Below are 72,089 nucleotides of genomic sequence, written 5' to 3'. Positions count from 1 at the left end.
TTGAACTAGAAATGGCTCTTTGCTGTTCATCTTTTTTTACCAAATGAAAGGCTAAATTGAGTGTTGGTGTAGGCTGCATAGCAAGAATTTGAGCACGTATGGTTCCATACTCATTATTTAGCCCAAGAAGAAATTCATATAGCCTCTCTTTGTACTTGAAGTCACTAAGTTTCTTTCCAAGCCCGCATGTACATCCATTACAGATGCATAAAGGAACCGGAAGTACGGACTCAATTTCGTCCCAAATGGAACGTAGCCTCGTGAAGTAGGCGGAGACGGATGACCACTCCTGCTTGATCATGGTCAAGGAATGTTTCAGCTCGTATGCCCTTGGTGCGTTATCCTTCCCGAAACGTTCCTTCAAATCTGCCCAAATCTCTTGTGCGGTGGAAGCATATTTTACGCTGGTCCATATTTCTTTCTCCACTGCCGTTTTTAACCATCCCTTAAGCATGGCATCACACTGCAACCAGGCCATGTAGGTTGGTGAATAAGGTTCTGGTTTCTTGATTGACCCATCGATGAAGCCTATCTTGTTCTTAGCAAACAAGAAATTCAACATCTCTTGGGACCAATCTGTGTAATTTCCATCAGTAAGCACGTCATTAACGTGTAACTGTCTCGGATAATCAGAGGCATGTATGTAATACGGAGAGGTATGATTAACAGCCCCTCCATCGGTTTGTTTTATTTGGTCGCTGGTTATGGCTGAGTCTAGTTTTTCTTTATCACCAGTCATGGCGGCCAGGGTTTTGCTCGTGACCCTTGATTGGAGGTGGATTGCCCGTGATCTATAGATGGGGGTAATTTGACTTCATAATCTTCAAACTGCTTGGGGCGTGACCTGCTTCTCTTGTCCTTTATTGGTTCGATGGTAACAACTTGTGGACTAGGGGATTGAGAAATCATTTCTGGGCTGAGCATCTCTTCTTGAATAGTTGGGCTTGGATTAGGCTCAATGTTAACAACTTGTTGGTTGTTTATTGCATTGTGATGTGTGGGGGAAATACCTTACGCCTTCTTTTTCTCGAGCAAGTTATTTTCTAACCATTGTAGACGATTTTAGTAGGGTTGTTTGGGTTTTTCTCCTAAAGCACAAACATGAGGCTAGTACTTGTCTCGTTGATTTTCATAAAATGATAAAAGTTCAGTTTGAGAAAAACATTAAGAAAATCCGATGTGATAGGGGGGGGGGGGGGGGGGAGTTCACATCAAATTGCATGCTTGTGTTTTATGCCAAAGAAGGGATTGTTTTAGAAACCACGTGTCCACATACACCACAACAAAATGGTGTGGTGGAACGTAAACATCGGCACCTTTTAGAAATTGCTCGGGCTCTTAGATTCGAGTCCAACTTACCTACAAGGTTTTGGGGGGAATGCATATTAACCGCCACATACATAATTAATCGTTTATCTTCAGAAATTATTGAAAATAAAACCCCCTATGAAATTGTATATAACCAAAAACCCGATTATGATCATATGCGGGTTTCAGTTGTCTTGCATATTTTAAAAGTACGGAAACAAGGGGCGATAAATTTGAAGAAAGAGGCAAACCGGGAATTTTTTTGGGGTATCCACGTGGCATAAAAGGGTATAAAATATATGACGTCAAACATAATAAAATTATCGTATCAAGGGATGTCAAATTTGTAGAGAGTTTTTTTCCTTATAAAAATGAAACGGTTGAGGAGGAAGAGATTTTTGTTCCTCCAAAATGGTGGGATATTGAAACTCAAGCACAAGAAAGTGGACCCGAAAAAGGAAACCATCAGCCACAAACCGAACCAAATATGCCTTTAGATCCTAGCCAAGAATATGAATTAAACAACCAAAGTTTAGATTGTCTAAATGGACATGATGTCGAAATGCAACAGCCTAACCATGAGACTGTCCATCAAAATGATCAACCTAATGTTACAAAACAACCTACCACACCAAACAACCCAATAGACAACCAACAAGTTGTTAACATTGAGCCTAATCCAAGCCCAACTATTCAAGAAGAGATGCTCAGCCCAGAAATGATTTCTCAATCCCCTAGTCCACAAGTTGTTACCATCGAACCAATAAAGGACAAGAGAAGCAGGTCACGCCCCAAGCACTTTGAAGATTATGAAGTCAAATTACCCCCATCTATAGATCACGAGCAATCCACCTCCAATCAAGGGTCCTCAGTGGTATATCCTTTAGTGAATTTTATTTCTTATGAAAAGTTTACTAACAAACATAAAGCCTTCTTGTCTGCCATAACTTCCAATTATGAGCCAAAATATTTTAACCAGGCCATTCAAGATCCAAAGTGGAGAGACGCTATGAAAAAGGAAATTCGTGCTCTTGAAGAAAATGAAACTTGGACCCTTGAAGCTTTACCACAAGGGAAGCGTGCTATAGATTCAAAGTGGGTGTATAAAATAAAGTATAAACCAAATGGCGATATTGAAAGATACAAAGCACGTCTTGTGGTGAAGGGCTTCACACAAACGGAAGGGATAGATTTTCATGAAACCTTCGCGCCTGTGGCCAAGTTAGTCACTATGCGAAGCTTACTAGCGGTTGCTGTGAAGAAAGGGTGGCATATTCATCAACTTGACGTGAATAATGCTTTCCTAGACGGAGATTTAGACGAAGAAGTTTACATGAAACTTCCTCATGGATTTGGAAGACGAGGTGACAACAGAGTTTGTAAACTAAAAAAATCATTATATGGGCTTAAACAAGCATCGAGAAATTAGTATAAAAAATTCACCAATTCCTTACTAGAAATCGGTTTTAAACAAACTAGAACGGATCCCTCGTTATTCCTTTTCAAGACGACGGATGTGTTCATTGCTACACTTATCTACGTCGATGATGTCATCATGGTTGGCAACAATTTAAATAAAATTCAGAAATTCAAAATCTTTCTCGACAACAAGTTTAGCATCAAGGACCTTGGTCCCTTAAAATTTTTTTTTGGGAATTGAGGTGGCTCGAACCAATGAAGGCCTTGTTCTGAGCCAACGAAAATACATCCTGGACATCCTTCAAGACACTGGGATGACAGTATGTCATCCGAGCGAATGTCCTATGGAACAAAACTTGAAGTTGGACAAATGTACCGAAGAGCCACAGGTTGATGCTAACCAATATAGGCGGTTAATTGGGAGACTCCTTTACCTTCAAGCAACATGACCTGATGTCGCTTATGCCATAAATGTTTTAAGTCAATTTGTTGGTGATCCTCGTGCAAGTCATTTAGAGGCTGCTAATCGTGTTCTTAGTGTAACACCCGTTAATTTCCGGTTTAAAGATTTAAAGCATGTAAAGTATGTATAATTCTCGGGATTTAACCGACACTTCTCGGAAGCCTTCTCGTCATCCCGGTACGTTAAGTCATCTAATATTTCCTCTCAAGTTGCCATATCCCTTAAATTAAAAGGGCTAGTGTGTAACATGTTTATTTATACCATAAAAAAATAAAAACCTAACCTTAGCCTCCCATTCAGCACTGATCGGACCAAGAGACCCCCCCCCCTTGCGAATTTCTTCTGTGCAGCCAAGGTTAAGCCATAAAACTTCAATTCAAGGTTAGTTTTATGATTCCCCAAGTCTTTTACACCTTAATTGATCTTTATGTTACGCATATTGATCGATAAACGACTTGTTTTAGGTTAATCGGGTGGCTGTCCAATTGAGCGGTTTCGGGACTGTTTTGGTTGAGGTTTCTGCACCAAAATCTTCCTAGGTATGTCTAGTATAACATACTTAAAAATCATGTTCATTGGTGTTCGTTAGGTTGGTCAACTAGTTGTAGTTTGATTGTTATGTTCGGTTGACTAGAATTGTAGTTTGGTGAGTTTAACGCGAGGGTTAAAGTGATTAACGACCAATTCAGCTCGGGGACACTCGGTTTGATGTACGGGCTGTTGAAAAATCATTTTTATAAGTTATGGGGCTGAATTGGTTGTCGGTTACTCCAACAGGTCGGTACAACGCGCAATTGTGTTTATTGAATAGTTGGTGCGTTGTACTTGCGAGTTACCGACCCATTTGACTCGTGTAGCGTCGTGTGGACTTGTTGGCTGTGATAAAATGGGTCCACACGGGGCTGAGTTGGATGTTAACGGCCTAAACGACTCTTAAACGCGCGTGTTAGTGTCACCTAGTGCTTCCGGGGGCAAATTGGGAATTCTTTATTCCCGGGAGTACCTAAGGGTCGTTTTGGTGAATGTGAGGCCTCGGGGGCTGTTGTGATTTAGTTTGATGAGGTCGAGGGTTTAGGTAACTCGAACCATGTAAGAACGTCTCGTAGGATAAACGAGTCCTTTCGATGTCGATTGTAATGTTGTATGTAAACCGACAGGTGTTTGAGTTTTGGGATTACTTAGGGATCATCTGGCTCGTGGTGAATACGTGTCTTGTGTCAGGTGAGTTCATGATGTCCCTTTTGACTCTTTTTAAGTTTTGGGCTAGCATGCACACCTAAGCGATTTTACTTGATGAAACGTTTAAACTATTTTATATAGGTTTGCTTATATATGGTGATGCTAGACTGTCGCTATCTAGTGAAAAACAATTAAATTAAGGTCCTAATCACCTAGGCAAGCTAGGGTAAGTAGGGTGTCGAACCACGAGGAGTATGTGGTCAGTGTAAAGTGTAAACAATTCCTAACATTATGAAGTAATTCAATTAAAGTGCTGATCACACTAGCAAACAGTTTGGTTTTATAATAGCTAAACAAATAATCAAAAATTCAATCAATCAACAAAGCAAATCACACCCGGGAACCCAAGTACGTAACCTAATAGCAAACTCATGCAACTTAACAGATAAACTATCTTGTGTCAACTACAGACTGACTAACCGGTTAAACCTTAGGCATCCACGCTCGCTAACACACGGCACTGGTTATCAAACGGTCCCTACCAGTGTGACTCAACTAAGGGCAAACGTATGCTTTCTTGCAATTAACAAGTCAAAACAATCCTACAAGCAATTATCATAGTAACTGGCACACTAATTGTTCCGATCGAAATAAACCTAAACTGACGTTGTGCACAATAATACTAGACATCAATACTCATAGATTAACATCAAAGATAGTTACAATCAATTCGTTCTTAATACATGAGAAAAACTGAAAGATATAATACTCTACATCCCGGGTATGACTCGAAGGAACTAGCCGCGCATCGGCATCTCTCGGGCTTCGGTTATGATCTGGTAGGCCATGTATGATGCTTCGAGATGATTGGAAGTGATGGGGGCTCTCTCTTCTGCTCTGAAAATTGCCTGGAAGGTCTTCAATCGCGTCTAGGGTCGTCAAGATGTAATATATGAAAAAACCCTAACTTTCACGATTCTGGAGACCATCGCGTAGCGTGATGGTCTCCTCTCCTAGTCCATCGCGCTACGCGATGGACCAAAGTCAATGTAGTCATTTACAGGGCATCGCGTAGCGTGATGCCCCACCTTCAACACCCATCGCGCTACGCGATGGGTCTCTTTTCTCAGCAATTCCATATTGATGTCTCGATTCTCGTGCTAGACATCCCGGGTCTTCATTCCATGCTCGTACAGGTCCAAATTAAGCGCGTTAAGTACCTATGACCTGAAACACAATAAACATGTATGAAGTACCATAGTTCCTAAACTAAACGAGTAAAACGAGTAAGTTAACACACATAAATATGTACAAATAAACCCAACATCACATCCCCACACTTATCTTTTGCTTGCCCCAAGCAAAACTCTAAAGTAAACATCAACCTCCATCATAGGTATATCAATTATCACCATTAATACTAGCAAGGTTTAAAGTCATACCCAGTTTTCCAGACTGACACTTTCTAGATTGACAACCCACAAATAAAGTTAATGCTACCATAAAACTATAGAATCGCCCAGACAAGTGTACTTTGTTTCCGGTTAGAGCATACATGTTCACACCCCTCACACTATCAACACTCCTCTCGGTTTAATATCTGGACTGATAAAAGATGTGCCAGTATATGTCTCTGCCCTCAATATACCTTATATGAGTTACAACTTAATATGCTTGCAGGTCAGTCTTATCTCCACCCATTAACCACCGGTTGCATAAAGACTCGGACTAAGGTTTTGCTGAGGCTTAGGTTTGGGTGCGGATTAGGCATATTTAGTGATTCAGGTGGATGAAACCCAGTTAAACAACCCAATATACAGACTCAAAAATACAAACGAACTAGATACAAAATCAACAGCTAATAACAACTGCAAACCCAATATACTGAAATGATAACTTCTTTTTGTCTTTTTGCTGATTTTTTTTTTGCATCAATAACTGATATTTACAACTCTGAACTTTACAACTCATCTGACTAAGTACAACTCGAAATATATACAACTCGATAACAAACTGGATTTCATCACACGGGTAAAAATAAAATAAAGGCCAAGGCTGAAATGGTGTGTAATGTTCAGTTTAACAAACGAAAAAGGAATATGGTCCAAACGGGCTCCTAGGGGATAATGTCGGGTAAGGAATTTATTTAGTGAGGAAAATATGTAAGGAATGGGTTTTCTAAAGTCTTAATCTCCATACAGGTGGTGGTATTAAGATCTCGAAAAGCATGGGACAAGCAAGTTCTAAATTCTGTAAAACATACCAGTTTCCCTCAATAAATGACAAGACATGTTTTATATCTATTATATAATATGTGTATTAAGTATAGGGGCTAAACTTACAATATGTCTGGAAATATGGGATGCTGATATGAAACATGAATACCCGTCCCCTTGACTCGTTATCCCGGCCTAAACGATTCCATTTTCAACTTCTCATTTTAAAAATATTTGTCGAGAAAACTATCGTGAAGCTGAAAAACCAACCATGACCAAAAACCTCTAACATGGCATTAATAGCAATAAGTGACAATTAACAACTTAAGTTTCTGAATACTGTTCAAGGTACTATCAGGCTAAAAATTCTCAATTTTCCCCCATCCCCACACTTGAGGTTGACATTGTCCTCAATGTTAAAATAATAAAACAATTAATAATCATTTGAGGGACTGGGTTGAACTGATAGTTTGACCACTTAAAAACTCGGGGAACAAATGTGATGAACTAAAGCAAAATATACAATTACATTTCTACCAACTAAACTAAAAAAATAAAAAATACAACTACAAAATAGTTTATGAAACCAAAATCACCTGATAATAATGACAATGCAATGCTAACTCGGCCCACAACTCTCAACACACTCGTGACACACGTCTCCACCACTGACCAATTCTGTGTAACCAAATCTGCACAAATCTCGAGACATGTATAAGTATCCACTCACAAGTATAAGACTTAGGTCTTTCGAGAGTTAATATTATTATTATATTATTAAAATCATTACCGAGCCGAGTTAGTCAATTTCATAAAAAATTTTGTTAATTAATTAAAAACAATAAAAGACCTAACTCACTTTCGTAGGAATCACGGTTGCATTTAGCGTATGCAACAAGCCCTTTAAACCCCCCGATAGCCCAGGTGGACCAGTGAGGTCTCGTGAGGGTTTATAGTGAACATACCCATAAAGTTCCAAAGTAACACAAACAAAAATACAAATATATACAAATATACATATCAAGTACAGCAGACAAAGTGGGAGGGCTGTTATATATAATTATTATTATATTATTATTACTTATTTATTTTAAATATTTTTTTTCGTTTTTTTTAGAGATCCGAGGACCCATCGCGTAGCGCGATGGGTCAGGTAAGCACACGTCGCGCTATGCGACCCAATTAATTCAAATTAGGGTTTGGACCCCATCTCGTAGCGCAATGGGGTTGGTCATGGCGTCATCGCGCTACGCGATGACGTCAGATGTCTGGGAAGTCCCAGCCACCATCGCGTAGCGCGATGGTAAGCTGTCCAGGGCCATCGCGTAGCGCCATGGTCCCCAGTGAACAGAAAGTTTTTGCCGAATTGGGGTCGGGCATTTTCCGACCCAGTCACTTTTTGACATCCCGACAACACCCTGAACATGCTTCCGAAGTCAGAATTTGCAATACTTACCTGGAAAGCCGTGAAATTAACTAATTACTTACTGAACCTCCAAGACGCACACTGCATCAAAAGCCTCCCCACACTTGAGATATGCTGCACAGAACTCGAGACCAAAGTCAAACAATGACACAACGAAAAGAAAATAAAATGGAACACACTTACAAACCCCGGGTTGCCTCCCGGTCAGCGCTGAATTGCGTGTCTACAGCTCGACAATGTCTCGAATGCTTCAAGTAGCTTCATAAATCGGTGAGGTCACCATAGAACACAGCGATTTCTTTCCTCTCCTTCCTTTCCTCTCACTGCTACCCTTCGGGTCGTTCCTGTCAGTTACAAAACATCCCTCTCTTGTATGATTTGTGCACGATGGTACGCACTTGTCAACAAGAGGGTTAGTAGCATTTTCAAACAATAACCGCTTAACACGGTTCCCACACTTAATGCCCAAAAATCCCTCAGCACAATCAATTACCGCATGTGCTGTTGCAAGGAATGGCCTACCCAGTATGACTTCAGATTGTTTAATATTACCCTTAGCATAATCAAGTACAAGGAAGTCAACTGGGTAGCTAAAATCGTCCACTTGAACCATTACATTAGTGACCATGCCCCGGGGGTGTGTATGAGTTTGATTCGCCAACACCACGTTGGTGTTTACACTCTCTAACGGGCCAAACTCATACTGATCATATAAATTGCCGGGCATGACACTAACACATGCTCCAAGATCTAGATGTGCCTGATTAGTTTTGAAATCTCCAATTTGAATTGATAAAAGTGGCACTCCCGGGTCTTGGAGTTTACTTGAGGTGGTATTATCCTCCACTTCCTCATCATCCGTGTTGGTCAATTTGGCATTTAAACATTTTTCACAAATGCAATTTTCACAAAAAGTTGATTCATTAGAGTTCGATTTCAATTCATTTTGAGAAATTGTTTCCTTTTGACCAACACATTCATTCTCATCATTAACATCATTCACCACCGCCTCAACAAACTGCGGTGGTGACTCAACTTCAACACAAGTAATTTCAAAATGAGGTACAAGACTTACCGCGTTGATGTGCACACTGTTACTCTTCTTCAAGCTTGAGCTGGCATGTTGCGGGTTTACTGTGGTATCGCTTGGTAGCTGACTCGCGTTCTTCTGAAATCTCGCCACGTCTGCTGCGAGCTAACCAATCTGCTTTGACATCACTTCTGCTGACTTGTCTCTCAACTCGAACTGTCTTTACGTTTCCTTCTGATTATCAGTCACAAGCTTCAACAACGCATCGAGTTTCGAATGAATTGACTTGTCTGAATTTCCTGAACTACCCTTCTACTGGTCCTGATTCTGATTACCCGACGAACTGTTACCCCGGTAACCATCTCTGTTATACCCCCAACTGTTATATTGACTGTTCGAACCACCCTGACGGTAGCTGCTCTTCTGTCGGTTCTGACTGGACCCCTGAAAGTTCGGGTTCGACGCGTTCCCGTATTTGAAATTCGGGTGATTCCTTAGGCCCGGGTGATAAGTGTTCGAATTGAACCCTTGGCCCTTGGACTCCCCGTACGCGTAACTGACTTCCTCCTCATCGGTGTACTCGTCATCATCGAACCCGGGGCAATCTTCAACCTTATGCCCCAATCCACCACAATCGAAACAAACCGGGAATTTCACCCCGACTTTACCAACCTCCTTCCTTTTCTCTTTCCGATAACCCGTGAGTTCCCGTTCCAACTCTGCAATTCTGTCTGACTCGATCGAGGCTGATTTAACTGTTCGGGTGACCCCGAATTTTCGTCTTCGTTTAGTTGCTGCTTCTGACTTGGAATCCTCACACATAAACTCAAGAAAATCCTAATCATCCTCTTTTGGTTGGTTCAATAACATTCCATTGCATGACGATTTCAAATACTTTCGGTCCTCGTAAGTCAACCCGTCAACGAAACATTTCACTAACTCCCACAACTCAATCTGGTGGTGTGGACATTTCCTGATCAGCTCCTTATAATGAATAAATGCCTCATGAAATAACTCACCCGGTGACTGTGCAAAATATCGAATCTCCATCCGGGCTTCATTAGTCTTCGACTGCGAATAATACTCGTTAAGGAAAACCTGCTGCATTTCGGCCCAGCTCTCAATACTGTGCATCGGTAGCGAGTTGAACCAGTGTTTTGCTTTGTCTTTTAATGAAAACTGGAACAACCGCAACCGAACCTCATCCTGATCATAAGTACCATCACCAATAGACCCGCAAATAGCTGAAAAATCTGACAAGTGTGAATACGGGTCTTCTGATCCCAGTCTGTAAAAATGGGGAACTATGTTGATGTAGGACGGACGAGATTTAAATGTCGGCTGTCCCTGAACACGCACTTGTGGGACAATCGGTGATACACCATCTGAAATAGCCGGTCTGAACCGACTGTTAACACCCTGAACCGGAGGCCTGTAATTCCTTTGTCTAGCCCTCGGTTCCTCAAAACCTCCCCGATTAACCTGAATTGGCTATCTCTGCTCCTCCCAATACCTGCCTATACCACCTCGATCAAGATTTCTGTTCCTCCACCTGTTACATCTCACCCTAACCGGTTCCTCAACCTCATCAACCTCTTCAACACGCAAACCCGCATTTTCATTTCTCGGGCCAAATTCCTCCTCATCTCCCTCTTCTTCATCTTCAGTGTGAATACTGACATGGTCAAATTCTTGAATAATCGGCTGTCGGTGATGAGGGGTATTGTTCGGGGCTGATGGCCCGGGTCTTTCATGCTTTCGGTTTCGGTTTCTGGAGTGTCGGGCTGAATTTTGGGGTTGTTGATTGGTGTTTATTGGTGGTGGTAGGTCTTAAATTTGGTGGGTTTTGATTATTCGGTGGGTTTGGTTCGGGTTGGAAAACATTAATTTCGGGTGGTGGTTCTTGGTTTTGGTTTTGGTTCTGGTTCTGACCTTCCATATCTAGCTGTTTGATCTGAGCTCGGTTCTGCCGAGCTAACTGTTCAATTTCTGGCTCGTAAATCAATAGAGAATTTCTTCCTGAATAGCGGGTGTGTATAAACCTGTTACCTGCACAAATAACACACCCGCGTAAAATGGGAAAATAAAACTAAACTAAAAATAAAAACAAAACCAAAATTAAACTAAACTAAACAAAGAAATCAATTAATCACAAAAACACTAAGCGCACTAACTCCCCGGCAACGGCGCCATTTTGATGCTAGACTATCGCTATCTAGTCAAAAACAATTAAATCAAGGTCCTAATCACCTAAGCAAGCTAGGGTAAGTAGGGTGTCGAACCACGAGGAGTATGTGGTCAGTGTAAAGTGTAAACGATTCCTAACATTATGAAGTAATTCAATTAAAGTGCTGATCACACTAGCAAACAGTTTGGTTTTATAATAGCTAAACAAATAATCAAAAATTCAATCAATCAACAAAGCAAATTACACCCGGGAACCCAAGTACGTAACCTAATAGCAAACTCATGCAACTTAACAGATAAACTATCTTGTGTCAACTACAGACTGACTAACCGGTTAAACCTTAGGCATCCACGCTCGCTAACACACGGCACTGGTTATCAAACGGTCCCTACCAGTGTGACTCAACTAAGGGCAAACGTATGTTTTCTTGCAATTAACAAGTCAAAACAATCCTATAAGCAATTATCATAGCAACTGGCACACTAATCGTTCCGATCGAAATAAACCTAAACTGATGTTGTGCACAATAATACTAGACATCAATACTCATAGATTAACATCAAAGATAGTTACAATCAATTCGTTCTTAATACATGGAAAAACTGAAAGATACAATACTCTACATCCCGGGTATGACTCGAAGGAACTAGCCGCGCATCGGCATCTCTCGGGCTTCGGTTATGATCTGGTAGGCCATGTATGAGGCTTCGAGATGATTGGAAGTGATGGGGGCTCTCTCTTCTGCTCTGAAAATTGCCTGGAAGTCCTTCAATCGCGTCTAGGGTCGTCAAGATGTAATATATGAAAAAACCCTAACTTTCACGATTCTGGGGACCATCGCGTAGCGCGATGGTCTCCTCTCCTGGTCCATCGCGCTACACGATGGACCAAAGTCAACGCAGTCATTTACAGGGCATCGCGTAGCGTGATGCCCCACCTTCAACACCCATCGCGCTACGCAATGGGTCTCTTTTCTCAGCAATTCCATATTGATGTCTCGATTCTCGTGCTGGACATCCCGGGTCTTCATTCCATGCTCGTACAGGTCCAAATTAAGTGCGTTAAGTACCTGTGACCTGAAACACAATAAACATGTATGAAGTACCATAGTTCCTAAACTAAACGAGTAAAACGAGTAAGTTAACACACATAAATATGTACAAATAAACCGAACATCATATGGTAGGCCTTGGGATGTATAGTATGTATGTATGTATTATTGTATGGCCAATATTTGGCGATGTTAGTAGTCGTTATCGACTACGAATGTTACGTATGCCTACTTTGTGTTTGCATACGTTGATGAGATGTTACGTGTCTGGGTTGTACGTTTGCTCGACCCTGACGTTATTACTTGGATGTTATATATATATATATATAGGGATGCACTTATAAAGATGTTTATATATATGTATGTATGTGTGTGTATATATATATATATAGATATAAGGATGATTATTTATTGAAGATGATGGCATAACTGATGTATCTCTTTTATAGTTTAAAACCTTTGGAATGACTATTATGATTATTATTATTGATGTTATTTATTAAAACTTGAACTCACCCATCTCAAGCTGACTTTGTGTGCATGTTAGTGTGAGTTTCAGGTTAGGAGGAGGATGCCTTATCGCTTGGACGTGCATGAAGCTACTTGGGCGGTGAAGGGCATACGTGGATGGAAGATTTCATTATTAAACATTTCTTTTGAAAAGTTTTATCAAACATATTTAAATTGGTTTTGGGAACTTATTTTATTAATTATGGTTTTCCGCTGAATTATACTCTGAATTGGTTGTTTTAATGAAATGAATTGTTTTTGAGTTTAAGTATTTTGTATGAATACCAACTGTAGGATTCCCGGGATTCAGGGTCTTACACTTAGATACCTCAAAGCTACTCCAGGTCAAGGGATACTACTACCGAAGGAAGGAGGAACGAGCCTCACCACCTATTGCGACTCAGATTGGCTTGGTTGTCCTTTTACCAGGAGGTCACGAACCGGTTACATACTTCTCTTAGGAGGCGCTCCCATATCTTGGAAATCCGAGAAACAGCCGGTTGTTTCTCGATCATCAGCTGAAGCCGAATATCGAGCCATGGCGGTCGTGGTAAATGAAATATTATGGATGAGATGGCTTTTAAAGGAACTTGATGTACCTCAAGATGACCCGACACCGTTATTTTGTGACAATCAAGCAGCCCGGCATATAGCAAACAACCCCGTCTTCCATGAACGAACCAAACATGTTGAGATGGATTGCTATTTCGTTAGGGAACGTGTGGAGTACAAAGGAAATACAAACCATGAAAATTAGCACAACCATGCAAATTGCAGATTTATTAACTAAACCATTAGGCACAAATCGCTTCCGCGCCTTACTCGACAAGTTGAGCATTACAGACCTTGTAACATCCCGAAAATTCTAAAGTAATATTTAATGTATTATTTTGTCGGATGAAATAAACGAGTTAGTGGAACGATAATAATAATAGCAAAATATGAAGACTTGGTAGGATAATTAGATGGGATTAGATAGGGACCAAAAGGAAATATGGGCCTTCGGCCCATGGGCTTAAGAGAGTATAAATACCCCTTAAACCCCAATCCTTTCCATTCCATCCATTTATCCATCCTAATCTCTACACACCCAAAACACACACAACCCGAACCAAGATCCAAAGGCGAGGACCCGAGCTCGTTGGTGCTAGATCGTCGTGACGAACCAAAGCAACAAGACCAGCTCGTGTTCGTAGTTCGACTCATTTACGGTACGTTTATATCGAGAACTTGTTCGTTTAGGTTTGGATTAGTATAGAAATGATAGATCTGTGTTTGTATGGTAAAAACGAATCCAACAAAGCTAAACTTACTGAAAATGGTTATGATTTGATGGGTTAATCGATTGATAAAAGAACCCGTAACCTATATGCCTAAATCGCACCCTTTAAACATCGATGTTAGGTCGATTTGATGGTTGGGGTTTGTAGGCGCTGGTCAGACGATTTCGTGGATACCTAAATCGAGTTATTTGGTTAAGAAACGAAGGATTTAAGAACGAACAGTAGCTGCAGCCGACAACTTCGCCTGCAAAGCTAAGTTCGCCTGATGACAACTTCGCCTAAAGCCAAGTTCGCCTGATGACAACTTCGCCTAAAGCCAAGTTCGCCTGATGACAACTTCGCCTAAAGCTAAGTTCGCCTGATGACAACTTCGCCTAAAGCCAAGTTCGCCTAAGGTTTAACTTCGCCTAAAGTCAAGTTCGATTAGAAAATATATTAAAAACGATAAGTAAAAGTAAGCTAATACTAGGCCACCAGATTAGATCAGGCGAGTATTGATACGTATAACTTATACAGTCAGCCGAGCTCAGTTAAAGAAGGGATTTACAACTATCGGAGGAAGAAGCAGAGTTCAGGTGAGTTTCTAGCCCCATTCCTTGTTATGTTTTCGGGGCTGTGTGCATACTCGATGTGTTTGTTAATACATTTATCCTAAGTGATAAGTGTATGCCATATGTGATATATGTGATGGATATGAATGATTGCTTGTCGGTACGCGAACGATCTTCGGATATTGCGCGTACTGTCAGGTTAAAAATAAAGGTACGAATATTATATATCGAAGATGTATGAATATTACAAATGAATACTTGTCGGGGCGTGAACGATCTTCGGATATTGCACGTAACGACAAGGGGTATGGTTGTTAAATGAAGGATGTAAAGAACGCCTAGAGTGTTCTTATGCTATAATGTAATTATTGTATATGTGAAGTATGTGTATACAGGTACACGAATGGTATGTGAGTTCTACGTTCGACATAGTAAGTTAGGATGGCAAATCCCTCTAGCTTCTGTCGGACATAGACTCGGCCGGTGATGGCGTAGTTAAGGACTGCGGGCCTTATACGTAATGTAGATGATAGATGTAAACGTAGATAGGGACGGTGGGCCTTATACGTGTTACAGATAATAGACGACAACGTAGTTAAGGACTGCGGACCTTATACGTATTATAGATAGGCATCAGCATAGGAAAGGACTGTGGACCTTATACGTGCTGTGGTAGCATAGGAAAGGACTGTGGACCTTATACGTGCTGTGGTAGCATAGGAAAGGACTGTGGACCTTATACGTGCTGTGGTAGCATAGGGGAGGACTGCGGACCTCGTACGTGCTATGAATTAGGTTGCAACATAGGGAAGGACTGTGGACCTTGTACATGTTGTGGATGTAGGATGGTATAGGGAAGGACCGCGGACCTTGCACGTACCATGAATGGTGAACATAGGTAAGGACTGCGGACCTTTTACGTGTTCACGACCTTGAGTACATGTATAGACGGCGGACTATGAACGTACTCTCGGTAGACTGAGGTTAGTGATTGTAGATATGTATGTATGTATGGTAGTAAGTATGTATGTAGAACAGAAGGGTAACTAGTTAAGTATGGATATGTATCTTCGGATATGTATGTATGTGTATGTATTGTATGGCGTCCGATTAACTAGAACTCACTCAGCGTAGCTGACTTTTAGTATGCACGCAGGTGATCAGACCAAAGAACTAGCATGAGGATGGCACATGGCATGGATTGAACTGCTGGCATCTTAAGATGGAAGAAAAGATGTTTTAAATATAATGATTTGTTTTATAATATCAAAGAAGAGATTGAATGTTTTGTAACGAATGCTTCAAGTAAACGTTTCCGCGAAAGTTTTAATGAACTCTGATTTGTAAGAACTGTGTTTATGAGTAAATCCGACGCTAGAGTAACGCTACCGGGTTCGGGGCCTTACAGACCTCCATGCTGTTACCATGCATATTTTATGCATGTTATCTTGCCTAATTATTTGCTTCCTCTCTTGTCTTCCATTTTATATCATTTCCTTATTGGCTTGCTTAGTTCATGCCTTAATCACAGGCCTTTTTTTAGCATATCGTATTATATATTTAGATGGCTTTTGTATTGTATTATTAAGAATTAATATCATAACAATTCTGTTAGGTTGTACAATGTTGGAGAGCAAAGGATGAAAAGGCTGCTAGGCAGTAGCCTTAGGCTGCTGTGCACGCAAATCAATGCGAGTGATGGACACAAAAGAGTTTGTTTACTCGTTTATACTTTTACTTGTTGAGCTTTAGTAATTACTTTTAGTGAAGAATTTTGTAGTGACAATATTATTTTCTTTGTTATTATAATTGGATAAACTTATTGTAATCACCAAGGGTGTAGGGTTTGTATGAGTAACTTTTCAATTTTTATTGTTTTTGGATTTAGATTGAATTTTATATGAATAACTATTCAAAAAAAATTTTGTCTACTTCTATAATGCTTTTTCTCTCCTTCAACCTCTCTTCTTTTTTTCCTTATCTTCATCTTCTTCATCATCTCATTCGAATCGGAATACCTCCGGCCAAGAGTAGGCGCATTAGGAGCATTACCCACCTCCATCGATTGACAGCCGGCTCAACCATATTTTGCAACAATACATCCAATGATAACTCGCCATGCTTTCACCCAAAATTTGCTCCGGTTAGAAGAAGAAGAAGAAGAAGAAGAAGAAGAAGAAGAAGATGATGATGATGATGATGATGATGATGAAAAAAAGAAGAGAGAGGTTGAAGGAGAGAGAAAAAGTTTTAAAGAAGATAGACAATTTTTTTTCTCAAAATTTGAACTAGAAAGAAGAAATTCACTTAAAATTTGGATAGGAAAGACTAGATTCACTTTAAATTTGGACGAAGCAGACGAGAATCAAATGTTTTTGAATTCTGTCACTCCATTCTAAATTTGTTGGTCCATTTTAAGAATATTGAAGATTAGTATTATATAAATTTCATGTTGCAACTCATGAGCGCGTTTGTGCATGCATTTATCTTTCTGGATAATAAGCAAGAAAGTATTGAAGTTTTGTTGACATTAGCGTAAAATAGTGTTCATTTTAATTTACTTCTATTAAGTATTTAAGTTAAATGTATAAAACGACAACCAATAATAAATAGTATGTTAAATTTGTTAAAAGGTTTGAAATTGTTAGAATCATAGGATTGTTGAAAATGTAATTATTAAGAGCACCACCAAATAAAAAAAGCGTTTACCTCTAAAAAAAAATGGGTGATGTAGCTTTGCCCCACACATTCTTTATCCTCCCTCCCTCCAGGACCATCTTCGAAAATTCAAATGTCTCGGCCGAGCTGAAATGAAAAGACCCTTAGGCTAGAGGGACACAAAAAACCCAAACCCGGAACCGGGTTTTTTATACCTGAGTTTTTAATACCCGAACCTATACCCGACCCTACCCGTAAGATACAGATAGGGTATGTATTTCAGTACCAAAACCTATACCCGAACCGGACCCGATTTGTACCCAACAATACCTGAAAACCGGAACCGGGTTTTTCCAATACCTGAAATTGGGTTTCTCAAATACTCGTAATTACCGAAAAATACCCTTAAAAAGTGCTGCCCCTTAAAAAATCTAATTTATACCCTAAAAATAGCCCCCAAAAGCCCCAGAAAAACCCGAAAAAAGGGTATTTAAATACCCGGTTCTATACCGACCCCAACCCGATGCATAGGGTATGGTTTTTAAAGACAATACCCATACCCGAACTCGATCCGGGTATTGCCAAAACCCGATTTCTAATACCCGGTCATACCCATACCCGGAACCAGTATTTAAAAAACCCGATTTATGCACCATTACGTTAGGCCCTAACGAGTAATGAAATAAAAAGAGTTGTAGGCCCAACATCTCAAATGAGTTATGGATAAAAAAAGATTGGACCTAATCACTAGTAGAAAAATAAACTTTTGACGCGGTTGGGTTTCTTCTTTTGACACGGTTCTATTCAAAAACCGCGTCTAAAAATACCTTTCTCATTAAGCTTATAAATCAGGTGCTAACAAACTGCTTCTAAAGGGTCTATAACCGCATCTAAAAATATTGAGATTACAACATCAGTTTTCTTTTATCATCTTCCCACTAAGCACGTCTGTAACCTTAACCCTCTCCAAAAACCAACCGTATCACCTCCATTCTCTAATTAGGAGCGATTTTGAAGAACTTCCGGTTGTTTCCCTCTTCAAAAAGGTAAACTTCATTGGTTTTGTGCGTTTTCCCCTTATTGCTTTGTTTCGATTTGCCCAAATCGGTTTTAGGGTTTTTGGTTTTGCCCAAAATTATTTTATGTAATCGGTACTGAATCTGAATCTAGTTCTTGATTTTGTAACGAAGCTTGGCTGTCGAGATTCAAGATGCTTTTGTTGTGATGATTGTGTTTGGTCTAAATATTACAACTTTGGGAATAAGCTTGTTATGATTCGTTTCAGATATGGACTTGTTTGGTGAGTAAGCTTGTTATCAACATCTTATTATTTGGTTAAGGCTTGTAAAGTGTTGATTTTTGATTCCAGATGTTTCAATCTCTTTCCAATTTCATTTTTTTTTAAATTGTTGATGGGTTTTGTGTGTCAGTTTCTGTATAAACCAACTATTAGATTAAGTTCTACTAGTGATTAAGAAAGCGGCAGTTATGATTACGTAAGAACCAGGGCAACGCCTGTGTCACTTGCAAAAAGAAACCGAGAGATGATCAAATGTACACTGAATGAGATGAAGTTAGCTACCGATTGATCTAAACAGAAGTCTATAATCTATTAGTTTCATTGCTTGGAATCTCACTTAGAAGATGGTTGACATATTGGATTAAAAACAGTAAAGATTGGAAAGGAAAGATGAAAGACTTATGGCTGCAAATTAAGGTATTGTCTTTTCTGTTATATAAATTTTTAGAAATATTATGTATGCTCATTTTTATATATGTTTTAACAACTATTGTTTTGTATATAATTAGGAGACTTGACACATTACAAATGATGATGCAGTTTAAAATTTTACAAGAGCTAAAAGATCGCTGTGATTTTTTAGTAAGCTTAGTTCACTAACGAACAAACACCTGGACCGGACAACACACTTCAGATGCAGGGGCTTGAATTAACAATTTGACAAATAATAGGCTCCTCTTGCGAAAAGATATTGGCAACTTACTCAAGAACATGATACCGCCGCTTGTTACAAACTTAGGTTTTCATTGAATGGAGTATTTGTTGGTTCGATTTATATATCAATTAAAAGATTTAGTTATAGTATGTAATAGGTTCTAGCTAGTAGAAAACTGTATTTTGATTTGCAAAATTCTGTATTTAATGCATTGTGGTTTGTTTTGTATTTTTGGCTGATTTAGATTGTTAAAATTCTTGTGATGAAATAGATTTAGGAGGTTAAATTCTGGATTTGGCGCAACATTGCTATTTTTTTGGAATGTTAAATATCCTTTTGACGCGGTTGTGAAACCGCATATAAAGTTGATTAAACCGCGTCTAAAGTTGATTAATGGAAGATATTACGCCTTTTTTTGACACGGTTTAGTGAGCATTTGACGCGGTTTTGCATCAACATCTTTTGACGCGGTCAAAAACCGTATCTAAAAACCAAATTCACCGCATCTAAAAATCATTTTTCTACTAGCGAATATCTAATAAAAGGATTAAGATTTGTACCTGTTTTATAAAGAAAATTTTTAAAAATGTATAAAAATATACATATATAAAAATATTTTGTGCCCCAAAATATTAAGTGCCTCGGCCGGTCGTCCGGGTTGCCCAACCCAAGAGCCAGCATGCTCCCCTCACATACTTCGGTTTTGGCCATATTCTCGTGTATAAACTAGGACTGTTTAAAAGGTAAGACCCTACCCTTTTACCTAATACCCTACTCGGACCCTTTATCCTTTTAGGAAGAAATGTGGACCCGAGACCCTACCCTCTAAACAATAAAAGGGTCGGGTATAAATAAGGGTTTCAAGGGTCCAATCCTTTACCCTTTAAAGCAGTAATCGCAGCTCCTTTTCTGCATTTACTAGTTGCATATCTCATATATGACTTTAATATATGAATCATAGAACAATTATACTTTTATTTAATAACACAGTAAACTCTAACTTCAAAAGTTTATCAATCATTTGAACCGATGCAAATAATATATATATATATGTTTCCAATTAGTAGTATGGCCTTTTATTTTTATTTTTCTTAGTAGTTGGGAAATTTATGATGAATCATATATAAAATACAAACCTCTCATACATTTCAGATTAATCACGAATCTGATGTATATCTATCTAGAAACTAGTAAACGGGTCAAAGGTGTGAAAAATGGTCAGACCCTTGAAACCCTTTTACCATTTAAGGTGAAATTTAAATACCATTTACCCGAACCATATTAAATATTCGGGTCTAATTAAGGGTTTTACGAGTTGGGTAAAAGGGTTTCAAGTGTCTGACCTTTATCTTGCTCACCCCTAGTATAAACTCCACCCCTCCAAAGCATCCACACCCCATGGTGAAGAACATCAAATTCTACAACAGCGTCTCAAAAACACCAAAAACCATGCTTATTGTTGATGCTCTAATATTTCCAACTCAATACAAGAAGTGAGCTTAATATCATATGTTGGGGAAATTGCAAAGAAAAAAAACAGGTTAACCTAGAAAAATCTGAGAGTCGTGATTACACTTTCAGATGAAAACTATTTGTGTTTCCCAAATGATTTGAGTAGCATGGAATTTGAGAGAGTTTTTGTTGAACCTAAAGAAGTGTCGTATGATCAAGATACGATTTTAGGGTTGGGGCCAGTAACTGTATTTTACAGTTATCATGTAATTGAATTTCAAATACATAAACATATGCTCCTGACTTTGACACCCTGCTATAGGGACGTCGCCCCCGGACCCCCGCCAAGGGGGTGATGGAACCCATTACTTAGTGGCTTCGCCTCTAAGCACCAATAGGGTTATTAAATCATATTAAGATAAAATAAATGTACACCCCACATCCGACTTATTTAGATTCATATTACATTTGACTTGATCAGCAAGTTAATCACCAATTACACTAAAATAGCCAACTTCATATTCGTATAAATGACATAAGATCGAATAATGTTTTTTTATCGTAATAAGATAATAAATGCATATACCTGTTACCTGTGTTGCAAACTCAATGAGTTATAAGAGTATCTAATAGCATGCGACGTTGTTTTATGATAAAATATGAGACTTAAGTACTATTTGTTTTTCTAAAAATGTTCTGAGCAAGCTCTTTTGTCTATGCCGCGCGGACATTGCTATCAATAAACTGACTGTTTGTCTTTTCGAAGACGTTTCATTAAGAAACGTCTGCGCCAACTCTTCTTAGACTTGTTTGGTAGCCTCTTAATAGTCATTAAGAGGCTACTTCTTAATGGCTCATAACCTCTTGATGGTTAAGAGGTAGTCTTAAGTCTGAATGGTTAAGAGGCTAATGGTTGCCTCTTAACCATCTCTTAACCATTCAGACTTAAGGCTACCTCTTAACCATCAAGATGTTATGAGCCATTAAGAGGTAGCCTTTTAATGACTGTTAAGAGGCTGCCAAACAGCCCCACTTTTAAGATATTCTAAGCCACTTAACCATTCAGACTTAAGACTACCACTTAACCATCAAGAGGTTATGAGCCATTAAGATGTAGCCTCTTAATGACTGTTAAGAGGCTACCAAACAGCCCCACTTTTAAGATATTCTAAGTTCTGCAGAGTGTTAAACACCACCACCTACCAACATCTACTATCCACTACAACCACCACCCCACCGTCCGCCACCACCACTATCCACCACCCACCACCACCGTTTACCACCACCGGCCACCACCCACCCACCCACCATCTGCCACCTCCATGTCCACCACTGTCTACTACCATCATCCACCACCCCCACCCACCACCACCATTGTCCACCACCCCCGCCAACATCTTCCACCACCACCCACTACCACAGTTCGTGCACCACCAACAGTTTATTTTAGTAGTTCACAGACGTTAAAAACAAACCGTCTTCTTTTTGTAGACTGTAGAGGTTTGGTCCACCTCTTATTCTACGAATGTTTGTAGATGTAGTCCGTAGACTGCAGACATTTTACATCTGAAAAAATAAACAACACTTTAGATTGCAAAACTCTTTCTGTTAAGAAAGAAGCACCTGTGAATTTCCTGACTGACCCGTCGGAGGTAAGATCATCTCTTCGACCGGCTGACATTTTGGTGTTTGGATGGATAGGAGGGAAACACGTGTGTGTGGATTTAATAGGGGTTCTCCTTTGGTGGGCTTAGGGAGTAGTGGTTTCGCAGTCGGTCAAGCTGCATTAAAAGCTACTTCAGGTAAGGTGGCAAAACATGAAAAGGCATGTCTTGACAACCAACATGTATTTATTCCTTTTGCTTTTGACACTTTTGGTTTCCTCGTGCCTGAAGCTGTGGAGCTACTTACCAGTGTTCAGCGAATGTTATGACTCCAAGATCAGCAAATATAGTTTTTAAAAGATTGGGTTTTGCGATTCAAAAAAGGGTAGCGGCGCAGCTTGTTACCCGCTTGCCTTCTGTTTCGATGTAATCCAATAAACAATTTATAATATTAATATATTTAAAATACAGTTCTATGTTTCTTTTTTAACTTAAAAAAAAACTCTTCTCATTCCTGCGTATGTTGATCACCATGCGACTAAATTACTAGTCTATAGGAAATTATGGCACGTATGTTGAAGGTTTTACCCGAAAACTTTTAGTGGTTAAAAAACATATATAGCCAAGAAAAAACAAGTTTCATATATATATATATATATATATTCAATATATATGAAAAAGGAAATGACAAAATTTTGAAAGATTTTTTCTATTAAAAACTCTTGAAATAAACAAAAATAAACGCATCGACAAAAATAAAGTAATGTATTTTGGATCATTCCTAAGACCACTGTTCCAAAGTTCATGAGCCATCCAGCCTGGCATCCGTTTACCTTCATTTTCATGTTCTCCAGCTGTAAACATTTAATTTCATATTATTGATTCCGAATTTAGACTTTTAAGCCCATGGTTGATTAGTCGTGTTTTGATTTGCCTTTTCAAATGTTCTTTTTGTTAATTTATTTGTAACATCTAGAGATGATTGCAAGAAGGTTGATTATGCGAATATGCTAATTCGCTTAGACCATGAGTGCGCTATCAGGGTTCTTTAATTCAGGTTGAATAATATGCAGTTACTAAACTGGCACCCGGATTATCATCTTTGAGAAGCACGCGTTTCTATTAGTAAGATCATTGGTTGGATGTTTGTCTTACGGAATTGAAACGCATGCGGCTCAAAAGTGATAATCAGGTGCTCACAGTGGGTTTGTTGGAAGCAGGCTACGTTTTGGCAAAGTTGCATTGTCTTGATATCGAGATTAAAGGTATAAACTTTTTATATTATTCTTCTTGGATCTTGGAATATATTGTTGATCCCATGAATCTGTGTTTGGTAAATGTTACAAAAGTCCAGAATATGGCATCTTAAATTGCTTAAGTTGTACTTGTAGCACAATATTAACTTTAGATATAAGAAGAGAAATTAGTATTGCATATTTAGGAATGAAGTAGCAAGATCTAACATGATTTGACAATTGTGGCATCTTAATAAATTCAAAGCTCCCAGTTCTAAAGGAAATCTAAACGTTGTTGAATCGATTATAACCGTTGCTAATGTTTGAGCAAGATGCAATATCAATTATTGAGCAATCATTTGTTAATAAACTTGGGTTTCAATTTTTTGTTTGCAGATCGATTATTTCATTTGTGACATGATTCGGTCAAAATGTTTATACAGTATTAACACGAGTGTTGATTACCAAGATGTGTTTAAATTAAAAAACTGAACAGCTTAAACAATGGTTTATTTGGACAACAACTCGCAACTTCTTTATTTAAATTTGTTTATCTACTTTGATGCATTAATTTGGATACCTTGATTTTTAGCTCAGCTTCTTTTATGCATTTTGGATAACTTTTTTATTTATATTTTTGGTGCAGTTTTGAGATAATGAATCTCTGATAGACCTGTAGAGTGAGTTAGACTCCAAGAACAAAAGAGAAAAGAAAAACCGAACTTGAGACAATTTTCTGAATTAATTTTCTTATTATTTTTCTCAAACAAAGATTACAATTTATAGGAAAACCAAGACATAAAAATAAGAAAAGATAAACAACAAAGAAACTTAATTAGATTATAATAAAGAACTAAATAATAGATAAACTTAATTCATACCTATTAACTTAATTATTATTATTATTATTATTATTATTATTATTATTATTATTATTATTATTATTATCGTATCATGAAAGCAGGAAGAGGCGGCGAAGGATGGGGTGACTGATAAGTGACTGTTGATGGAACCATAAAATCCATAGCTACCGAGTGAAGGAGCATTCAATCTTTAAGAGAAAATTTTGTTTCATTAATAAAAGGTTGCATAAGATTTTTTGCATCGATTACATCTATGCTTAAATATTAATTTGTAATTCTCTACTTCCTTGTTAAAGACCCTTATGAGCAAACTACTTGCATGCATGTACTGTGTACCGATCTAATTTATCCATATTAATGTGAGCTAATCAGCATATTCTATGCCATGCACATTGCAATGTAACTAAAGCTCCCAACCGCAATCAGGAAAATAATACCCTAACATACATTTTCTAAAGATAAAAAAGCTGGTATGTTACCTATAAAACTTGGTGCAATACTGCCTTGAAGGGCCTGAGTGACTAATATGAAAAAGATAAGGATGCGGAAAATCTTAATCGGTGATTATGGTGGAGATCTAAAGTTCAAGGGTTAATCAAGTTTTCTTGGAGTCCAAGTTTAATTTATATTTATCTTAATGTTTAAGACAAATATTGTTTAGTATTTTATTAATTTAGTACGAGTACGAGTAGGATATTGGGTGTTTTATAAGCCCATCAATAGTTTTCGTTTTACTAGTATTCCGTTCTCGTTTATTATTATTAAAAAAATCGCATAAAGTTTATCCAAATCAAGCTCGTATTATTGATTCACTTGATCTAATAAGTTCAAAACTACATACCAAATTAAATATATTAGCAAGTCCTAAAATCCTGGATTACTTCCAACTCAGTCATAGCTTTAAAAAAAATGCATAAATTGTTTCTAAAACCTGAAATCTTGCTCTTCTACCATCCATGCATGCTTAACCACAGGATTTCTTTTCTTTAATTATTCCCAACACCAAAAGACCAAATTTCGTTTGTGAGGCGCTGCATTCATTAGTGTTGTGGCCATGTATAATGGGCATACGTAATGCTACTAATTAATATAAAACTTGGAGCAACACCAATGTTGAAAGACCCGAATGGTTAATACAGAAAGTACAAGGGTGGTACGGAAGATCTTAAGGGCGGTTCGGTGGAGATCTAAAGTTCATGGACCAAGTTGAATAATTTGGTGCCAAAGTTATCTTTTATTTATTATTAAATAAAGTAGAAGTGTAATTTGATTATGTTTCCTAGTTTAAGTAGAAGTAGAATTGCGGGTGTTATATAAACTCATCAAAAGTTTTATTTGTAGTTAGTGGTATGATTTTGTTCTTGTTTATTATTAATAAAAAGAGTCACGTAAACGTTTTATGCAATATTGTGTTTTGTGTTCTTGATCCACTTTTCTAAGGTTTAACATGTGGCATCAGAGTCTAATAATCCAAGATCGTGTTCTCGATCGGCGGCAAGTCTTGATTGAAGTAATAGTTTCCAATCAAAGGCTGTCCAAGAAACCGATTGTTGGAAGGATACGGTTCAACATCGATACGAGAAGAAGACCGGATGCTACTTAAAGATTGATTGAGAGACATCCGTATACGTATCCAAAAGTGAGGAAAGAAAACGAGATCGTAAGTGCTTGGCTTGTGCGTGATTCGTAATATTATATATTGTTTGCAAAATATATAATCGTGAATCGTAACAGCAGCAAGCAACATCAAAGTCTTTGCATGGTATCTAAGCCAAAAAGTATTAATTATTTTGGTGCTGCACTCGTAAACAAGAAAAAAGCTGCAAGAATTTATTCTTTTGGGTTTTTATCTTCTTGTGAGGTACTACACCAAGTGATTATTTTGATTAGGATCAAAAGTTAAGACCCATCATATACAACTGATTATATCTGTTAATTGTAAAACCAATAAGCGCCAACTTCTATTTGGTTTAGCATACCATAAGTCGATTAATCAGAATTTGAGGCGCCAGTTTTAATCAGTCAAGAAATCGTAATAATGGCAGAATTTCAAGTCGTGTGAGAAATCAAGAAACTGAATCAAAGCAACTATAAGCAATGGTCGACATGCATCAAATCATATCTTCAAGGTCAAGTTCTTTAGCAGGTAACAAACAGTACCGAGACGAGACAACCCGCAAACGATATTAACGGTAGTATCAGGAAGTGGCATGTGAAAGCGCACCGAGTAATGCTTATCATCAAGACAACCGTCGATGATGATGTTCTTGATAACATTCAAGAGCTCGAATACCCGAAGCAAGCGTGGGATACGATAGAGACCTTATTCACGAAGAAGAACAACGCTCGATTGCAACTATTTGAATGTGAGTTGATGACGATTTCCCAAGGTGATCTTCCAATTTCACAATATTTTCATAAAGTCCATTCTATGTGATCTTCAACCTTCACTTCAAACCAAAGAATAATCTGCAATATGCGTACAAAATAGAATATATTTGTCAACATGAGATCGAGTAAGTAATCACCAGATTTTGGCACTAATAATATAATATGTAAGAAATAAGCAAGCCATTATTGTGAGCATCAATAATTAAATGAAAGAGCAAATAATTGGTGTTGTTTGACCATTGCCTTGCGAATCGGGCTTTGGCTACTAATACAGCGTATGACATACCTCAAATGAAAGACTTTAATAACAGGCATCTCCAAGTGCGATAAAATAAACAAATAAGCATGTAGCATATAAGTATCAATTGTTCAACACGCAATAATCATGATTTGCTAGTTATGGATAATATGTAGTATTAAATATGAATAAGCGTGCATAAAGTCCCTAAAATTGTTTAAAAATAGTAAAATAGGGGAGTGATTACTCACCTTATTAATTAGGTGAGATAGAGATAATAATAAAGAATTAAACGAAGCCCGAGTCTTTAACGTGCTGACTGATCCGACACGAATAAAGCTGAAACTTTGATACAGTAAAGTAGAATTAAAACGAGAACATAGCCGTTGGAATTAAGTCAAACGGATGTATAAAACGCAAAATATGAGATTTTTAGCGTTTAAGCAAGCTGGTACTGTTCAGAAGAACTTCGAATCGGGAGTCAGATCTGACCAGTACACTCAAAATATCAAAACAAACATAGAAATCTTCTGGCCCAAAAGCTAATATGACCGAAGGTGTAGTAATGGAAAAAGTACCAAAATTGACTTTTATAACCCTAAACAGGTCAGAGAGCAATTGACCGACAAAACCCCATCAGCATATAAAATTGATTGAGGTCTTTTGCTAGTTGTATGAAACAAACGTTTTATCATAATACAACTTACCCGGAAAGATCAAGGAACAATGAGAAAATACAAGTCAAAAAGTCTTGAAGCTTGAAAGTCAGACCGTATAATAAAGATTCTAGAAGAAAAGCACCATGAACATCATATGAATGAAAATTAGAGGTGGAGGCTGAGTTACAGAAGTATTTAGGGTTTTGGAGGCTAGGGATGGTTATAAGGAAAATAGTTTAAATTCGTTTATTAATAGTATAATAAGTAACCGGGCTCGTTTAGGAAACAAAATAATCAATTAATGACAAAATCGGGCCTTTTAACAATCAAAATTCGTTTTTATTCTTTGGGGAAAACTTGGACATTTAACAAGACCAAATAACTTTTCTCAGGGCTTAATACTCGTTATTTGGGTCAAAAATAGGAAGATTTGGTGATTAAAATGAAGACGAAAATATTTTGTTGATCTGCCTGTTGGTCGCACTATGCGACCAACATATGACCAATCCCGTCGTGTAGCGCTACGGGTGTATTTTAACATGATTTCCAAAAATTGTCATTTTTAGTCCCTGTATTTCTATAAATGCGTTTGTAGCCATTTTAAACAATTTTAAGGGTTTCTAAGAGTAATTTGACGAGTTTGAATGCTATGAGAATACAAAATAAGTTCAACTAAGTTAAATATTAATAAGTGAAAATTTTAAATAATCCGAAATGTCCATACATTCCCGAGTCGGGTAAACGAATATGAATACAAATACGAAAAATTTGAAATGTTACATACTAACTAGCGGTGTGTCCGCAGTGTAAGCACTCTGGGTACCTAAATGAAACGAATTGTTGAGACTTCTCCAATAAGAACCAGGGGTAAACCAAGCGTTCAAGCACAAACCAGGCAAATATAATCACCAAATATTTAGCACGTCACACTAAGGTGTGCACTAATAGATCCCACTAAATATATCCAATATTACACACAAAGATCTAGACAAATGTTGTGTCCGTCCTCCCTTTTAGGACCTGAGCTGCATGTAAATCTTTCCCCAGGCTTTGCTTAGCTAACACCCAAGTTGAATGTGTTCTTTTCATGTGGGATGTTGTGTTTTTGACCTTATATAATCAAAGGCTATATTTAGGCCACTTGATAAGTGTTCGGGAAAGCCTTATGACTGTCTTCGGCAGAGGGGCTGAATATACTAGAAAACGTGGTTAGTAAGGTGTTACATCAGTTTCCACAAACCTTTCAAAATCCCTCATTTTCTCTCCGTCCCTGCAAACCTTTTTCATGTAACCACCACGTTTTAATTTAGTTATAGCTTTCAAAAATTTTGTTCGTTTAGTTAAATGAACGAACATGAATAAAGGTTGCATTCGTTCATTTATGTTCGTGAACATTCGGTAATGTGTTCATTTATGATCTTTATGTTCGTTTGTTTATGTTCGTTAGTTAAAGGTTTGTTTTATGTTTTTTTTAATATTTTATTTGTAATAAAGTACCAACCTATGATTTAAATTTTATAATTTTATGGTATATGTTTAGTTCGCTTCGTTAATAATTTGTTATATAAAGTCTTGATTTAAACAACAAAAAATTTAACTCATGCTTCGCTGACATTATCAAAATAAAATCGTCGGTTGGGGGTTGATTATGTTTATTGTTATTATTATTATCGTAAGTGCTTAATTTTATATTTAATTAAGGTGATTATATCTAATGTTTGGATTCAAAATGTTGCTTTTTTTTCTTTAAAAATGAACACGGACAAGATTTCGCTCGTTTAACGTTTGTGAACCGTTCGTAAACAAGCTTAATTTTAAACAATCGAACATGAACAATGCCTCGTTTGGTTCAGTCCGATTCATTTATAGCACTTCTAAGACCAACTCATACACCCTCTGGATAAATATATAAAATTAAATATTAATATACTACCAGCATACTAATGCATCGTCACGTCGTGATCTCAAACCACCGTCATGTGAGATCTTACACCTTTGATGCCACAAAGGACATACCATTTTGATCTTGACCATGCATGATAAGGTATATGTTGTCATGAAAAATGTCTAGTGTATATGTTGTCATGAAAAATGTCTAGTGTGTTGGCACAATTGTTGTTTTGCCCAAGCGTAAAGCCCAGCCCAAGAATTATTAGGGTTTATTATATTTGGTAATGTCTTGGCTAACAAGTTTGGTTAGTCTATATAAGCCGAGTTATGGTTAGACATTAGAATAAGTGAAGTTGGTGCAACCGAGTTAGGGTTCATCAAGAGTCAAACCGAGTAAGGGTTTGAGATATTGTAATCAGTTTTTTGAGTTATATTTTTTGATTAATATAAACGAGAGTTAGTCGTTTACATCGTGTTTGATTATCGATCTGGGACTTGAATTGGTATCAGAGCTTGAAGTAACACTTGCTTCGTTTGATCATTAGACGCCTTCCCTTGGGCTTGAATCACTTTCTTAACAACGTGTTTAGTTTCTTGAACACTCTTCTTTGGACTTTGAATTTTGGAACTTGAATCTTTGATTGGAATTTAACTTGTACTCGGCTTGTCTTCTTTCAGTCCAACACTTTGAAGATCCCAACCTGCAAAATTCTTCACTCCAATGCTATCTCGTTTACCGAGACTTGCTATCTTGAGGCTAATCTTGTATAATCGGTCCTTGGTCTTTGTCACCTTCATCAAAAGCTTACCTGTATCATCTTTAATGGTTAACAAATCATGTTTCATGTGAATCTCGCATCCACCTTCCGTTGCTTGACCAAGACTTATGATATTGAACTGTAGGCTCGGGATGTAGTAAACATCGGTCAATAGGCGCTGCTCCCCCCGTTTTCCCTTCAATTAAGACCGACCCCTTTCCCCGAATATCAATGCAAGATTCATCTCCGAACTTCACCGTTCCCGTTTCTTATTCATTCAATTCATAAAAGTAAGATTTATTACCAGTCATGTGATTCGATGCTCCGTTGTCAAGATACCAAACATCTTTTTTTGAGTTGAACAAGACGGTTTGATTTAATTTTGGAGCAAGTTGGTTCGGTTCTGAAAAGTTGTTCGGAATTGTTTGGATTGCATTTGTTTCAAAGAAGTGGAGCAAAAGGGGCTTGACGATGTCAATGTCAGGTGAGGAAGAAAGACCGGTAATCCAACCCAAAGCGAGTGGGGGGATATCGCTACAGGTTACAAAGTTGAATGGAACTAATTACATCACATGGGCGATTGTAGTGGAAACGATATTGGATGATCAAGACCTATGGGATGTTGTTCAACCGAAAGAGGGTGCAGTATTGATGAGAAGAAGAATAAAACGGCAAGATCATTTTTGTTTCAAGTGATGGATGGTGATATTCTTCTTCAGATTTCTCAATACAAGAATGCCTGAGATACATGGACGGCTTTGAAGGCACGGTATGTTGGGGCTGAGCGAGTTCAAAAGGCTCGACTGCTAACGTTGAAAAGTGAATTTGAGAAACTCAAGATGGCGGAAAACGAGATTGTTGATGAGTTTGCATGAAAAATAACAAGTATGGTTTCAAAGGCAACGAGTCTAGGTCACGTGCTCAAGCAAGATGTCTTGGTGAAAAAGTTGCTGGATGCGGTTCCAGATAAGTACTTTCAACTCGTAGCCTCAATCGAGCAAAGTGTTGATCTCGATAGTTTGATGTTTGAAGATGCTATTGGAAGACTTAAGGCGCTTGAGGAACGTCTACGAGGGAGAGAGCATGCTTCAAGTTCACAAGGTCAGTTACTTTTCAATGATCGTAAAGTAGTTACAAAGGCAAGTCGTGTGATCAGTTCGGTAGCCGATGTAAGGGTTGGTCGAGTTCACAGGGGCGTGGAAGATGCCGTGAAATCGGAGGTCAAGACCGAGACGATGAGGATCAAGATGGTTGCGAAAATCGAGGTGGTCAAGATCGTGTGTCAAGTCATAAGGGACAAAGAAAAACCAATGATCTTCAAAGGGGAAGAAAGGATAGATCACAAATTCAATGTTACCGTTGTGATGAGTTTGGTCACTTTGCGACTATGTGCCCGGAACGTATGAAGAAAAAGGAAGAATCTAACTTGAATAAAGTTGATAATTTTGATCTATCTTTATTTATGATTAAAGGTAATCAAAAGACGGTTTTACTGAATGAAGACAGAGTGATTCCAAAGCGTTTCGAAACCGAGCCGATGGAGAAAGATGTTTGGTATCTCGACAACGGAGCATCGAATTACATGATTGGTAATAAATCTTACTTTTATGAATTGAATGAACAAGAAACGGGAACGGTGAAGTTCGGAGATGAATCTTGCATTGATATTTGGGGAAAGGGGTCGGTCTTAATTGAAGGGAAAACGGGGGAGCAGCACCTGTTGACCGATGTTTACTACATCCCGAGCCTACAGCTCAATATCATAAGTCTTGGTCAAGCAACGGAAGGTGGATGCGAGATTCACATGAAACATGATTTGTTAACCATTAAAGATGATACAGGTAAGCTTTTGATGAAGGTGACAAAGACCAAGGACCGATTATACAAGATTAGCCTCAAGATAGCAAGTCCCGGTAAATGAGATAGCATTGGAGTGAAGAATTTTGCAGGTCGGGATCTTCAAAGTGTTGGACTGAAAGAAGACAAGCCGAGTACAAGTCAAATTCTAATCAAAGATTCAAGTTCCAAAATTCAAAGTCCAAAGAAGAGTGTTCAAGAAACTAAACACATTGTTAAGAAAGTGATTCAAGCCCAAGGGAAGGTGTCTAATGATCAAACGAAGCAAGTGTTACTTCAAGCTAAGTGGAGCCCAAAGAACATTGCAAGAGATCAAGAAAAGCCTAGGGAGAATCAAGAGAATGATGGCAAGCGTGAAGTTGAAGATCCGCCAATTTCGAGTAGGAAATTAGAGGGTGAGTTGGGTGAGTCGGATACAACAATTGGGGGGGGGGGGGGTGATTGTTGGCACAATTGTTGTTTGGCCCAAGTGTAAAGCACAACCCAAAAATTTTTAGGGTTTATTATATTTGATAATGTCTTGGCTAGCAAGTTTGGTTACTCTATATAAGCCGAGTTATGGTTAGACATTAGAATAAGTGAAGTTGGTGCAACCGAGTTAGGGTTCATCAAGAGTCAAATCGAGTAAGGGTTTGAGATATTGTAATCAGTTTTTTGAGTTATATTTTCTTATTAATATAAACGAGAGTTAGTCTTTTACATCGTGTTTGATTATCGATCTGGGACTTGATAGTGATTGGACGGTCGACCAAGGTCGACTCCCATTGTGACCATAAGACGGCACGAGTCAATCAATGTATCATCAGTCAAGCATTTTTGTCGTCTTTTGTGCATTATAAAATTTAGTTATTACTCAAAACCATAGCAGACATATATCCTTAACTACTACAAGCATTTGATTATCATGTTAATGAATCATAATAAATAATGTAAGTCTAAACAAGCACACATAGCCACATAGGTAATAAAGCATAGATAACTAGTCGAACAAAGTCACGATCAACACACAACACAGGAATAACTGTAATCGCTCCAGATTGCTCATTTGGTTATACATAAAAGGCGTACACAACATCCAAGAACAAACAATCAGACCAACAATTACATAAAACTCCGGAGATGATGCCAAAAGAGACAAATCCTTTTTCCTGGACAGAAAAACCCAAGCTCGGGCAAAAGCCCGAAGCTTGGTCACACTGCCCGTGAAAAAAAGAACCTGCCCAACATAAAAGTAAAAGAAAAAGGAAAGAAAAAAAAAACAACTCCCGTCTTCTCATCTTACCACAGCCCACAAACAACTCCACATACATCAAGACCTTACAAACAACTTGGTACACATATTCAACCATATTAAATAGCATATATGATTTCACCGCTGCTATCAATATCAAGTTCATCCGGGTCCGAATCAAAATCATCCAGATCATCATCGATCATATCAAGATCATAAAGACCCGCAGGTGGAATAGTGGCTTCAGATATTATCTGCATAATCACATCCACACTCTGCATCGGTTGATCGGGCTCTTCAAACTGGTTGCTCATCGTCTTATCTTCATCCATGAGATTAGCAGGGTGGTTCTTTAGAAACCACTTGTGTTTCTCTATTTCCTCCATCGTGATCCTCTGATCAAATGCACAACATTATTAACATATGGTACAACCACTTGATAAAAGGTGAAATCTTTGTGTGATTTAACCTGTGCAGGGTCTGCAACAAAGATTCTCGAGATGAGGTGCCGACATTCCGGAGATATCTGAATATTTTCTGGGATTGAATACTGAACATGAACAATTCTCTGTAGATAATGAAAGGGTACGTTAGGGCTGACAAAACCGCTACGAACCAGAAAATTTTACACAAATCAAACACTACGCGAACCCGAAAATGGTCACACACATAAACCTGAACACAACATGTGTATTTGCGGATTGACACGAACACGTCCCCGTTTGAAAAAGTAATTTATTCTACTTTTTTTCCATATTAATACTTTATTGTTTCAGATTTATATATTACTTCTTTTTTTTCCAAAGCAACTATGTTTTAAGATATGCCAATTTATTTTGAAACTCCTAAATTTTGGCATAAAAATTCCCAATTTGCTTTAAGTTATTACATAAAAATATTTTAACAAATAAATGGGTTAAACGGGTCAACCCACGATCCTATTGGGTTGAAACGAACACGACTCATTTAGTTAATGCACGGGTTTGACCCGAACCTGTTCAGACCAAACCAAACCCACGAACTTCGTGTTTGGTTCGTTTCGTGTCAAAAATTCACACCCTTAGGGCAGCTTGCCATAAGTGAAACAACATCACACATTTTATCATTAAAAGGAATTAAAACAATATCATACATGAATCGTCTTCCGAAAATCTTTTGGTTCGTTTGGGTCTTCAAAAGGATACCCGCCAACAAGCATGACATATAATGTCACCCCACATGACCACACATCTGCAATCTGAAAAAAAGAAACAAAAAATGAAAGTACAGTTTAAAACTTTATATGATCAAGAAATCAAGAAAATAAAGAATTTGACCCAAAAAACTTCACAATTCAAGAATTAACCTTTCCATCATATTCTTGCCTAAGCAAAACTTCAGGAGCTATGTATGCTGGTGTACCGACAGTCGATTTTGGCTGCGAATGCAGCACCGCGGACTGCAATGAAACACAGAAAAAATATATATATGAATTTTGTATATGTTCATGTTTGTTCAATTGACCTTAACCGAGCAAACGAGTGAACACGAACAATTAAATAAACAGGAGTTTCTTGTATGCATCCGTTCGTTAAGAAAATGAGCGTGTTCATGTTCGTTCATCAAGAGTATCACAATCAATTCATAAACATAAACAAACAAACATAACTGAACATAAATGAACATATATTAGCAAACATAGTTGAGCATACAACAATAGAAGTAAACGTGAACATTAATTTGTTTGGCCAGAAACAGAAAAGGATTAAAAAATGACTAAATTGTAATAGATCTAAACATTTAAATTTAAATAAGTATATAAAAGAGCAAACTTGAACAAACGTAAACTAATGAATAGATGAGTGTAAACGAACAAACATAAACAAATGGACGTAAACGAACTACCACGAAGACACGAACATAAATGAACAAAGGAGACATGTGTTCACGTTCGTTTATTTAACTAGAAAAAACAAAAAGTTGTGCTCATGTCCGTTCGTTTATTAAATAAACAAATGTTCACGAACATAATGAACAAAAGAGATGTGGGTTCATGTTCCTTTGTTTAAGCAAACGAACAAAAAGTTCTGTTCATGTTCGCTCATTCATTAAATAAACGAACACCCTACCGAACGGTTCATTGAACGTTCGGTTCATTACAGGCCTGATATTTGACCAAAGATTTGAAAAGGGTAATATTTTTTATTTGTAAAAATAATAACCTTCGAGTAGCCAAAATCACAAATCTTTAAACGGGGAGCCGGGCTTCCATCCAACAAAGTGTTTTCTAGCTTCAAGTCGCGATGACAAACTTGCTTCAAACAATGAAAGAAAAAGCAGATATAAGTCAAATAATCAGCCTAACAAGACGTATAAAAATAAAGAAAATTAACAACACTAAAAGTTCAACTACCATAGAGTGACAATAGCCGACTCCAGATATAAGTTGTTGAAAGAAGAACCGGGCCTGAGAACAATAAACAAAAGTAATCATTTGCAGGACAAAAAAACAGCAAATTAAAAAATATGACCTCATCTTCATTGAAGCGCCCCGCATTGCAAATTCTTTCAAAGAGTTCGCCTCCAGAAGCATATTCCATCACAATCGCCAGATGGGTTGGTGTTAATATGAGCTGTAATAAATTACAAGATACAAAAAATTATAATCATAATAAGTAATCTGCAGCCTGAATGGAGATTAAGATTAAACATGATGTTTCAAAAGTTAAAGAAAACGAGCGAACCTCTCGGAACCTAACTATGTTAGGATGCCTTAGAGACCTGTGATTGATGATTTCTCTTTGAACATTCTCATCTATCTGAAAAACAATTGCCATGTCATTAAAAGTTACAGTATAACTAATACATGTTTAAATAATTATATTCTTGATGACAATTAGTGTTGGATTGATGAAACTAGACAATGTGTATATAGACTTATAAATGAACTGAACAATCATATAACAGTTTGTGCACCGATCGACACAAAGTTCATTTATGTTTTCTTTATTTAATAAACAACAAACATAAACAAAAAGTCCGTAAATGTACATTTAGTTAAACCAGCGAACATGAACACATGACTTATTAATTCACTTATGTTTGTGAAATTCGATTACATTTGTTCATTTAAGTTGTATTATATATCTGTGCATTTACTCTGTTCAAGTTAAAGAACAAACACAAACATCTCCGCTCGTTCGTGGTGATTCGGTTTATTTACAAAGGGTAAATTTCCAGTTGCAAAAAAGGGTTGTTGGATAAGCTCTTATTAAAACTTGCCATAACTAGCATAAAGTAAAACCTTGGCCAAAAAATCTCATGATTAGCATAAACCTAAAACTTGCCAAAATTAGCATAAATCAAAATGATTATTATTAATGAATGAATTAAGAAAACAGGTAGGTACCCTTTGGCCTCTTTCAATATACTTAACAGCAACAAGCTCTTTGGTCTGTTTATCCCTCATAAGCCTGGCAACTCCGAAGTTACCCGACCCGATATCTCGAACCAAATCGTAGCGGTCACTATCGTGCATGATCGGTAAATCCGAACCGGAACCCATCGGCCGATCCATTTCCTGAAGATCAAAAAACACATAATCATCATCAGAGTAATTAACTTCATCAATCACAAACATCTGATCTGATTACTTTGGGTCTAAAGACGGTTGGCTGGCTGCTTATGGAAGAAATGAAATGGGTGGAAGATATTTTATTTTTGTTTTGGGGGTGAGATATTAGATTAGATAGTTTAAACATATCTATCTTTTGATGGTGTACGTACGAGTGAGGAGATCCGTGGTCCATTGCAGGCTGAGGAGTGATGGTCACCCCGGTGGGCCCAGATGGGAAAAACCACAAAACCTCTGTTTTAGTACTTTTTATTATTTTTTTTATGTACACCGATGTTTTGAAACCATGACTAGATCTGTCGATAAGATGATTAAACTTGTCACTTGACAAGGGTGTTCAAAATCAGATATTAGAGTTTTAGATATTTGAACTTCGGATATTCAAACATTACGGATAGTGGATTGGATATCTAAAATTTCATATACGGATTCAGATATTCGAATTCTGAAAAAAAAAATAATTATAAAAGAATTTAAAAAAGCTACTTTAAAAAATAATTCGAATATCCAAAATCATCCGAAATATCCAAAATATTATCTGAAATATCTGAAATATTATCCGAAATATCTGAAAATTAACCAAAATATCCGAAATATCCAAAAATTATCCAAAAACTTTAAATAATATTATTAAAAAATATTTCAGACAGTTCGGATATCCAAACTACTTGAAAATTTTCAAAATCACTATCCGAATTTTTGGATTCGGATTTTCGGATATGTATTCGGATTTGGAATTTTTTCTTTAGCACCCCTACGGCTAAGCATATCAGTCCGGCTTGTAGTAATTAGCCAGTTTTCTAAAAACTCAGGCAACTTTTGTGGGTGGTGGTCAGACCAACCCAATGACCTGCAGGTTGAACCCTAGACTGTTTGATATTTGTATCAACTCCGTCCCCATCTCTTACGCCGCTCTCTACCTTTGATTACATTGCTACTTTGGTAATCTTTTTGTTTTTAAGCGAATTAAGAACTCTTGTGGTATAGAAACAACAAGTGAAACTGATTTTTTTTCATAATTCGAATAGAAACGTTTTCAGTTATGATCAATTGATATTACAAGGTTATATTAAATTTGAAGAAGATAGGTGTGACATTTACCTTAAGTCTAAATTAAGATCTTAGTAGTAAAACTAATAATGATTAGTGAGAGAAAAATTGAATGGAGAATTGGAAATAGGGCAAAAAGAAAGGGTATTTGTTGTATTAACTGAAAATGAAAATGAAAGGGAACATAAGAGTTTCAAAAGGGATTTTTTAAATGCTTATTCTGTTCATTGGTCCTTTGAAACAAAAAACAACGATTTAAAGGAAACAAACTTGGATCAATAAATCTGTGAATGATGAAGCGAACAAATCTGTGATGAAGAGTACCCGGCCCAACTAAACTAAATTCAGTTCAGGGAAATGTTTAAAAAATATAAACTAAATTTATTATTATTATTATTATTATTGTCACATTTAGGACTTTAGGTTTACATTTAATAAATTTAGTTTTTTGGTGGTTTAATTGTCCGACAGTTTATTGACGCCAACCACCAAAACTAACAAGCAAAACTCTTGTATTCGTATGGCATTTGTATTCGTTGTAGGGCACCAAGATTCTTGATATATTACCTTAAATCGATTGTCCTAACTTGTGTTGTTCATGAATCTTTACATATTCGTTATTGATTTCGTGAAAGTATTCTGGATTATCAGTTATCACAAAACAATCCATCGTCAAAGAAGTATCTGTTGATTATATACCACTAACATCAAAATTTCCCTTATATTGCTTTTGGTACATTACTATAGTTATATGTTAATTAGTAATTACATAAATACTAGCATTGAGCACTCATGTCCTGGCTCGTAATTGCATCCGCAATTTAGGTAAATCGCATGAAATTTACTAATCGATATTTTGTTTTTGTTTTGTAATTATAAATAATAATTTAGTTTTTTACAGAAAGATTAAAACCTCAAAATAATATCAAAGATTAAATATTGATAATCTCTTAATTTTATAAAATCAACAAATGAGTGGACTGTGTCATCACCAGGGGCGGACCTAGCCCTTTAAGCAGGGGTAGCCTTCGCTACCCCTCAACTTTTCGTCGATAGTGTAAAAAATTAATTTTTTGGGCAGGTTTTCGTATTTCGTTACCCCTGAAAAATTATGACGTTACCCCTATTTGTTTAAAGCTCAACCAATTTAAAAGTTCAATCAAAGAAAAACCCAACCAAAGTTTAAACCCCGAACCATTTAAAACTCATTAACCATTTTCAAAAATAATACTCGTTGTTTGGAAATTGGAAATTAGACAGACATTAAACAGCGTTGTACCAGACACCACACTCGACACCATTTTGAGGTTGAAGTTTTAATATAGTTTTGGATATGCAAATTTAAGAACATGAAAAAAACCTTTCAATTCATTTTCTAAGTTTGATATATCTAAGATAGTGTCATTTTATGAGATACGTCCGTATGATTTTAGTAATGAAGAAAGATGGTATATTTCGAGTGATGATCTTACGACCTTTTATCACTTGTTAAAGGAAGATTATAAATTTGCAAAAATGGGTGTAATGTGTGACCTTGCTCGTGTAATGGTCGAAACGGGAAAGCACGCCACTTTTTCTTTAGTTTAACGAATATTAAAGCTAGCGTTGGTTTTACCGGTTGGTTGCAACTGTTGAAAGATGTTTTTCTAAAATGAAACTTATCAAGACGGATTTGTGCAACCGAATGGGTGATGAGTATTTGAACAATGCTTTAATTTATGCGGTTGAAAGAGAAACGTTTGATAAAGTAAAAAAAGAGGATGTAAGATCTCGATTTCAAGTTTTCAAAAACCGAATAGGAGAAATTTGCATCCTATGTGTTTAAGTGTATTTATTATCGTATTTCTATACATCAAGGACGGCTATGAGGCAGGGTAGGCCTGAATTTTTTTTAATTATATATATATATATATATATTGAAAAAATGTGTATTTTAATATTTAAACCCTATTACTCACTAATTTAAGGGCCAATTATTTTCTCATTCGGCCTAAAAAATTTTCACGAGTCTCAGACACGGCCCTGGTTCATATTGTGTGAAATATGATAAAAAAATTTTTTTTAAACGTTACCCCTGAAATTGATGTCTAGATCCGTTACTGGTCATCACGTTTTATTCTTCAAATGGGAGAGTGATCTATTTGTCAGGTTATCCCGAGTGCCTCTTTTCAAGAAAATGAAAAACAAAAAAAAATGATGTTGTCGACGTGAACAAGTTGATCTCCTTGCCGTCTTGCTTTCTGTGTGTTTGAAGCAAATCAAAAGAACCTTTTTTTCTTCTCAAATCCCCATGGATGATTGTACCTACTTAATTGTTCAGTCAAAGTCTTTATGTCCAAATCAAGTTATACCTCCAAAATTGCATAAAAGAACATAAGAAACATAAAAGATAACCAAGACCCCAGTTGGTCAAAAACCTTGCAATATTCCTCATCTACAGAAAAAAAAATAATCCCAACAAAATATATGTGAAATTGCATTTATGAAAACACTAAGAAACAAATGTGCCTACGTGGAAGAACCAAAACAAGCATGATCACCTGCATGAAAAAAGCTAACTTTTGTCATCACCACTACAGACCAACACTCTCACTACCATCTCCATGATTAGATTGTGGCTGAGTTTGCTGTTGGGCCAAGAGTTGTTGCGGCATGAGCCGCTGTTGATGATGATGATGTTCTTGTTGCGGCTGCTGGATCTGATACACATTCCCATCATACGAGCCACCCAATGCTAAAGACGGTGTTTGTCCGGTCAATTGAGTGAACCCACTGTGAGTTACTTGACCAGAAGGTCCAGAACCATCAAAACCTCGGTTAAACCGCGACAGATCCATCGACTGCTGTTGTTGATGCTCTAAGGTCCTTAACATCTCTTGTTCTCTTGCAGCTTCAACCAGTTGTTGTTGAGCCTCGTATAGGGGTTGGTTATGCCGAGCTTCTTGGGAAGATCCAGGTCCGTGAAGGCTTAACATCGGCTGCATGTTGGAAGGCATAACCGGGCCTAACGATGGCTGGAGATTCGGAAATTGTTGCATGAACCCTGGGTTCAAAACAGGCATCATGGCTGATGGTCCCATGTAACTAGCCAATTCTTGTTTTGCGGTTTGTAAATCGCTCTGGATTTGCTTTAACCTGTAGAATAATGAAATTAAACACACATAAAAGAAAACCTAATCAGATCATATCCAATGATGATGGTAGAGATAACAATTAATTTATGAACATTTGTATTAGTGGGTATCGAGCGTATTTTCTTGCAATTGTTTAGGAAAGGGGGTGTCGCCTCTCCCATAGGCGACTTTTGGGTCCAAACGCATACGCTGTGAACTAGCCTGATAATTTGATAACCATATAGAGGTCGTCCTAACTGAGGCGATTTCTCCATTTCCTAATCTGACATAGTCGGGGAACGCGTTTTAAGACAAAAAATTCGTCCTTAAAACTCCTTTGCGAAACAATTTCAAGAAAATACCCGCATATATTATGTACTGGATACAAGATATAAAAAGCATATTAATTCAGTAATATTACCTTTGCTGGAGGATGGATATAAAACCCACACAACCATAAACCGGGTCCCTTAGCCGCGCCTCAGCCTCATACGCAAGCGAGTTCACGGCATCTTCTCGCTGGGCAGTGCTAAGCTCATTGAGAATCTTAGTAACATTACTAGCTCCAAAGACTTTGTGCACATTAGCAAATTTCTGAGGCTGGTCCGGTGGGAAGTAGGGTGCAAACACGCACTCTTGGGTGCATTTCCTTCGTAAAAACTTACAAGCGGCACAGGGCGAATTCGAGGACGACATTTTCCTATTCCTCTCTACCTTGACAGTTGCATAAAATGATAAAATTACATCATCAAATTTAGAGTGGATGAGTAAAACAAGTAGTTGATTAAAAAATGATTTTGTAGTAGAATAAATGCAATCATAAATGACAGATTTGATGGTGATTAAAATACACAAACGTAGACATGAATCCAAGGGTACGTTTGAATGAATTGAATTCAGTAAGGAGGTTCATTTATCGATTATGGAGAAGGTGGCCATTAATAATATCTTTCTTTTTTGTTTCTTGCATCGAAACCGGCAATCGTAAGTCTATTCATAGATATTGTTGTTATTATTATTATTATTATTATTATTATGAAATCACAAGAAATGAACAACAGACCTGTAAATCCACCATTGGAGAAGAAGACAACTAACTAACTAACTAATTAAATCATTTAACTTAATACAATAACTAAAATTGACAAAAATGAGAAGAAATAACGAGTGCAAGAAACTGTTTTAATTAATAAATATTTTCTAGATCCGATATTATTTTAAAAAAATATATATCATCAAAAGAAATGATTGTAACGAAAAAATCTCACCTGTTTTACGTTCGATGGGTATGGGTGGATTGATACCTGCAAAAGAGGAAGGTAAATGAATACAAGACAGCATTGATTTATTATATTAGTAAGAAAATGAGAGATTTTGTGTACCAATGCGAGTAGGTAGGGTTAAACTACAAATAGGGTTTCATCCCAAACAAAATGGAAAATATTGAGGGAAATTAATACTGTCTTCAATCAGAAGAAGAAAGAAATTACAGCACACAGTTAGTTATATTGCAGCAGCAGATAGATGATTTTATAGAAGAAAAAAGATGATCATGGCCATGTATGTGTATGGTGAGTGTATGTGTAAATGAGTGGTGAATGTGTGTGAGATTGATTGTTTTGACCCTCGAGTTTGACAATGAGGGGTGGGTTTGTTAGAGAGAGTACCTATAATATAGGATGGATTTTGATCATATTAATCCTAATTTTATATTCAAGAATTTGTTCATACTTAATAATAACAAATAATTAAGGGAAGTTAATTAAGGGTGGTATACATACTGAAATGTAAGATTGATTGATCAAATAATAATTAATTTATACATTTGCTTAATATATTATTTGATCTAAAGAAATTTAAGAAATGAAAGGTGAAAATGTGTTTTGTAACGGAATGATCAATGTCAACTCTATTTATTTATAAATCTCAACAACTATCCAACAGAAAAATAACAATAACAATAACTAACTAAAAATGGCTAATGACTATATCTGACATGACTTGAAATTTTCAATTCTTTGGTGATGAAATTTGCAAGCTAAGTGTAGTCCAATGTAATGTGGATATATTGATCATGAGATGTTTTGTGTGCTGCATGGGATTAACCGTAAGATTATAAGTAGCATCGATCAATGAGGCCATATCAAACAGTAGGTGTGCAACTTAAAAAAATCAAATCTCATATGACAAAAATTCAAAGACAAGCAGGAACTCAGTAGAATGATAGTCCATGAGTTTATTATTAACAGGGGAAAAGTATGATAAATATTCTTGAAAAATCATCGAACAAGATCGAACACGTCAAAAACAAATAACAAACATTGCATGGTTATCATAAGAAGTTGACTTAATGGTTGATCGTACAACATGAAGAAAATGTGAAACTAACTATTATCATGAAAACAATACCAATAAATAAAAAACATTTATAATATCATCAGTTATAAAAATAAATAAATAAATAAATAAAAAGGACTGAATTATTAATAATTATCAATTGTAATAAGAACTACGCATACAGGATTTGATTCATAATGACATCATTACCGATCAACTCCACTAGACTTGAGGTCGTGATGAATGTTTAGTTTTTACAACATATGCATGCATGATAGGTTTTAGACGATCAATATTAACTTTATTTCGATTTAATTAGTTAGAACAACCTAGTTTTATTAATGCTTATTTAACCTTATTTAAGGTCATATGAATAGCACCTCCATCTTAATTTATTTCACACACAATTAATGTAACTGGTTAAAATAATAACACAAATAACTAGTTAAAATAATAACACAAATAACATGGCATGCTTACCACACTTAAAACATAAGTAATTCATTGGCACAACCAGGGATAACAATGTGACGGGTATTGATAATTCAGTCTTATGTCTAGTTGAAAAATCATATCAAATGTTTGGCCCATACTCATTGGGTATATGTAGGATAATTATCCATCAAGTATCGAACATACTCATCTCATACACGCAAAAAAAAATTAAACTAATCTCGTACCCGAATACTCATCCAGTCGTCCTGAATGTTTCAGGTTTACCAATCATGTTCAGTTTCGATTTCCATCCCTAGACATAACACACTCAAAACAATTATTGACACGACTCAATAATCATGGATTAAAAAATAACAAGACAAACACAATAAAAATAAAAGTTTTCATAATCAATAATAATTAGAAGCGTAGAAAATAAGTTCTTTTAATAAACGATTCCGGGTAGGGTCGGATCTAGTTCAGGGTAGTTTTGGGTCATGACCGTTGGACTAGTTTCTTACACGCTTTTGGCCGGCTCAAGTCCGTGATTTGACCTAAGGTTTCTCAAAAGAATTGGATCTAGGCCTGTAAAGGAATCGAACATTCGGTGAACTGTTCGGTGGGAAGTTCGTTTATCTAATAAACGAATGAACATGAACAAAAAATTTGTGTTCGTTTATGTCTGTATATTTATGTTCGTTTATGTATTACTAGAAAATAATTAAATATTATTTGTATGAGTCATCTGCTTAAAGGTTTTATATTTGTTAATATGTGTTCATTTAAGTGTTTTCATTTATGTTTGTTGGCCTTCATGTAACACCGTGAAAATACACCATCTAGTTTTGGGTCAAAAATATAAATTTTAGAAGTTAAAGGGCTAAAAATGCCAAATCTGAAAGTAGATGGACTGAAAATAGAAATTCTTAAACTTATGCATCTTCGCGTATCGCGAAGATGCAAAGCAGAACATCTTCACGTATCGCGAAGTTGTTGGCACAAATTTCAACGTTACCCAGTGACATGGTGACACGAGTCAGCATGGGGTTGATTTTGCGGCGCCGTCATACATCTTTGCGTATCACGAACCGCCATAGGCTGCATCTTCGCGTATCGCAAAGATGCACAAAATCGCCTATAAATAGGGCAGCTACGAACTCAGCCCATTCATCCCATTTTCACACTCATTTTCACACACTTAACCTAGGGATTCGTGACAAGGACGTTCCGAGGTGCCAAGGGCTGTTTATGCAAAGAAACGAGGAGTCGTCACGCTGTTAAAGGAGCTGTTGATCTTGTAAACGAAGCACAAGCCGAAGTGCTGCTGATTTCTTAAGTTCTTAAGTTCCGCCTAGCCGATTAAGGTTAAGTTACTTTACTAGTTATTTAAATACATAGATATAACTTAGTTAAGGGTATAGTCGTTAAACTGTTAATATTTTCCAAGTAATGTTTTATAAAGCAAAAACGATTGCTTCCACGTGAAGTAATGTTACCAAAACTATTATTTTGACGGGCACGTAGTAACTGGAAGGGGGGGGTATCATTAGTAGACTCTTCTTGCCTAAGGAAAGCAATTCGTATACATCCCAATCAACCGCGGGACCCGTTTGCTTACCTGGAGAAGTTTGCCAACATGATATCCTTTATTAGGTTAAAGCGTGCTATTTCAAACGTCATATCTAAATCCAAAGTATTTTCATAAAACGACTATAACTATGCTAAGGTTAGGTCAGACCTAAGAGTCTGCTGATTAGACCTCGAGTCTGCTGAACTGAATCAGACTTCAAGTCTGCTGATCAGACCTCGAGTCTGCCGAAACTGAAACAGACTTAAAGTCTGCTAAATAATATCAAGTAGGTACTTATGCAAACCTATTATGATATGTAGGTTAATAGCATACTGAAGCCAAGGAAGTTGATATTTCCAACTGATAATATAAGGTTAACACGTTAACCTTTTATTGTCTGAACTGATTTTACTCTTGTAATAGACTAGTTGTTTATTAAAAAGAGTCTGATAAATGCTTGCATGAGATAAAATCTCTAAAATCGTTATAATACAAAATAGATAATAAAAAGCAACTCAGACCGAATACACATGTGTCTGGATCCAAACATAACTGATAATTGGCATACGAAACCAAGTCAGTCATAACCAGTTCTCCATAAGGGTTACATAGCCTAGGGGAAGGTTATCTTCGAACAGGGGCTATGTACTCGGAAAACCTTTGAATTGTGTGTGTAGGGCAGTGGTACAAATCCCGGGAATGGACAGGCATTCCTGCTGAGTTTGTGAAACAGAAAACTATGTTTGTATTTAACGACTGTTATAAATGTTTTATCGAGTCAACGTTTCATCAGCATATAGTTGACGTGTTTTTCCCAACCCTTGCAGGTAATTAGATGACAATATATGCTATACAAGAATTGGAGTCAAAGAAGATCGCTCGAGATGGCTCGTTTTTGAATATTATAAATCCTTGTATTAATAATATCACTGTTTGTAAAACTGCAACTCGGGTGTTTAATTTCCGAGTAATTTTGATAATGTAAATTAATATTTTAAATATTTAAAGACTTCCGCTAAAATGAACCCGCTACTCTTATATATTTACAAAACATGTACTAACTGTTGGTCACAACTCTAGGCCCTAGATCGGGGTGTGACAGGTTGGTATCAGAGCCATCGATTTTAACGAATTAGGTATTAATAAAAATTAGTACCTAAGTTTTAACCATTTATCCGATAAGTAGGGATAAGTTATGATTGGTAGTCTACCTATCCCTAAGTTTATATATATGCAGATGTCGTATACAAATTATTACGGATAAAGACGTCGGGTTGAAAGGAGGTCAAATCCTGCCCCCGATGCCAAGCCGTCTGATAGATCCAGTACAAATTTTGGTCCTAAGTGGCCAACTGTAGCAGTGAACCTGACTGAACCGGTGTACACAAACCCGGCTGATCTGAATAACTGTAATAACCCGATGAATCCAAATCCGATGAATCAGATGAACCGGTATCCTGTTGATCAAATCGATCCGTACTTGGCTTACGAAAGCCAACCAATATATGCCCCGGGAAGCCCCGAGATGTCAATTGAAATATCAAGTGACACTTCAGAAAGTGTTCCGGTGACTGGTACCCCGAACTACTATCTATATGATATGGAAGTTCATATTAGAGTTAAATAGGAAACAAGTACTGAATCTTCTAGCTGGATGAATTGTCATTCCATCCAAAGTCTGTGGCATTTTGGATCACCTCCACCAGGTGCCCAAATTCTAGCAAGACCAACCCAAGGACCAATCCACTATTCTGAGGTTCCTGGTTTTCCACCATACCAAGGTCCTATACCGACTGAGGCTGAACAAGCACACGAGATACGGGAGGAGGCCCATCTCATCGAGGAGTTTTATACGAACAACCTTCCCGATGAGGAAATGCAGGCGTGTGTAGCAAATCCTCACCTGTATCCAAGGGAACCGCTTATCTTTTCCCTTCTACATCTGCACCCGTAGGATATCCCAATCCTACTAACTCAGTAATGGACGAATTAAGAAACGAGAGGGTTAAAAAGAAAAAGATAAGCAACAAGATCATCAAGAAGTGTGACAAAATGAAGAGCCTAGTTAAAAAATGGGCCAAGGATTAGGATTATATAAATGTTGTTGTTTAAACATGTTGTATCTTTCTATCCTTCTGTACTGTTATGAATAAAAGCCTGTATTTTGTGTTTTAGATCCATGTATTTATGTGATTCACAGAATGTCTGAACAACAAGAAACCCGAGTAAGTCGAGGGAGTCAAGCTAACAAAGCGAAGACTCCTGAAAATAATAATAATTCAATTCCGGAAGAATATATTTGAGGCATACGTGATATGATAAAAGAAACGGTTTCCCCGTTAATCAAAGAAGCTGTAACTCCATTGATAAAGATGGTGCAAGACCACACGGCTAATTCTAAAAGTTTAGCCAAATCAAAATCAGTAAAACAAACGCAGCCAAGCCATAGCGAGTACATTCAAAAAGAAAAGAGACTGAAAAAGACAAAAGATGAGAAGGAAAAGAAACAAGAAGGCTATGAAAGTTCCACTGCTAAACACATCCCGAGAAAAACAAAAAGAGCAAAAGTTAGCACGGGATGTACCTTCAAAGATTTTCAAGTATATAAACCAAAAGAATTCTATGGGGATAAAGGAGCAAAAACTACTCTCAGATGGATTGAGGAAATGGAATCCATAGTGATTATAAGTAAATGCACCGAGGAAGAAAGTATCCAGTATTCTTCTCAGATGTTCAAAGGAGAGGCACTGGAGTGGTGGAATACGTTAATTGAGATCAAGGGAAGGAGTAACATGTATAACCTTGAATGGAAGACTTTTAAAGAGTTAATCAAGCAAAGATTCTGCCCCATTCATGAGATGGATCAAATCCAAACTAAGCTTTGGAATCATAAAGTCATTGGTACAAATATCAAGGAATACAACACTAAATTCCTTGAGTATTGTTGGCTTGTACCGCATTTAGTCATGACCGAATATAACAAGGTGACGCGGTATATTTATGGCTTACCAAAAGAAATTCGTGATCATGTAAGATCACATATGCCTGCTACCGTCGAGTCCGGTATTGAATTAGCAAGGTATTTAATGGAAAGCATGATCAGAAATAAGGATGAAGAGAAAAAGGGTGTGTTGGAGAAGAAGAGGGAGAATGATGAGAAGAGAAGGCTTGAGAAAGGGAACGAAAGGTCGAATGTGTTTAATCGGCCGATGTGTAAAAATTATGGTAAGAAGCACGAGGGCAGATGTTTGAAGCCTACCCCTAAGACTGATGTACGCAAGTTTGATCCGTTTTCAACTTGCAATTTCTGTAAGAGGCCAGGGCACAAGGAGGAGGATTATAGGAAAAAGTTGATTGTTTGTTTTGAGTATGGTGAAAAGGGTCACTTCGGTGCGGAATGCACGAAGAAGAAACAGGTAGCTGCATGCGCCAGTGGTAGTGGTGCCAGCAATGAGGGGAGAAAGGGAAATGCCCGCGCTTTCATGCTTGACACACAAAAGGCGGGAGAATTACCAGATGTAATTACTGGTACGTTCCTTATTAATAACGTTTATGCTAGAGTATTGTTTGATTCAGGAGCCAACCAAAGTTTTATTGATTATAAATTCTGTGCTCTATTAAATGAACCTCTAGCTAAGTTAAATAATCAATACGAAGTAGAAACGGCTAATGGATCCTTGATCAAAATATCTGAGTATTAAGTAGTTGTATTTCCTTAGTCGGACATAATATGCCGGTTCAATTATTACCCATGGAGTTAACTGGCTTTGATGTTATCCTAGGCATGGATTGGTTAGCCGCCAACCAAGCCCGAATATTATGTGATGAAAAAGCTATTGAAATCTTAACTCCAAATAGGAAAATTTTTCGAATTGCTGGCGATAAGGATTCTGGTATAATTGGAATTATTTCAAAAATAAAAGCGAGTCATTGTTTGGGTAAAGGTTGCTTAGCATTTATGGCTTATGTAACAAAGGAACCCGAGTCTAAGAAAATAGCAGAGGTCCCAATTGTCTCTAAATTTAAGGATGTATTTCCTGATGAGTTGCCTGGAATTCCACCAGATCGAGAAGTTGAGTTCAAAATAGATTTAGTTCCGGGAATGGCTCCAATTGCTAAATCTCCTTATAGATTAGCACCAACTGAAATGAAAGAATTAAAGAAGCAATTGGATGAATTGTTAGAGAAGGGATTTATTCGACCGAGTTCTTCACCTTGGGGAGCTCCAACTCTGTTTGTAAAGAAGAAAAACGGATCTATGAGAATGTGTATCGACTACCGAGATTGAATAAAGTAACAATCAAGAATCGATACCCACTTTCAAGAATAGATGATCTTTTCGATCAGTTACAAGGGGCAAGTTGTTTTTCCAAGATTGATTTAAGATCTGGGTATCATCAATTGAAGGTTCAAAAAGAAGATATATCCAAGACCGCATTTAGAACCCGATACGGACATTATGAGTTCACCGTTATGCCTTTTGGACTCACTAATGCTCCGGCAGCTTTTATGGATATGATGAACCGAATCTGTAAGCCATATTTGGACAAATTTGTTATCGTGTTCATTGATGACATTCTAATATATTCCAAGACGAAAGAAGATCATCAAGCTCATTTGAAAACCATACTAGAAACGTTAAGGAAAGAAAAGCTTTACGCGAAATTTTCTAAATGTGAGTTCTAGCTGTCCGAAGTGCAATTCCTTGGACATATTGTTAACGAGAAAGTAATCCAAGTAGATCCAGCCAAGATAGAAGCTATTTTGAAATGTGAGAAACCCAAGACCCCGACGCAAGTTCGAAGTTTTCTGGGGTTGGCTAGCTACTATCGGAGATTTATTCAGAATTTTTCAAGAATAGCGGTTCCTTTGACATCATTGACCCAAAAATCTGTTAAATTTGAATGGGGACCGAAACAAGAAGAGGCATTCGAAACTCTCAAACAGAAATTAACAAATGCATCTGTCTTAGCCTTGCCTGAAGGGCAAGATAACTTCATTGAATATTCTGATGCTTCGCATACAGGAATGGGATGTGTTTTAATGTAAGGGAAGAAGGTAATTGCTTATGCGTCGAGACAGTTAAAAGTTCATGAAAAGAATTACACCACACATGATCTTGAACTTGGAGCTATAATTTTTGCATTGAAATTATGGCGACATTATTTATATGGTGTAAAATTTACCGCCTATACTGATCACAAAAGTTTGAAGCAAATATTTGATTAGAAAGAGTTGAACATGAGACAGAGGCGATGGATGGAAACACTTAATGACTATGATTGTGAAATTGTGTATCATGAGGGCAAAGCTAACGTGGTGGCCGACGCTTTAAGTAGAAAAGAACATGAAAAGTCAAAAAGAGTACGAGCTTTGAGGTTAGAACTCAAAATTGATCTATTAACTGAGATTAAGGAAGCTCAGAAGTTGGCACTAGAACAAGAAAATATAAAGGCCGAAAAAGAGAATGGTACAATAGATCAGTTGGTAAAAGGCGACGATGAGATACTCAGATTAGGGAAAAGAATCTGGGTGCCGATGGTTGGAAGTTTACGGGAGAAAATCTTAGAAGAAGCTCACAAATCCAAGTATATGATGCATCCGGGTAGTGAGAAGATGTATCATAATCTTAAGGATGATTATTGGTGGATTGGAATGAAGAAAGAAATTGCCTTGTATGTGGCTAAGTGTTTAACATGTTCAAAAGTCAAGACCGAGCATCAAAAGCCATTAGGTTTATTGACACAACCAGAAATCCCAATCTGGAAATGGGACATGATTACCATGGATTTTATTATGAAATTACCTAAGACGTCACGACAAAATGATGCTATCTGGGTCATTGTTGATAGACTGACCAAATCAGCCCATTTCATTCCGATTCAAGAAACATATAGCATGGATAAATTGGCACAACTATATGTGGAAAATATTGTAGCATTACACGGCGTGCCATTATCAATTATATCCGATAGAGACAGTCGTTTTACCTCCAACTTCTGTAGAAGTTTTCAAAAGGCAATGGGTACGCGTTTAAATTTAAGTACTGCTTATCATCCACAGACCGATGGATAAAGTGAAAGAACAATTCATACATTAGAAGATATGCTTCGCGCTTGTGTTATAGATTTAGGTGGTAGCTGGGATACTCACCTATCTCTGATGGAATTTTCGTATAATAACAGTTATCACACGAGCATACAAATGACTCCATACGAAGCACTATACGGACGGAAATGTAGAACACCTGTATGTTGGTTTGAAATTGGTGATAATCAATTATCAGGTCCCGAGATTGTTCAAAGAACAACTAACCAAGTGATACAAATCAGAGAAAGATTGAAAGCAGCACGTGACAGACAGAATAGTTATGCTGACGTAAGACGAAAACCGTTAGAATTCAAAGAAGGAGACAAAGTGTTGCTCAAAGTATCACCTTGGAAAGGTGTGGTTCATTTTGGAAAGAAAAGGAAGTTAAGTTCGTGTTTTGTTGGAAGAATAGGTTCTGCGGCTTATCGCCTTGAGTTACCCAAAGAAATGCAAGGAATCCATGGCGTATTTCACGTATCGAATCTACGGAAATGTTTAGCTGATGAGACACTTGTTATGCCTTTAAAAGACGTACAAGTGAATGAGAAACTCAAGTTTGTAGAGGAGCTGATACGGATTGAAGATAGTCAAACCAAGTTCCTAAAACGTAAAAGATTGAAATTGGTAAAAGTTAGATGGAATTCGCGGAGAGGTCCGGAATTCATTTGGGAACTTGAATCCGAGATGAAGCGAAAATATCCACATCTGTTTACATAAATCTCGATGACGAGATTTTTCTAAAGGTGGGGAGGATGTTACACCGTGAAAATACCCCCATCTAGTTTTGGGCCAGAATTGTAAATTTTTGAAGTTAAAGGGCTAAAAATGCCATATCTGGAAGTAAAGGGACTGAAAATAGAAATTCTGAAACTTATGCATCTTCGCGTATCGAAGATGCAAAGCAGAACATCTTCGCGTATCGCGAAGTTGCTGGCACACATTTCAACGTTATCCAGTGACATGGTGACACGTGTCAGCACGGGGTTGATTTTGAGGCGCCGTCATACATCTTCGCGTATCACGAACCTCCATAGGGCTGCATCTTCGCGTATCGCAAAGATGCACAAAATCGCCTATAAATAGGGCAGCTACGAACTCAGCCCATTCATTCCATTTTCACACTCATCTTCACACACTTAACCTAGGGATGCGTGCCAAGGACGTTCCGTGGTGCCAAGGGCTGTTTTTGCAAATAAACGAGGAGTCGTTACGCTGTTAAACGAGCTGTTGATCTTGTAAATGAAGCACAAGCCAAAGTGCTGCTGATTTCTTAAGTTCTTAAGTTCCGCCTAGCCGATTAAGGTAGGATTAAGGTTAAGTTACTTTACTAGTTACTTTAAATACATAGATATAACTTAATTAAGGGTATAGTCGTTAAACTGTTAATATTTTCCAAGTAATGTTTTATAAAGCAAAAACGATTGCTTCCACGTGAAGTAATGTTACCAAAACTATTATTTTGACGGGACGTAGTAACTGGAAGGGGGTATCATTAGTAGACTCTTCTTGCCTAAGGAAAGCAATTCGAATACATCCCAATCAACCGCGTGACCCGTTTGCTTACCTGGAGAAGTTTGCCAACGTGATATCCTTTATTAGGCCAAAGCGTGCTATTCCAAACGTCATATGTAAATCCAAAGTATTTTCATAAAAGTCTGCTGATCAGACCTCGAGTCTGCTGAACTGAATCAGACTTCAAGTCTGCTGATCAGACCTCGAGTCTGCCGAAACTGAAACAGACTTAAAGTCTGCTAAATAATACCAACTAGGTACTTATGCAAACCTATTATGATATATAGGTTAATAGCATACTGAAGCCAAGGAAGTTGATATTTCCAACTGATAATATAAGGTTAACACGTTAACCTTTATTGTCTGAACTGATTTTACTCTTGTAATAGACTAGTTGTTTATTAAAAAGAGTCTGATAAATGCTTGAATGAGATAAAATCTCTAAAATCGTTATAATACAAAATAGATAATAAAAAGCAACTCAGACCGAATACACATGTGTCTGGATCCAAACATAACTGATAATTGGCATACGAAACCAAGTCAGTCATAACCAGTTCTCCATAAGGGTTACATAGCCTAGGGGAAGGTTATCTCCGAACAGGGGCTATGTACTCGGGAAACCTTTGAATTGTGTGTGTAGGGCAGTGGTACAAATCCCGGGAATGGATAGGCATTCCTGCTGAGTTTGTGAAACAGAAAACTATGTTTGTATTTAACGACTGTTATAAATGTTTTATCGAGTCAACGTTTCACCAGCATATAGCTGACGTGTTTTTCCCACCCTTGCAGGTAATTAGATGACAATATATGCTATACAAGGATTGGAGTCATAGAAGATCGCTCGAGATGGCTCGTTTTTGAATATTATAAATCCTTGTATTAATAATATCACTGTTTGTAAAACTGCAACTCGGGTGTTTAATTCCCGAGTAATTTTGATAATGTAAATTAATATTTTAAATATTTAAAGACTTCCGCTAAAATGAACCTGCTACTCTGATATATTTACAAAATAGGTACCAACTGTTGGTCATACCTCTAGGCCCTGGATCGGGGTGTGACATTTCATTATAAATGTTATTTTTTAACTTAACGAACGTGAACATAAATATTTGTTTGATTAAGTGTTCGTATTCGTTTAATGTATGAAGTAACACGAACATGCCCTTGTTCGTGTACGTTCGATTCGTCTATAGACTTTCATTATTCATATTCATGAATAATCGGTCTCAATCTCTAGGCTCTGTCGATTTTATTTGTATTCGTTTTTGTACGTGAACACATTCATTTCCTTAATGAACATGAACGTAAAATTTCATTCGGTAAGTGTTCGCGAACCTTTCATGAAGACAGTATTTCCTTAACAAACGAATAAGAGCAAAGCCTTGTTCGTGTTCGTTCGTTCGGTTCGTTTACAGCTGTAATCTAATCTATGCCCGACGGTTTGAGTAGGACGGGCCCGGAATGTGTTTTCTTTTCTTCGTAATTTCATCTCTAGTAATAATTTATAAAATTCTTTCATCAAATTTAATAAAATTCTAATTTGTTAATTTAGTCTTCTACTAAAACTTAAGCCCATCTTACTCCTTCAATAACATAAAAGCCCAATACTCACTCACTCTTACCTTTCAAGTGTTTCCCGTCTAAATTAACACATCGCCGCAAACGATGTCGCAGTGGTGGCGAACCGCCGTGTCCGGCCTGAGAAAAACAACAATAACATCAAAATCATACCACACGATCCAAGCCATCCCAAGAGAGCTAACCGGCAACAGGGTCTCCGTAAAAGACAGAGCCCTAGGCCGAATACCCGCTGTTGTATTCGCACAACCTAACCCTAGTCCTGACGATGGTCCGGCACGGTCCGTTGCCAGAAAACACCTATTAACCACCGAGAGAAGACAGATTCAGTCCATTCTTAAGTCCGTTGAGCTTCCGTATTTTTGCTCCACCACTTTCCCGTTGCAGATCAGAGCCGGGTCGGGTTCTTCCACGTTACTTGAATCCGGAAACGTTCTTCCGATTAAGGTGGGTTTGTTTGTTTGTGCACACCAAGTGTTTGATAAAATGCCAGTTATTCGAATTGTTGAGAAATGTGTATAGTTTGCTAGTTTGTGTTTGAGGTTAAGTATTAGTTTATAGTATATAAGTTATATATAACATAAAATGATTTTTTTTATAATAATTTGGGCGAGACATGGTTTCTTAGGTTTAATTTGTTTATGCACGCCAAGTGTTTGATATAATGCCCGATCACTCGAGTTGTCAAGAAATGCGTATATTTCGTGTTTGGCAGCTGGGATTAGAGAGGGGTTTATTGTGGAACTATGAAAAAGTGGGAACCGATTAACCTTGGGTTTTAAATGTAAAAAATTTATTATGAACTCGTTTTTACATGCATAATTGTTTTTGGAGTTTTTGCTTATAATTACATGGAGAATGCGTTTTAATTTAAAAACAAAAAAGAAAAAAAAACTCATTTTTGTAAAAGAAAATTTTTACCTAAAAAAAATCTTTTAGTTTAAAAGCGGCTTCTACATGTGTTTATATGCAAAGGTTCCTCAGATCCTGTTATTTTTGTGTTTGATAAAATGGCAATCACTCGAATTGTCAAGAAAATGTATATAAATAGTGTTTGAAAGCTGAGATTAAGTGTTAATGTATATTTTAAGTCAAATGACTAAAAATGTGTTTGAAATTTTAACTGAAATTGGATGGTAATTTGGGTGTAGGTGCATAGGGACCCAGAGACTGGAAAGCTTTTGAATTTGGTGTTTGTGTGGGCGGATGAAGGAACAAAATTGAAGGTTGATGTGCCAGTTGTGTTTAAAGGTGAAGATGTTTGCCCTGGTATCAAGAAAGGTCTCTTTTCTTTCTGATAACTATGTTATGTCATTGTTGTAAAAGTAAGAACTTGATCTTGAATCAAGATACTACAGTTTAACAAGACGCCCTGCTTGCGGTACGCGCATATAATGTATATATGTGTGAACCCTCAGGTGGGCAAAAGTAAAATTGCACTAATTTTGACGTTATTTTACTAATCTCGTGAAAATAACGTTAAAAGTGGCGGAAGGTTAATCAGGCATCATGTGGTGGCGTTGATAGCCGAAAGACAAGGGCACATGCACCGATCAGCCGGTGTCCCGATGATTGAGTGCTATGTGCCTTATGTCCAAGGCTTGATGCAAAACTACTATCGAGCCGGGGGTCTCACCGGAAGCAGCCTCTCTATCCCTATGGGATAGAGGTAAGGCTGTCTACATCTTACCCTCCTCAGACTCTACCATAGCATTGCTATTGGTGGGATATACTGAGTACGATGATGATGATGATGACAGTTTAACAAGGAATGAATTTGATTTTTTGTTTTATCACTGTGTTGCTACAAATAGGTTGTGCTCATGTTAAAGCTATATGCTACTTGCATCTGATGCACAGCATAGTAGAAAAGATGTTAATACTTAATAGAACATCATAAAGATAGAAGTAGAAAATAAAATGTCAGATATTTATATGGAGATTGAGTGTGAGCACATAATAATTGTGTATATTTCTTTAATATGACAATTTTTAGTTAACCTTTTTGAACACTTTTTTGAACATTCATTCAAGTTCTGTATTAATAGTAAAGTGTTACATAGCCAAATATTGGACTTAAGGGCTTACCTGATAAATGTTTATCCATTTTGGTATACAAAACATAACCCAAGGTGCAAATGGTGAATAAAAGCAATATTCTAGTAGCTCTACATATCACAAGAATTACAGATGTTGCAGGCATAAACATTCCACAATCTATCTCGAGGCTACTTGTCTTCTATAACAACTTAATGAACAACTGTGCATTTATGATTAACTGTGTGCATTTTGAAAGTGCTTAATGTGATACCGAATGATTTAGAGTTGGGTAACAACTGTAATAAAACAGTTTATAGGCGATAGTGTTTGGCCATCTGGTATCATGAAATTGCATTCCTGATTCCGTTTTTGTGCGATAGCCCAATTTTTGAAATTTTGATTATTTACCTCTTTAGGTGGCTCGCTGAACCAGATAAGAGCTAGTTTGAAGTATAATTGCCCATCGGAGCATATTCCCCAAAAGATTGAAGTTGACATTAGCAATCTGGACATTGGGGATAGGGTGTTCATGCGTGATGTCAAGGTCCATCCATCTTTGGAGCTTCTAAGCAAAGATGATACGCGACCCGTTTGCAAGATCGTTGCAGCTAAGCTAGATAGCACGCAATACCGTGATCAAACCGCATGATTCTAGTAACTTAAATGGTTTTTAAAAGGTAAGTCCATGTAATTCTGCGTTGTCATGAGATATTTTGTGCAATAAATTCCGGGTGTGTGCTCTACAAGTAATGTCTTAGCTATTAGCAGAGAAGATAGGGCTGGTTTTACTCTCTTGTTATTTTGTTTTATTTTACATGCTTTCGAGTTTTTTTTTTCATCTGTCTTCCTAATTATAGTATGCTTTATTTACTTTTGGTGATTCAAAAATCAATTATGTTTTATTAAGTCATCCAGTTTTTAAGATTGCTCAGGCTGATGAACTAGTAGAGCAACCGGTCTGGTTTTCAAAACATTGGTTCAAGATCTGTCTATGAGCACTTGAAATAGCGATATAAATGGTAAAATGCATTGCCATAAGTTTGGAGTGCATAACCATTTACACAACTGTAAAGGGACTCCTTTTCTACACCCTCATCTCATATGAATAGCTATCCTATTTATATACACACAACTGCCCCTAGAAAAAAAAAATAACCCAGGGTTGGGTACCCCTGGCTATGCACAAACTGGCCAACCCATTTAAGCCGACGTGCGACGTTTTCGTTCAGCACAAAGCAGCGTGGCTAAACGTGCTAATGCATCAGCATTCGTGCCTTCTCCTTGAACCGGTATATTCTTGCCCGTCTCCAAGTCCAATCTAGACACTGGTTTCACCAACAATTTCTTGCCAATCTCCTCTAATGCCCTCATATTATCGAGTGATGAAATATCCATTGCGGTTGCTTCCCCTGTCAAGTTATCTTCCTGCCAATAAAACTCCTAGTTACTAAACATGTTAACCATACAACATTATATAGTTGTGAGTAGAGGATCTAATTCCTGACATAACAAGAAAATAATCATGTTTTGGGCATCGTTCGTGTTAATATTGACTAGTTTAACCCACTTAATTAGACGGGGTTATATTCTTGATGACACGTTTAACCCATTTAGCATCAGCAGGATTAGAGTTACCTGAATACGCAGATAGTTTTTTTCGGCGTTTAACGCTTTGAAGACGGTCGATACATGGATGTCAACCATATCCGACATGGCATCACCAAAAATGTGGAGGATTGGTGCAGTGCCATTGGTAAAGATCCAACTAAGCAGACCCCATCTTGCAGCTTTTTGTGCAGTATATAGATCGTTGAACGTTTGCGTACCGGTGCCAAGTGAAAGCACAATCATCCGTCTGCCATCGAAAACCTCAGGACCAGAAAACTTGTATTTCCCCTGCAATGCTTCTTTGGTCATATGTGTGATGGCCATTTGCGTCTGTCATAAATTTAATGATTAGAGTGACATAGGTTTATATTAACCCGAAAAATAACCGTAAGTTTAAAACATTCTTTTAGCGGAAATGTAATTACCGGATTGTTTGCGGCTACGCCGCCATCAATTAGATCAAAAGTGTGCTTGGTTCCATCGACATCTCTAGTCTCGAAATAGTATGGTGGGAAAAATGTCGGTGCCGCCGATGTACTAATGCATACATCTGCAAGTAAAGCGTTTTTCCATGGAACCTCTTTTGCCTATAACACATTAAACAAAAAAAGTGTGATAATATATAATCATATTTATATAGACAACCTTATAAACTACATATCTTATACGAAGTATAAAACACGAGTTTAGTTATGTGAGCGTAGCGTATAAACATAGTGCACGAGTTTAATTACTTGAGAAGCGGAGAAGATAATAGGTTGAAGCCGCCTAATGTCGAATGCAGGTATAACAACATCCGTCAACGCTTGTTTTAAAGTTAGGTTACGTAATAGCATCTTTGCCATGGCTTGGAGGTATTTCCCGTCATATTTTGGTCCCGTGACTTCACCAAATACACTTGCTACAGAATTCATGAATTTCGTCCGGCTACATTAATATAAAAACGTTTTGGTTATTTAACAACATTTTGCTTCAGAATACCATTATTAGCAAACTCGACACATTTGTAACCGAGATTTAACGTCTGGTTTACACAATTTATCCTATTTGATTTATATAAAAGATTTTCTCTAATCTATGATCACTGTTTTGGTTAAACAATGTAATGTGTTATATTGAAATTAATAATATATATCATGTTTATGAAATGAAATGAAGGGTGTTTGGATATGGCGTTTTAAAACTAATTAATTAGATGAAATCAAGTAAGCATATTCAAACAATAGACTGATGCAATCATGTTATATGGGATAGTGTTTGGATGTGTAGAGTTATAAGAAGATAATAAAATATCAAAAAACTTTTGATCAGTAAGAAAGAATTTTAGATGATGACATACTGTTTTTTTCTAGTAGAATTATTAGCAACGAGTTAAAAGTTTTTGAATAATAATTTTGTGCCTATACTAGCTCAATTCATCATTTTGGGATAAAAAGAACTTCAAATCACAATAATTAGTTTTAAAACTCACATCCACACACCCACCTTAACATGAATTACAAAAGTCTATGGAGGAGAATACCCTATTATGCAGGCTTCACTTTCAGGAGGAAAAGATTCATAAGTTTGTGTCTCATCAACCAATTTTCTGTATTTGATTCCAAAGGGAATATGAAAACTTGTATTTAATCTTAATCATAATCTCAACAATCCAGAAATGGATTAGAGTATACCCTATTTTTGGGAAGATCCTAGGCGAATGTTGAAAGTAGAATCGAGTAATGTCTTTGGCCGCAAACATGGGACGATTTTGTTCATTAGGAGCCGCAAGCATTGATGTCATCAATCCTCCTGTGCTTGTTCCGGCTATCAAATCAAAATAATCTGCAAGTCGTGCATCTGGTCCGTCTATTTCCTATCCAAAGAGACCATATGTTTAAATAATAAGTTACACCATGCAATACGCACGTGCGCGTGTAACATACAAGTACCTGAATTTTGGATTCAAGAAAAGCAAGTATGGTAGCGGGAACAATGCCACGAACACCGCCACCATCAATGCTAAGAACAGTGACAAAGTTTGCCTCGCCTACATTGGTTAGCGCCCCATCTGCCTTGAGGGGTTGGATGGCTACAATTGTGATTACTAGCGAAACTATTACAAGATTAGAGCTATTCATTGGTTTCAAACACACCAATGCTATAAATTAATGAACAAGAAATCTTTGTCTTTGTGGACTTTTGTTAACATTGTGGAATTAAGGTTAGTTAGATTTTGTTTTTGGGCATCAATTTAAATGATCAAAAGATTGTTTGAATCAACAAAATTGAGAAAAATCAGGAGCACCATAGGTCTCAATCTTATGCTTGATTAAAATAGATTTATAAATCTAAAACATGACGATTTAAAAAGTAGAGGATTTAAACAAATTAATGTATTGATGTAAAGACACTAAAAACTGACTAGTTGTTAATGCTACTTTGATGAGTAAGAGTAGTAAAAACTTTTTACCTATCTAAAAGAATTTATCAAATGGGTTTTAAATCGGTGGATTATTGAATTTAAATACTTCCAACTTTCACACGTTGTATAAGGAACACTTTCAACTAATGAAACGTATATCACAATTTTCAATTTTTGTCTTATTTTCTCCTAGCATTTTCAAATTAACGGGACACTAACTCTAATAGTTTTATTGCTTTTATGGATTTTTTAATGACAGAAATAAAATGTGTGTTCCGCACTACCATTTCCTCCTTCCATATAAAACCCTAACCTCCCTCCATTACCGCCACTAGACACCTCCACATCCACCACCACTACCCACCTGCAACCACCCGCCACCGTTTACGTCGTAGTAACGAGGGGCATATATCGAGACTCTGTAAATAACTTCATCTTCCCCTATTGCCTCCTGAATCATCATCCAACTAGCCTTAGCCCCAACTCCCATAATAAGAACGCCAGCTCCATCAAAAGCAACGAACCACTTGCACCAAAACCCTAAAATCAAATGCATAAATCAACCAATTAAAGTAGATACCATACAACGATAACTCATGAGAAACCATAAGCACAAGCTTTGACTTCATTAAACGGATTCGCTAACTTAACCCTATGCCTCGATTGAAATGCGGGAACATCAAGCGGACAGTGATCACACGAAGAAACATAAGCGTCGTGGATGAAAACACGAGGGCCAGTAGATTGATAGCATGGCTAGTAATATCAAATCGTTGTTTGTTCTTGTCGAATGTTGTTGATCCTTTAGCCATGGATGATGCTGAAAGGGATCTCCACGGTGGCCGGTGGTTGTAGATGGGTGGTGGAGGCAAAGGTGGCTGATGGTGGTAATGGAGGGAGGTTCTTATTTCATCATTTAAAAAATTGCCACTTAAGCAATAAACTAACAAAGTTAGTGTCTCGTTAGCTTGAGAGCCAAAAGAAAACAAGGTGAAAGATGAGAGTAGTGGTAAATATTTCGTTACTTGGGAGCGTTTCCAGTCAACGGGTGAAAGTTGAAAAGATTTAAATCCTCTATATTGATACTTTTTTTTTTCTTTTAAAAATAGACTCAAAATGTAATGTTGATGTATTGGATAGTACATCTAATTGACAAATAGGGATGAGATCGGTACCATGCAGGTATCGCCGAACTTCCAGATCTCGAATTTGTCAGAAACTTGGTGTCATACTGAAAATGTTTTGTTCGTTACCAAGATGGTACTAATACAGTAGGCTAAATTTTGGTAAATATTGGTACCGAAACAAGTCTAGAAATCGATTGATATGAATTTGCTTCTAGAGGTTTAGAGGAAAACATTGAATATAAGTATAACAAAAAAAAAGGTTAAACATATTTGTTCGGAGGCTTTTTCTCAGTTGGTTACTTATTTTGGTTTACCTTTCTAGTGAAAGGGCTAGATGTTTCGTTCATAATGTGCCATCTGCTAGAGAGACTTGCATGGTTACAATTATCGGTCTAAACACAGTGGATCCTAAGGAATTTCATACATGGCTTGATCAATGTTAGTTATCAAGAAAGAATAAACTAGTCGTGGAGGGAATTCTATTTTCTACTTTGTGAATTATTTGGAGGCCTAGGAATGAAACCATAATTAAAGCTAATGACTTGAAGAAAGAGCTAATATTTGGAACGAGTGGCTTTCAAATCCACTTATTTCCATTTAGCTTTGTCTTTTAAAAGTTTGGTTAGCCTTCCTAACCATGCTCTTATATATAATATATATTCTTTTTGCATTTAGAAAAAAAAATGTTGGATTACATCATTGCTTGATTAAACTTTGACTCATGTGCATGACCAAAATATCATTTTAAAGATATCTAACTATTGCAAAATTCTTCATAGGTATCGAAACACCCTAAACCCAGAATGTCATAACGATAGGATTTACACATGCATTATAGTTCTTAAACTCAGAGATTTCATAAGCATGCAACGGATGTAACATCATCCGTAACCGAATATACATAAAAAGTAAATTGTCCAACATAACTAATATATAAACATTCCCAGTATGCCAGTCTTTAGCCATGTAACCCGACCTTAGAGGCAATCATCCTCAAATCTCAACACTTTCTAACTAAATGTGCATACTAAAAGCCATCCTTATTAAGTGAGTTATATGGTTTAAACATTCATATATTCATAATTATTATTAAACAAATTTAATACACATACTGTCACACTCGAACCTACGACGAAAATGTCGGGGTACAACTGATCGCATAGTAGCTCATAAGACACTATTAATAACAAAGTGACATTATCTAATTATTTAAATTTTCCAATAATTAAAGTACATCACCAATTCAAAAACAAACATTATCCAAACTAAACAAATTCAAAATAAATCATAATTATTTTTGTTGATATCATAAAGATAATCAACTACTCGCTTGTGTTCATCTAAATCATGTAAACACTTGCAACATGCATGAAAATACTTTGATCAACACAAAGTTGGTGAGCAAAAATACAATTTAATAAATATAAAAATAAAATCAATTCCCATGCGGATACGTAATCACAACAATTAACTTGTAACAATAACATATAAAAATCCGTTCATCATGACGCTAGGTCAAGCCACTAAGATGGAATAAGGTTTTACTAATAAGGATGAGGAATTACATATATCCCTGATTAGAGCATTCTCATCCAACCCCTCATTTAATATGAGGAGTGTTTTTATAATTTAGAGAGTGATTCAGGGTGTTGTGAGTGAAGAGTTTTTATATTTTAGAAAAAGTAGTGATTTTTCTGTATATTTGAAAAGTTGTTGTACATCCCCTATAATTTTTTAATATATTTTGAAAGTGGTTGTGGTGTAGGAAAGAGAAAAGGTAATGATAAAGGGTATAAAAAATATTATTTAATTGAAATGAAGAGAGAAAATAAAGTGAGTTTTAGTGTAATTTTTGGTTTGAAGATCAGAGGTGAGATGAGAACACTCTTAAGTAATCTAATTACATATATACCCAATTCACAAACTTAAATTATATATTTCTCCTTCATTTAAAAAAATTCACTTAAGACAAAAATGCCCTTTCTTTTAAACTTACAAAGAAAATAGTTTACCACATCTGCAGTTCTGATCAACAACATCACCAGACGATAACCATCTCGAACCACCCAAAACACCCATGATTTTCCGGTAACAACCATGATTTTCCGGAATCAATTCAACACGTTCAAATGGCTGAAGTATTTGCATTTCAAATGCTTCAAAACCAAAAGGTTTGATGATAGATTCAATATTAAAATCTACTCTCTTAAACCCCCACCAACATGCATATAATTCAATTTCCTTTTTGCTAGGAATTCAAAATAATTCAATCTTAAAGAAAACATTATAGATAGATAAAGATAAGCAGTTAACATAATTCAAAGTTAAGATATCCTTCATGTTTGGCAGCTTTGACTTAGTAACAGAAATCAACAGTATAACAAGTCTGTAGCTAAATCGATGCCCCTACATTACACCATCTCCTTCGTCGATTACCACCGTCTCGAACCACTGGTTTCCGGTAACCACCATCTCCTTCGTTTTCCGGCCAACACCATCTCTAACCACCCCGGACACCAACGATTTTCAGGTACCACATATTCTTCTTCTTCGTTTTTTTTTCCGGTGAAGGGAGGAGAGGTACGGATGTTTCCGTTTTCCCTGGGAGGAGAGGTGTGACAGAGAAGATGATGAGTGCGACTGCGAGATAGGATGAACAATCCATCTTGGGGTTTTTAACCATCTTTCCGGCAAGTAATGGAGGCAATATTCCGCCGATGTATTTTTCAGCAGGGTGGCCGGTGGCACTAAATCATCTTTATTGAAACCTAAAAGAGGAATTAATAAGAAAAAGAAAAAAAAGGGGGGGGGTAAAATAGTCATTCTATTATATATTTATAATAAAATAAATTAAAATAAGTACATATGATAATTTTTGTTTTAAGAAAGGAGATATATGTAAATTAAGATTTAGGGTTGGATATATATGTAATTTGTGAACTTAATAAAGGGATATATGTAATTGTCCCAACAATAAACCATTTAAACAATTAAGCACTTTGCATGTTAATAAATAATTACATGTAAACACATTGTCACACCCCAACCTAAGGCGGAAATGCCGAGACGCGATCCGATTGCTCACAGCTCGAATATACTATCATAAATTCATAAAATGTAACAATATCTATTTAATTATTTTATTTCAAATGTACACACAATATCCAAATATAACAAAACAATTCAAATAAATATATATAACAAATTTAAATTCAAGTTTGTCTTCATTAAAATCCTAAGGTCTTTCTAAGTGTCTATGCTCCAACTTCAATTCAATAACAACCTGGATATGCGTAGAAACAAAGTTTGTCAACAATACATGTTGAGTGAGCTTACCACCAGTTTTGCAATAAAATAATGTTAATGTAATAAATAAGAGAAATGAGCAAAGCGTAATAAATGCGGTAATGAAATCAAACCATGAACAAATAAGTTATCGATTAAACCATTGCCAAGCGAATCGGGCGCCGGTAAACCAACCATGAGCAAATAATAATAAGACAGTTGCCAAGCGAATCGAGCGGTGGTCAATAATATGAGAACCCTATACAAGGGGATATGCGGGACCTCTCCGAGCACGAATGCGCACATAAACAAATAAGCACATAACAAGTATATTTGATTAATCACACACAATTACACGTTTACTATTTTTGTTATATATGTATAATATGATATATGCATATGTCCCCAAAACATTATGAAAATTGAGTAAAATAGGGGAATGATAAAAATCACCTTAGATTAATGACAAGCGAATATAAATACGAATAAGCGAGTTAACGAATAAGAGAGTCGTCAACTACACGTCAAACAATATAAATAGAATCTGAAACTTTGAGATATGATAATATAAGTAAAAATGAACTCGTGGCAGCTGGAATCAATCCAAACGGACGTTTAGAACTCAACTTATGTTATATTTAAGATTTAAGCGAGCTGATACTGACCAGAATCCGAACAGCGAGTCAGAAGTCAGGTGTTGATCAGTAGCCTTAAAATTTCGTTATGAGAATAAAAGTCTTCTGGACCGAACGTTGAATCCAGCCAAAAGTATGAGAAAACGGATAGTCAAAGTTATTAACTATTTTGCCCTTAAACGGGTTTGACTCTAATTGACCCGTCAATACTCCTCAATCACATAAATTGATTGATGGTTATCAACAAGTAAGTATTAAACTATTAATGAACTTTTGATCAATTAACAACTTACCCGGATGGTGTTTGTATTAGCGAGAAATCGAGGTCAAAGGTTTAACGAATGTTAAAGTCAAACTGCAACTCTTAGTCTTCAAGTAAACTAGCAAAAATGAACAAGAAAACGTCGTTTGAGAGTAGGTGACGGCTGAGAATGCTTAATTGCAGTAACCATTAGGGTTTGGTTTAGCATTAGGGAAAGATTTAGCATTAAACGAAGATCTGAAACGAATATGGGCTGATCTGGTAAGGCTTCGTGTCATGCGTAGTTTGGAGCCTCAATCCTTTGCGCCGCGCGAAGGTTGGGTTTCCACCAGATTTTCATTTTTGGTAGTTTTAGTCCCTGTAATTCTAAAAATGCATTTTTAAGCCATTTTAAGCGATTTTAAGAATTTCTAAGGGCTATTTGACACAAATGAAAGTTAAGGAATTATAAACTAAGATAAAAATAATTATTTCACTAATAATTGCATAACTTTATTAATAAAAAGATCCGAATAATGTTTGTAACCCGATAAACAAATACAAATATAAACACGAAAAACCTGAAATGTTACAGGCATACAAAAGAATTTTAAATTTGAGGATGCGAAATAATAACTTGAGGTTTATAAAATAAATGTTGTCTCCAAAATATAAAAATTAGAAAGGGGAAGTGATTTACTCACCTTAAATATTAACTAGTGAAAGAAGATAGATGATAAAAGTAGAAGAAAGCCCACTTAAACGAGTTGGCCAAACCTAGAGAACTTTTAAACTGGGTTACAGTATATTATTTATTTGTGAAACTCTTTTATCATCAAACCCTTAGTATATTGTTAACTTTCTTACAATAAATAAAATTAAAATACAAAAATATATATATATATATATATATATATATATATATATATATTAAAAACGAATAACGTAAAACAACCCCGTAACACGGGAGATAAAAACTAGTACGTCATATAATGAAATATCATATAATAGTTTTTTTAATTTTCTTAAATGTTTCTATTTACTTCAAAAATCTCATTTTAATAATAAAAATCTCACTTTAATAATATTATGTTTATAAATAATCCGTGAAAATAATATGCATTACATGTAATACATATACACGCTTTTTATATAAAGATCTTTGTTGATCATTTAAAACTTGGATATAATTGCAATAAAAAAATTTTATGTAAGAGATTATTAAAAATAGAAAAAAGATGAATATGAGTATTTTACTTAAATTACCCTTTTATTATTTTTATAGTATTCTTTCTCTCTCTTCTCTTAATTTTTTAATATAACTTATTTACAATCACATATTCATAAATAATAAATAAAATGTATGGTTAAAATGAGTTATTAAAGTTCTTAAAACCCCACTAGTTCTCAAAATATCTCCTTTCTATTTGAGAACTTTAAGAACTTAATAAGTACTACACAATTATTTAAATAGGTATAAAATATGTGGTTAAAATTAAATCTTATTAAAAAATGAATTATGAAAGAGAATAAAGATCTGTGATGATTACACTAGTATAAACGTTAGTTACATCTATGTAAAAGTTCAATTCGGTGTGTAAAAAATACTGTAATTTGTTTACATACATGTAACCTACATATTACATATATGAAAAAAAATTTAAAAAAACTCAAGGAGTTCTCAAAAGAAATTATGTACACTCTATACACTCATGTAACCTACATATTACATGTAACCTACATATTACGTACATGTAACCTGTCTCTTTCTCTCTTTCTATCTCTCTCTATACACTCACACACAGAGGAAGATTTATGTACAAAATAATATTAACATGAGAATGCAGGAAACAATACGAATCTACCAAAAATGAGAATGTAGGAAACAATACCAATCTACATAAGCAATATTTTATAATAATAATAATAATAATAATAATAATAATAATAAAGAAAAAACCCTAAAAATAACAACAAAATAATCAATATTAGCAACAAAATAATAACAAATACTTTTAACAGCATAAGAAAAAACTTAATTAATAATAACAAAATGTAAATCAACAACCACTTATAACGTCGCATAATCGGAAATCAGCAAATACGAACAAAAATATAACAGCAAAAACTTATAAAAACAAATCTAATAATAACAACAAATTGGTTCTCACTGTTTTCACATTAAGAATGATTTGTATTTGATTCTGAAACTATATATATATATATATATAGGGGAAAGATATTTTGAGAACCATGTTGAGTTTTAAGAACTTAAAAACTCAATTCTAGGCCATACATTTAATTAAATGGATTGGAATATGTGGTTGAGATTAAATCTTGCAAAAAAGTCAAAATAGGAGAGAGAATAAATATGTAAGTGGTTACACTAACTTTTACGTCCGTTACACATGTGTATAAATTCGACTCGGTGCGTAAAAAATTCTGTAATTTTTTTACGTGTATATAACTTACCTATATTATGCATGTGTAAAAAAAATTCGAAAAAAAAATCGTTACACTGAGTTCTTTCGAATTCTTAAAACTCAAAGGGGTTTTTAATTGAAATATCCCATATATATATATATATATATATATATGAACTCACCACTTCCCTTCTTCCCCTCTTTCCTGTTTTAATCTAACAATAATCTCTAAACAAATGGATGCAACCTTGCACCTCATAATCCTTTCACTTATTATGACTATGCAACCTTGCAACCACTCAACGCCACCGCCAGCTTATCCAAATCCAGCATCGTCACGGTTCTCAGCATCGACGGCGGTGGCGTTCGCGGCATTATTCCCGCAACCTTACTTTCGTTTCTCCATACCCAATGCCCTCCTGGCAGACGAACCCTATATGCTTGAAGGAGCCACCGTGATGCTCCAGTGGCTCGAGAAGATAGAAAACACTTTCCTCCATACCCAATGCCCTCCTGGCAGACGAACCCTATATGCTTCCAGTGTCCTGGAATCTAGAGCGCTTACATGGTGGAATGGAGTAGCTCATGCGCGTGGCGCAGAGGCTGCTTCCAGCATGCTCTGGGAAGAATTTAAGGATCTCTTGACGCGAGAATTCTGCCCTCCCAACGAGGTAAAGCGCCTGGAGGAAGAATTTTGGAACTTGAAGCAATACAGTGGCGAAGCGCGCGAGTACGCGACGCGCTTCCATGAACTAAGCCTGCTTGTCCCTCACCTTGTCACCCCTTCCCGCCGAGCCATCGAGAAATTCCTTGGGGGTCTCCCCATGGAAATTCAAGATTCTGTATGGGCCAGAAACCCAGCAACCCTCTCTGACGCCATTGAGTTGGCCGCTGTGCTCAGCGACAACCATGTCAGAGCAGGAACTCTGTTCCTGCGGGGAACTGAGAAGACCAAACCCACCAAGACTGCCCCTGAACCAACAGAAACCAAACCAGAACCCTCAAACCGTAACAACCTCAAGCGCAGGCGCAAAGCCTATGCGCTTACCAGCCCGCCCATTGTCCAGCAACCCACCTACCAACCTCCAGTTTACGCGCCTAACCCACTGTCAACTTACCCAACTCCCCCTATAGCCCACAACTATGCCTTAACCAATCCCGCACTCCCTGCCCCGCCAACTAAGAAACCTTACACAGGAACCCAACCCTTCTGCCCAACCTGTAGATTTCACCACCCACCTCAAGCCCCATGTCGACAATGTAACCGATGTGGCCGCGTTGGTCACTCTGCTGAGTACTGTAGAGTCCCTTCCGCCAATCCAATTGCGCCAACACCACCAGTCTACCCGCTGAACCCACAACCAACCTACCAAAACCCACGACCCAGATCGTGCTTTAACTGCGGTGATCCCAGTCATTTCCGGAACGCGTGCCCGAGACTACAAGTGCAAATCACACAAGCGAATCCGGTGAACCAAATTTCGAACCAAGTGGCGCGTGGCCGAGCTTTTAACATAACCGCGCACCAAGCGCAAGCGAATAATGACGTAGTTAATGGTACATTTTTGCTTAACGGATTTTATGCTTCTGTACTTTTTGATACTGGCGCCGATCGAAGTTTTATTTCTCGCGCGTTTGAGCAGAAGCTTGCGCGACCGCGCAGCGATTTAAAAGAAAATTTTTCAGTTGAATTGGCTAATGGCGAAACTGTTTTAATTAACTCCGTGATTAAAAATTGCACGCTTAACCTTAACGAAAACGATTTTCTGATCGACCTCATCCCCATGCCTCTTGGAAGCTTTGATGTTATTATTGGTATGGACTGGCTCTCGAAGAATCGCGCCGAAGTTATTTGCGCCAAGAAGTTGATTCGCATTCCTCGAGAAAACGGTGATCTTCATATCTATGGCGAGAAACCCTCCAGTGGTCTTACGCTTATGTCTTGCGCCGAAGCCCGAAGACTCATGCGGAAGAAGTGTATTGCATTTTTAGCCCATGTGGTTAAACCCGATGAAGGAAAGAAGAAGCTTCGCGATATCCCTGTTGTGCGTGATTTCCCTGAAGTTTTTCCTGATGATCTTCCTGGTATCCCTCCCGCTCGTGAAGTCGAGTTCCGTATTGATCTTGTCCCTGGTGCTTCCCCCGTAGCCAAATCTCCTTACCGTCTTGCGACCGCTGAAATGCAAGAATTGGCAAGTCAACTTCAAGAGTTGACCGCTAAAGGATTCATTCGCACCTACCTTTGATCGAGTTCTCTTATAATAACAGCTATCATTCCAGTATTGGTATGGCCCCATTTGAAGCACTTTACGGTCGTAAGTGCCGCTCCCCGATTTGTTGGAGCGAAGTGGGTGAAGCTCAAATCACAGGACCCGAACTTGTTCAAGAGACAACCGATAAAATCGCCAAGATCCGTGATCATCTGCTGACTGCCAGAAGCCGACAGAAGAGTTACGCAGATCGCAGGCGAAAGCCTCTCGAATTTCAAGTTGGTGATCTTGTTCTCCTCAAAGTGTCGCCCTGGAAGGGTGTTGTCCGCTTTGGGAAGAAAGGTAAGCTTGCTCCTCGTTATGTTGGACCATTTAAGATTCTCGCGCGTGTAGGAAAAGTTGCCTACAGACTTGACCTGCCACCCGCGCTCAGCAATGTACATCCAACGTTCCATGTATCCAATCTCAAGAAGTGTTTAGCCGACGAGAACCTTCACATTCCACTTGATGAAGTTCAAGTTGATGAATCTATGCATTTCGTTGAGAAGCCTGTTGAGATTATGGATCGCGAGGTTAAGCAAACCAAGCGCAGTCGCATCCCTATCGTGAAAGTTCGCTGGGAGTCCAAGCGCGGAGCCGAGTTTACATGGGAAAGGGAAGATCAAATGAAGATCAAGTACCCGCACCTGTTCTCTGCGCAACCTACTTCGAGATAAATTTCGGGACGAAATTTCTTAAAGTAGGGGAGACTGTGACATCTGCCCCGATCCGACCCGACCCAGGTACCCGTTTCTCCGATCCGATCTCTTTCTTTTATGATTTAATATTTATTTATACTTATACTTTATTTTTAATAATAATAATATTTTCCTTTCCGCCTTCTTTTCCCTCTTGTTGCCGTCCCGCCTCTTTCTCTCTCTTGTCGTCGTTCCGCCCTTACGCCTTGAACCTCCTTTTTCTCTTAACTCTTTGCTTGTCCTTTGTTCCTTCCCGCCTAAGGTTGTCTGCGCAGCTCCACGCGCCAGACTCCTTACAAGAAAGCCTGCGTGAAGACCAGTTGTTCCTACGATACGCGAGGCGAACTGTTCTCGCAGCGCGCTAAGAATGGTAGTTCTTCCCGCGACGCGCTAAGGATTTGTAGTTCTTCCCGCGGCGCGCTAAGAATGGTAATTCTTCCCGCGGCGCGCTAAGGATAATAGTTCTTCCCGCGGCGCGCTAAGGTTTGTCTTCTGTCAGCCTTCGCCCTCGCGCGTGCGCTCGATGCTTTCTCGCGCTATGTCTTGAGTCTTTTCTTCTGTTTAATCTAGCCGTTTACTTTTGTGATGTCTTATCTTCTGTGCTGTTGACCTGACCTATCTTATGTCTGAAAAGTTACTTTCGGCGCAGCATGCGCACCA

The 72,089-nt window shown here is 37.1% G+C and overlaps 6 protein-coding genes across 6 annotated transcripts; 3 read left to right on the top strand and 3 right to left on the bottom strand.

Moving 5' to 3' along the window:
- Positions 1 to 33,534: 33,534 nt before the first annotated feature.
- LOC143631232 (serine/threonine-protein kinase SRK2I-like) lies at positions 33,535 to 36,986 on the bottom strand. The gene is made up of 9 exons (XM_077100055.1): positions 36,804 to 36,986; positions 36,139 to 36,213; positions 35,926 to 36,027; positions 35,808 to 35,861; positions 35,617 to 35,709; positions 34,761 to 34,853; positions 34,548 to 34,652; positions 33,885 to 33,983; positions 33,535 to 33,810 (listed from the first exon to the last, which is right to left on the bottom strand). Exons 1-9 carry the CDS (start codon positions 36,969 to 36,971, stop codon positions 33,535 to 33,537), a joined length of 1,065 nt encoding a protein of 354 aa, XP_076956170.1. The 5' UTR covers positions 36,972 to 36,986.
- A 3,497-nt stretch (positions 36,987 to 40,483) lies between these two features.
- LOC143631224 (LOB domain-containing protein 10-like) lies at positions 40,484 to 41,914 on the bottom strand. Its single transcript, XM_077100050.1, has 2 exons — positions 41,613 to 41,914; positions 40,484 to 41,213 (listed from the first exon to the last, which is right to left on the bottom strand). The coding sequence occupies exons 1-2, from the start codon at positions 41,885 to 41,887 to the stop codon at positions 40,652 to 40,654; spliced, it is 837 nt and encodes a 278-aa protein (XP_076956165.1). The 5' UTR covers positions 41,888 to 41,914; the 3' UTR covers positions 40,484 to 40,651.
- Positions 41,915 to 47,848: 5,934 nt separating this feature from the next.
- On the top strand, positions 47,849 to 50,582 carry LOC143631199 (uncharacterized). The gene is made up of 3 exons (XM_077100034.1): positions 47,849 to 49,061; positions 49,316 to 49,605; positions 50,220 to 50,582. Exons 1-3 carry the CDS (start codon positions 47,849 to 47,851, stop codon positions 50,580 to 50,582), a joined length of 1,866 nt encoding a protein of 621 aa, XP_076956149.1.
- Positions 50,583 to 51,737: 1,155 nt separating this feature from the next.
- Positions 51,738 to 52,340, top strand: LOC143631198 (uncharacterized). Its single transcript, XM_077100033.1, has one exon. The coding sequence runs from the start codon at positions 51,738 to 51,740 to the stop codon at positions 52,338 to 52,340; it is 603 nt and encodes a 200-aa protein (XP_076956148.1).
- Positions 52,341 to 54,786: 2,446 nt separating this feature from the next.
- On the top strand, positions 54,787 to 57,559 carry LOC143631223 (uncharacterized). The gene is made up of 3 exons (XM_077100049.1): positions 54,787 to 55,166; positions 55,871 to 56,000; positions 57,176 to 57,559. The coding sequence occupies exons 1-3, from the start codon at positions 54,807 to 54,809 to the stop codon at positions 57,406 to 57,408; spliced, it is 723 nt and encodes a 240-aa protein (XP_076956164.1). The 5' UTR covers positions 54,787 to 54,806; the 3' UTR covers positions 57,409 to 57,559.
- A 153-nt stretch (positions 57,560 to 57,712) lies between these two features.
- On the bottom strand, positions 57,713 to 60,521 carry LOC143631197 (patatin-like protein 2). The gene is made up of 6 exons (XM_077100032.1): positions 60,299 to 60,521; positions 59,949 to 60,222; positions 59,102 to 59,268; positions 58,793 to 58,954; positions 58,395 to 58,697; positions 57,713 to 58,184 (listed from the first exon to the last, which is right to left on the bottom strand). The coding sequence occupies exons 1-6, from the start codon at positions 60,485 to 60,487 to the stop codon at positions 57,960 to 57,962; spliced, it is 1,320 nt and encodes a 439-aa protein (XP_076956147.1). The 5' UTR covers positions 60,488 to 60,521; the 3' UTR covers positions 57,713 to 57,959.
- Between the last annotated feature and the right edge of the window lie 11,568 nt (positions 60,522 to 72,089).

The sequence above is a fragment of the Bidens hawaiensis genome, unplaced genomic scaffold (assembly GCF_021521415.1).
Source record: "Bidens hawaiensis isolate Kalapana, Puna unplaced genomic scaffold, B.hawaiensis_p1.1 tig00005959_1, whole genome shotgun sequence".
Taxonomy (NCBI): domain Eukaryota; kingdom Viridiplantae; phylum Streptophyta; class Magnoliopsida; order Asterales; family Asteraceae; genus Bidens; species Bidens hawaiensis.
Note: the sequence above shows the minus strand (reverse complement) of the source record. Positions and strands in the feature narration are given on the sequence as shown.

What these genes read in the sequence shown, in the direction of transcription:
- LOC143631232 (XM_077100055.1), bottom strand. Translation starts at nt 36,971, where the DNA reads ATGGATCGGCCGATGGGTTCCGGTTCGGATTTACCGATCATGCACGAT. An exon ending in ATATTGAAAGAGGCCAAAGG is followed by an intron (nt 36,214 to 36,803) that starts GTACCTACCTGT and finishes ATTGTTTTTCAG; the next exon opens with ATAGATGAGAATGTTCAAAG. An exon ending in GGCGCTTCAATGAAGATGAG is followed by an intron (nt 35,862 to 35,925) that starts GTCATATTTTTT and finishes TATTGTTCTCAG; the next exon opens with GCCCGGTTCTTCTTTCAACA.
- LOC143631224 (XM_077100050.1), bottom strand. Translation starts at nt 41,887, where the DNA reads ATGTCGTCCTCGAATTCGCCCTGTGCCGCTTGTAAGTTTTTACGAAGG. An exon ending in ATATCCATCCTCCAGCAAAG is followed by an intron (nt 41,214 to 41,612) that starts GTAATATTACTG and finishes ATTATTCTACAG; the next exon opens with GTTAAAGCAAATCCAGAGCG.
- LOC143631199 (XM_077100034.1), top strand. Translation starts at nt 47,849, where the DNA reads ATGATAAAAGAAACGGTTTCCCCGTTAATCAAAGAAGCTGTAACTCCA. An exon ending in ATTACCAGATGTAATTACTG is followed by an intron (nt 49,062 to 49,315) that starts GTACGTTCCTTA and finishes ATGTTATCCTAG; the next exon opens with GCATGGATTGGTTAGCCGCC. An exon ending in GAATTCCACCAGATCGAGAA is followed by an intron (nt 49,606 to 50,219) that starts GTTGAGTTCAAA and finishes TGTGAGTTCTAG; the next exon opens with CTGTCCGAAGTGCAATTCCT.
- LOC143631198 (XM_077100033.1), top strand. Translation starts at nt 51,738, where the DNA reads ATGACTCCATACGAAGCACTATACGGACGGAAATGTAGAACACCTGTA.
- LOC143631223 (XM_077100049.1), top strand. Translation starts at nt 54,807, where the DNA reads ATGTCGCAGTGGTGGCGAACCGCCGTGTCCGGCCTGAGAAAAACAACA. An exon ending in GAAACGTTCTTCCGATTAAG is followed by an intron (nt 55,167 to 55,870) that starts GTGGGTTTGTTT and finishes ATTTGGGTGTAG; the next exon opens with GTGCATAGGGACCCAGAGAC. An exon ending in TTGCCCTGGTATCAAGAAAG is followed by an intron (nt 56,001 to 57,175) that starts GTCTCTTTTCTT and finishes TTACCTCTTTAG; the next exon opens with GTGGCTCGCTGAACCAGATA.
- LOC143631197 (XM_077100032.1), bottom strand. Translation starts at nt 60,487, where the DNA reads ATGAATAGCTCTAATCTTGTAATAGTTTCGCTAGTAATCACAATTGTA. An exon ending in GCGTAGCCGCAAACAATCCG is followed by an intron (nt 58,698 to 58,792) that starts GTAATTACATTT and finishes AATTTATGACAG; the next exon opens with ACGCAAATGGCCATCACACA. An exon ending in AAAACTATCTGCGTATTCAG is followed by an intron (nt 58,185 to 58,394) that starts GTAACTCTAATC and finishes TTTTATTGGCAG; the next exon opens with GAAGATAACTTGACAGGGGA.